Source organism: Eurytemora carolleeae, unplaced genomic scaffold (genome assembly GCF_000591075.1).
Source record: "Eurytemora carolleeae unplaced genomic scaffold, Eaff_2.0 scaffold1071, whole genome shotgun sequence".
NCBI lineage: Eukaryota > Metazoa > Arthropoda > Copepoda > Calanoida > Temoridae > Eurytemora > Eurytemora carolleeae.
Window position 1 is genome coordinate 1 of NW_019397356.1, and position 72089 is coordinate 72089.

The 72089-nt window shown below is 31.3% G+C and overlaps 3 protein-coding genes across 6 annotated transcripts in view; all 3 read right to left on the bottom strand.

Moving 5' to 3' along the window:
- Positions 1 to 67: 67 nt before the first annotated feature.
- On the bottom strand, positions 68 to 4714 carry LOC111713702 (uncharacterized; the record flags this gene model as incomplete). The annotated part of the gene is made up of 3 exons (XM_023488636.1): positions 3483 to 4714; positions 1027 to 1236; positions 68 to 220 (listed from the first exon to the last, which is right to left on the bottom strand). Coding segments are annotated over exons 1-3 (607 nt in total), but the record flags the coding sequence as incomplete, so codon positions are not given.
- A 9325-nt stretch (positions 4715 to 14039) lies between these two features.
- LOC111713703 (uncharacterized) lies at positions 14040 to 37079 on the bottom strand. The gene is made up of 13 exons (XM_023488637.1): positions 36900 to 37079; positions 32534 to 32683; positions 32354 to 32431; positions 28472 to 28567; positions 28349 to 28409; positions 27829 to 27946; positions 25944 to 26170; positions 23332 to 23410; positions 22955 to 23150; positions 20668 to 20791; positions 17970 to 18098; positions 16616 to 16679; positions 14040 to 16159 (listed from the first exon to the last, which is right to left on the bottom strand). The coding sequence occupies exons 2-13, from the start codon at positions 32671 to 32673 to the stop codon at positions 15300 to 15302; spliced, it is 2172 nt and encodes a 723-aa protein (XP_023344405.1). The 5' UTR covers positions 32674 to 32683; positions 36900 to 37079; the 3' UTR covers positions 14040 to 15299.
- A 30517-nt stretch (positions 37080 to 67596) lies between these two features.
- Positions 67597 to 72089, bottom strand: part of LOC111713708 (glyoxylate/hydroxypyruvate reductase A) — a 13525-nt gene continuing 9032 nt past the window's right edge. The window contains exons 9-12 of one of the 4 annotated variants that reach the window (XM_023488643.1): positions 71718 to 71824; positions 71186 to 71266; positions 70682 to 70782; positions 67611 to 68072 (exon numbers count right to left, since the gene is read on the bottom strand). In XM_023488643.1, the coding sequence (XP_023344411.1) occupies positions 67948 to 68072; positions 70682 to 70782; positions 71186 to 71266; positions 71718 to 71824 (414 nt within the window). In that variant the 3' untranslated portion in view covers positions 67611 to 67947. Of the gene's footprint in view, positions 68073 to 68096; positions 68591 to 68614; positions 68812 to 70681; positions 70783 to 71185; positions 71267 to 71717; positions 71825 to 72089 lie in introns of those variants that run through there. The other 3 variants (XM_023488645.1, XM_023488644.1, XM_023488646.1) reach the window with 3 other exon arrangements.

Sequence of the window (72089 nt, forward strand, 5' to 3'; positions counted from 1 at the left end):
TTATTATTATTATTATTATTATTATTATTATCATCATCATTATTATTATTATTATTATTATTATTACCTGAAGGAACCATAATAGTGGGCGAATTCTCTCCACTAAGAGTCGGACGGGGCGAATGTTCCCTGCCATGCGTAGAATAGGGTGAATATGGTCTGGATAAATGGTTTACATACAGGGGCGATACTGGTGATCTAGGATCGTCTAATTCAGGTTCTAGAAAAAATAGATTTGTGTTTTTCAAAACATGAATTTTTCAAACAAATGTTTCACATATATTATCGAAAAAAATTCTTCCGAATTGATGTCTGGAAAACTCCGAGGTCGAATTTTATAAATAGAGAGAAGAATTGGAACTAGGAAACGCAAGTTGAACTACTATGCTAGATTCTTAACAACACTAGTTCAAATTGTCTCAAATTATGATTTTAAACATTAAATTAATTCAGAACAATATCAAAAATGGGTTAAGTGTCATCTTACTATTCCATAATTTAATGAGTCAAACTGCAGTTGAGTCTTTGCTGGGCCACAAACTATGATTTTTAATACCTGTATTTTTCCACTAGATGGTGAAAACCTTTGATATTTCATACTTGGATTCTTAATCATCTCACAGAATTCATAGTTGGAAATATCTATCGTCTACGACAGTGGATTGCAAAAATATAGAGATTAGAAAATCATAGTTTGAGACAAAGACTCAATTCCTTTTCGCTTTTTTCTTCCTCCAATATTTTTTTCTTTTGGAAATTTGTCCCTACATCTGTAAACAAAATTACCGATTTAAATACTGCTTTAATCTAAAGCCAGATGATTTAATTTATTTTAATTTAATTATATTTTGTTTAATGACTTTCTGTTACGTAAGAGTACCATCAGCGATTCAGAAATCCAGTTTTAATTGCGTTATTTTTTCTTCAGAAACCCACGCCATTAAATTCTCAACGTTGAGAGATATATATATGTTATTCTTTAAAATAAGAATCAATCAAATTTTTTTTTTTAAATAAAAGTTTTACCTAGAGTTTCAGTGACTACGGCGCCGCTGTTTCCTTGAAGAACGACCCTGCTCCTTGTCGTTCGCCGACTTTCCTCTCCGGACGGCTGCCGAATTCCACCGGACGAATTTCTTACACCACCGGACGAATGGCGGACACCGCCGACTGTTGTTTCGTCATTTCGCTGCCGCCGTTTACGACGAGGGGAAGATTTTTCACAAAAATTTTGATCTAAAAAAATTGTAATAAAAAATAAAACATTTTAATCAGCAGTTTCTAAAGTTCTCTAAACTCTTTTATCATATATAAAATCCCTAAAACTTTTTTGATATATATATATATAATTGATAAATAAGAAGTAAAAATAAACCTGTTTTATTAAAATAAAGTCTCGGATATATATAGATATATTTTGTTTTGTCTGTTAGTTATAAATTCAGTTTGTAAGTATACAATATACGTCAAAGCGGCTGAACTGACCCAGCTAAAAAGTTTTTTTTGGCAAATTATTTACCCAAGGGAAGTTTTTGAATGCTACAATTAAAAGTTAAAATACTTTCTAATAAAAGGTCCCGAGTCGCCGTAAAATTGCTATAAGTATTTAAATTTTCTGTCACAAGAAATATTTTTTTCAAAAATATTGATTATAAAAATATTAAACATTCTTTAACTTACAACAATTTAATTTGGAAGAATACATACAAGCTAGCCATTGAAATCGGCTTTATTTAATGAGTTCTTAACGTAATTATAATTGACATTGTGATAAAATAATTTGAAAAAGGCAGTTTTATTTTGATTTTTGAATAGTAAAATATTTTGCATAAAAAGTTATTTATTATCGATCATAATTTTTAAGTTTATTTCAAGTGACCCTCCATGCAAATATAACACGTCCTGATTCACAACGGTACCCTTAAAAACTTTGTCTGCTCAAGTATGAAATAATAAATCAATGTTTATAATTTTGAAAACTGATCATTGTTAATTGTGACTTGCACATTTTTACTGCAGCTAGAAAAAGGTATAGGAATTATCAGAACTAAACACTTTAAAACCTAGAAAATTGACAATAGCACATTTTTTATTATATATATATATATATATATACAGTTTCAAGGGTACCATTGTGAATTGGGTATTGTCATCTTTGCATGGAGGGTCACTTAAAATTAAAAAGTCCATAGATGATAATTAACAATTTCTTCATTGTTAACACTCGGATTAGGATTTAAAATGCCATTTGTGAATAGATGAGTGCTGAAACTCAATAAATTGTCATATAAAACCCTGTTTACAACACTTTAACAAGGCATAAAACCTCAAATTGCGTAAATAAATTCATTTAGGATGGGTTACCGAAGTTTTGCAATTTATTGTCGAATTTGCAAAGACTTTGAAATTCTCTGTCGTATCCTGAATTCCCAATTATCCACCCTATCCCGATTGGACTATTAAGAAAAAATTAGACCTTAAAATGGACTATTAAGAAAATTAGACCTTAAAATAAAATTAGACCTTAAAATGGACTATTAAGAAAATTAGACCTTAAAATTTTCAAAAATAGTTATTTTTACTTTTAACAAATATTACCATATGACACATGTTATCATATCCATTTTTTTAGGGCTTTCCAAATATTTAGCTTAATAATTAAAAAAGTTATTAATCATTTCTGATTTTTTTGAAACACTGACCCTTCCTTTGACCGTCCTCCACTATACCTTTTGCGTCAAAAAAATTTTTTTTTAGCAAAACTTGTTTTCAACTATTTTTTTTTAAAAGTGTTCTAATGTAAGCCGTTTTTAAGTTATTTAGAAGAAACCACAGGGGGTTGGAAAACATCCCCCCCCTCACCCAATCGTGGTTAAGAATAAATAATTTTTTCGGTTTTTTAGTTTAAAATGTGATAGTTATGTATTAATAGAAATATCATAAAAATAAATCATTAAAAAAGAATAAATGGTTGTCAACTATATTTACATTAAAGAGGACAACTACGATTCAAAACAGATTTTTCAGCAGTTTTTGGTTTTTGTTTTTAGAACCTGCATTTACTTCAAGCTATTAATTGTTGTTGTCAAGAATATGGATTTCTTAGTTCTCATCTGAATATTTAAAATATTTATAAAATATTTTAAAGCACTAATGTGAATCGTTAAACCTTTGACAAGACTACTTTAACAATTTGTGTCATTAACTCGGTGAGTCTTGTCATTTGCTGTCATAAAATAATATTTAATATAAAATTTTACGAAAATTCATAATTACAAGTCGATTAAAAAAAGGAATTTTTTGTCCCTGATTTAAGAATTAAAAAAGGAAAAATGATAAAAAAGTAAATTCTCAGATTTTGTAGAATTTTTTTTTAAGAAAAGCTTTAGTTTTTTCAGTTTCCATATCTCATTTTTTATGGTTTTATATAGATTAACATTCTGCCACCCTCCGCAACAAAAAAATTATTATTTGTTTTTTACCTGTTGTAAGGTCGCGAAGCACTGATGAATCTGACATTTTTTTCCTTGGTAACTTTTTGACAATTGTCCGTTCTCTTCTTAATTTGCTCTGAGCAGAGCAGATTTGCTCTGGGAGCACAATACGGAGCAAATCATCTGTATGGATATGCTCATCCCAACTATGATCTGAGGGATGAAAGGCTGGATGGATGAGAGAGGATGAGTTCTCATCCCCAGGTCTAGTTAGTATCTGAGAGAGAACCATGAGTATTCTCTGGACTACTGAAACACTACTGAGTCATTTCTCCGGGTATACTTAGATACACACAGACACAGTTCATATACTCACACACAGATATGCCGGCTCACGCCGCAATACAGCTCATTCAGAAGTAGATAGATAAATAGATAAACATGCGTAACATATATTCATACACAGATATGTCACTTAAGAGGTTTTAAACAAAAAAAAATATTTTTTAACCTAAAACCATAAATCATTGGTTACTTAAAGTAGTCTTTTTGTGATAACATTTTTTAATATCAAAATTTTGTCCTTTGACATTCTCTGGAGTAGGCTACATTTTTTGTTATCATCTCACTCATTATAATCCTCTTTTATCCATCTGTTTTTCTTTGCAGTCTTTTGCAGTAATTCAAGCTATTTCACTTATTGCTGTGTTTCCGCAGTAGTCCTTCTAGTTCCTGTGTAGTCTCGTGTCGTCTTCTATGTTACTGTTCAGTCTTTGTATTCCTTAAACTTTGATGTAGTCCCTTTCATTTGTCTAAGTTTTCCTCGATTTTTATCTAGAGTCTTTGAGTATTTTAGTCTTCTGTTTGTCCTTTGTAGTCTTCTGTTTTTCCTTTTTAGTCTTCTGTTTGTCCTTTGTAGTCTTCTGTTTGTCCTTTGTAGTCTTCTGTTTGTCCTTTGATGTCTTCTGTTTGTCCTTTGTAGTCTTCTGTATGTCCTTTGTAGTTTTCTGTATGTCCTTTGTAGTTTTCTGTTTGTCCTTTGTAGTCTTCTGTTCGTCCTTTGTAGTCTTCTGTATGTCCTTTGTAGCATACTGCATGTCCTGTTGTGTTCTGTGTGTCATTGGCAGTCTTCTATCTGTCCTTTGTAGCATACTGTATGTCCTGTTGTGTTCTGTTTGTCCTTTGTAGTCTTCTGTATGTCCTTTGTAGCATACTGTATGTCCTGTTGTGTTCTGTTTGTCCTTTGTAGTCTTCTGTATGTCCTTTGTAGCATACTGTATGTCCTGCCTTTGTAGTCTTCTGTATGTCCTTTGTAGCATACTGTATGTCCTGTTGTGTTCTGTGTGTCCGTTGTAATCTTCTGTCTGTCCTTTGTATTTCCTTTGTAAGCTTAGTAAGCTTCTGTATATCCTTGTATCCTTTTTAGTTTTCTACTAAAATACTATTCTCTTTTCTCTGAAAACAGTAAAAAGTCACCAAAAAAATTAGATAAAGTTTTAAATGTTGTCTCCTTTTTGCATTTTCAATTATCAAGAATTTTAACCTTAATTCTGTTTATCCTAACCAAAAAGATATTCAACTTACATATTTTTGAAAGTGTTTTAATGTCGTCATTCAATTCTTATGTTAATTGAAGCTCCCTGTATAAATAAGTTAGAAATTGAGTTGTAAGATAAAGGGGGGAGGGTCAAATAATATGTGGGAGGGTGGGGTTTGGATGGAGGGGGGTGTATATTCATATAGTGGGAGGTCTAGTTTTATAATACAATAAATTTTATGGAACTTTAATCTTGAAAAGTGAATGAATGAAGTATGAATAATGTAAGAATGAATGAATTGATCGAATGAATGTATTGGATGAAAGATGATGGGTGGGCGTTAAACGGGTGTTAAATACTATAAATGTCGTCTTAGTTCATAAATCGAGAGATATATCGATAGATAGATCGATAGATAGATCGATAGAACGATCGATAGATAGATCGATAGATAGATCGATAGATAGATCGATAGATAGATCGATAGATAGATCGATAGATAGATCGATAGATAGATCGATAGATAGATCGATAGATAGATCGATAGATAGATCGATAGATAGATCGATAGATAAATCGATAGATAGATCGATAGATAGATCGATAGATAGATCGATAGATAGATCGATAGATAGATCGATAGATAGATCGATAGATAGATTGATCGATAGATAGATCGATTGATTAAGAGATAGATAGGTAGATCGATCGATCGATAGATAGATAGATAGACAGCTATGAAGATAGAAAAGTATGCGGGTAGATTATCTGGATAGGATAGGTTAGGCTTCAATGCAAACAATTCTAATTTTAAATATTTCAAATATTTCAACAGTGCAGCCAAGTGCATAAACTTAAATTCCTCAGAAAACTGGAACAACCTAAAAAATTACGGTGGTAAATATTACAGAGGATGTTCACGGATTTGGAATGTAATTGAAGGATTCTAAGAAAATGGAATAAAATAAAATAAATAGCATTAAAAAACAGAGAATTTGGTTCCATTTACTTTTATTAATTGTTTTTATGATAAAAATTACAGATTACACATTTATTGATTTCATTAGTATTAATCTTAAATTAAAGTATAATTTTTTAAATACTTTTTTAAAATAGGGTTAGCAATTTCAATGTTAATTATACTTATTAATTAGGAACAAAGGAATTGAGTCTTTGATACAAACTCAAATTTTCTCATCTTTATACTTCTGTAACCCAATGTACTAGACGAAAGATATTTCAAACTATGAATTCTGTTAGATCAAATAATCTAAGCTTAAACTATCAAAGTTATACACCATCGTCCATCAGGTTGCAAAGATATTGGGTTAGGAAAATTTGAGTGTGGGGCCAAGACACAGTTCCTTTTAATATCTTTTATTGAATCACCTAGTTTTTTTCTTTTTATCATCTTTCTACTTTTAATAATACTCAATGTTCTTACATAAACATATCAAATTTATTTCTGAGTTGTAATATCTATTTCCTTCAATATGTATTGGTAGGCTTTTCTTTATTGCATTTTTGCCCCTTTTCTCTTTCTTACTGGGGAGAATGAATATTGGAATGTTGTCGATATTAGGTCAGGTTTCTATACTTTTCTTTTAATCAAATACCTTCTCTTTTCATAAAAAATAGTATTCAATTTATATAATATATCAACAAAACTAGATTTTACACATAAGATCTGAACTTTGGCATTGAACCAACACAGCTTTCAAAGCACTAATTTGTACGTATCTTCTAATCCGTATGTATCTTCTAATCTGTATGTATCTTCTAACCCGTATGTATCTTCTAATCCGTATGTATATTCTAATCCGTATGTATCTTCTAATCAGTATGTATCTTCTAATCCGTATGTATCTTTTAATCCGTATGTATCTTCTAATCCGTATGTATCTTCTAATCCGTATGTATCTTTTAATCCGTATGTATCTTCTAATCCGTATGTATCTTTTAATCCGTATGTATCTTCTAATCCGTATGTATCTTCTAATCCGTACGTATCTTCGCTTTCTGAAAAATTGAGATCAGAAGTACATAAAATGAGAGATCCCGAAAAAAAAAATTTTGTGTTTCAAGAATAAATCCATTAATCGCTTCAAATTGAAAGTTTCTGATTTTTCAATTAATGAAAAAAAGTAAAAAAAAAAAGATTTAAGTACAAAGATACGAATTATTGAATTAATAATGCATTCTGAATGTTTTCTATATGTTTGGAACTATTTTATCTATATGAATGTATTCTATATGTTTGGAACTAGTTTAAATGTATTCTATATTTTTGGAACTAGTTTATCTATATAAATGTATTCTATATGTTTGGAACTAGTTTATCTATATTAATGTATTCTATATGTTTGGAACTATAGTTTATCTATATAAATGTATTCTATATGTTTGGAACTAGTTTATCTATCTTCTATATGAATGTATTCTATATGTTTGGAGCTAGTTTATCTATATAAATGTATTCTATATGTTTGGAACTAGTTTATCTATATAAATGTATTCTGTATGTTTGGAACTAGTTTATCTATATGAATGTATTACGTCTAGTATGAAAACAGAATGATAAATGAAACAAGCTGAATATTAAACACAGGCATACATTCAATATCTCTCCTTCCAGATATTATTTAGTATTTATTGAGTAAACTAAACTAATTATCTAGATAATTATAATTAAAACACAATAGTTGCCATGCTCCAAAAATTTCTTGATTCTGCAGAAAAGATATAATATTGTTTAATTAAATATTAGATTGACTGTATACGTACTTTAACATAGTGGGGAAGGATGGATTCACAACTATTTCCACAAAAGCTAGTTAGGAATGCATGAGATCATTTTCTTTTTGAATTTTAATCATTTTCTTCTCTGTAAAGTGACTTGCGCATTTCTGTTACAGACAGTAAATTATCAGTATGAAACACTTTGTAAGCTTTGAAAATGACGCATTTTCGAGATGATTTAAAGCAAATAGATTGTTAAGTACAATAGATGGCAACGTAGAATTTGTACACTCTCAGTACAGTTGTATTCTGTCGTCACAAGTGTCAATTTATAAGTTTTTGTGTCCGACAAAATTATCAATAATAGTGATCATTTTAGAATAAAGTGCTTTTCTTACAGTAAAATAAGTGCAATTTTATGTATTTTTTTAGTTTCTGTTTTTATTTAATCATAGAAAACATGTCAACCAATCTGAGACAAATTCGTTTTCTTTGTTATATTTGACACTTGTGACGTTGTGTATAATTTTTTCATTTCTCTGTTGCCACCTATTGTACTTGATAATCTATTTCTCTGTTGCCACCTATTGTACTTGATAATCTATTTCTCTGTTGCCACCTATTGTACTTGATAATCTATTTGGTTTAAAGGATATCGTTGTAATAGTTCGGGCATTTTATAGGAGGTCACTTGAAATTACAACTAATTTTAAGTGGCCCTCCATGCAAACATGACAATGCCCGAAGTATGAACTAGATATGAATGGTTATGTTTTTTGAAATTGTTTATTTTATTTCTGTGTGATGGTGACTGGTGCATTTATTGTTTACTAGAGGAAAAAACTCACAGAAATAATCCCATTTCAAGTCATGAAAACGACGGTAATCTTTAGCACCCGGAAATGTATCTGAGAATTTCTGGAAATTTTAAGAAAGGCCGAGTGTAGGGGAACAGTTTTTATGTATCTCCTTCTGATCTGAGGACCCGAACCTTCTATATATATATAAATACGTATATATATGCTAGCTAACGTTGCCCAGGTTACTCATAGTTCTCCCGCTCCCGTAAATTACGAGTTTAGCAATTTTTCCCGATAAAACTGACTCAAGTTAGAATCTCAAAACCAAACTTAGAACATTTCCGGTGGGCCTCCCGAGTTCCTCAATCAAAATTTGAGGCAAATTGGTTCAGGGATTCCTAAGTTAGATCGAACAAACAAACAGACAAACAAACAAAGATTACAACGTTATAGATGATAGTAATCCCGGTTTTGTTTGTTTGTATGTATGTCCGATCTCAACTACTACCGATCCTAAGGCAAAGCTGGGTTCCCAAGCTGGCAATCCTATATTTTCTTTAAATGAAATGAGTTATGTACAAGTTCGGTGGTGGAAGCAAAAAACATTATTATCTTAAAAACTTTTTTTGGCTTTTCCATAATTGATAACCCGTTGCCAAAGCTTAGACATTAATCATATTTACCGAGATATGTACGTCATCTTTATGGATAAATATATTTACCCCCCCCCCCCTCACCACCACCACCACCGCCACCACCACCATCACAACCACCTCAGTTATCAAACCCCTTTCAAGATTAACCCTTTAAGACGGTCAAGAAGCCGACGCTTCTGTTCTTTTGCTTTAAAATTAAAAACGATTTTTGAAAAAAATCGAACTTTCCTAGGGCAAAAATATGATAAAACTTGATGTAGTCTTATTTTCGTATTAATTTGGTATAAACAATTATCATTCAAGATGGAATATTCCATCTGGAATTAATCCTGAAACTACAATAATTTAGTTTAGGGAAACCTACAAGATCAATCAATGAAGACTGAGTTTATCGATTTGGAGAATTAATATTTCCAATTTTCCAATTTTTAATTTAATCAAATTGCTTAAATTCAGTAATTCAACCCTAAGCGGTATCTAAATATAAACTTTGCTTGTCTGACTGGGTGTTTGTTTGTTTGTATTCAATAAACGTCAAAACGGCTGAACCGATCCGGCCCAAATTTATTTTTATTGTTTTACAATGCATACATTGTGAACATGTTCACAATTGAAATAGAAGATAGGCACAAAGCGTCCTGAAAGCCTAGTTAATTAAAATTTAGTACAACTTTATTTATACTTATTTGGTTTAAAAAGAAATTTAATATTAATTTTAATACTTTGACTAATACTTTTAATATTTTTTTTATTATTGGTTAATAATTCTTTATGCCATTATTTGTATTTATCTGTGTCAAATTTACCGCAAATTTAATTATCAAAATATGTTTCTTCGTAAATAAAAAGTTCTGGGGTTCAGTGTATAATTATGTTCAAAATTGGGACACCCTGTAGTGCTCTGATAAACATGTTGATGTTATCCTCCAATGTATTATAATCAGGACACCCTGTTTTATCCTCTAATGTATTATGATCGGGACACCCTGTAGTCCTCTGATGTATTATGATCGGGACACCCTGTAGTCCTCTGATGTATTATGATCGGGACACCCTGTAGTCCTCTAAAGTATAATAATCAGGACACCCTGTTATCCTCTAATGTATTATGATCGGGACACCCTGTAGTCCTCAAAAGTATAATAATCAGGACACCCTGTTATCCTTTAATGAATTATGATTGGGACACCCTGTAGTCCTCTAATGTATTATGATTGGGACATCCTGTTATCCTCTAATATATTATGATTGGGACACCCTGTAGTCCTCTAATGTATTATGATTGGGACACCCTGTAGTCCTCTAATGTTTTATGATCGGGACACCTTGTTGTCCTCTAACGTACTATGATTGGGACACCCTGTAGTCCTCTAATGTTTTATGATCGGGACACCCTGTAGTCCTCTAATCTACTATGATTGGGACACCCTGTAGTCCTCTAATGTACTGTGAAAGCTAATTTATCAAATGTTTGTTTGATATAGAATAGAATAGACAGCATGGATTCAAGTTTCACTAAAAACATCCAAAACTTATGATCTACATTTTACAATCTACAATACAAAACCTAAATTCTACAATATGAAAATCTACATTCTACAATATACATTTACAGTCTACCAAATCAATCTACAGTCACCAATCCATAATTTACAGTCTAATGTCTAAAGTACTCAATCTACGTCTAATATCTAAAATCTACAATCTACAGTCTAATATCTAAAATCTACAATCTACAGTCTAATATCTAAAATCTAAAATCTACAGTCTAATATCTAAAATATACAGTTTAATATCAACAATTTTCAATCTACATTCTAAAGTCTATAATCTACAATAATTCTACAATTTCTATACATTTACATTCTATAGTCTATTGTTTATGCAATCTGGAGAATACAAATTTACAAAACTAGAAATTCAAGGCGCTTCGCGCCCTTCTTTCTAGCCTTAGAGGGCGCTTCGCGCCCATCTTCTAAATTAGTTGAGAACATGTTCTCTTTATGTACATCGTAAAACAAAACAAAAATAATTCGCGGATTTTTACAAAAAATTTCGCGGATTTTCAAAATGTTTAAAAATTTAATGACGATCGAATTTTGATAGAGACAAATATTTGAAATTTTGATTTTTCATAAACCTTCCCTGGGGTCCCTAGATGTCCCACAAAAAATTTGGGCCCGATCGGTTCAGCCGTTTTGACGTTTATTGGATACAAACAAACAAACAAACAGACAAACAGACAAGCCAAATTTATATATAGATACAATCTGCAGTCTTATATACACAACCTACAATATCTACAATCTAATCTATAAATTCTACAGTATGTCATACATTCTACAATCTAATCTATAAATTCTTCAATATGTCATATATTCTACAATCTAATCTATAAATTCTACAGTATGTCATATATTCTACAATCTATGTATATTAAAAATTAGAATTTACATAAATTAAGGAATTAACAGTTCTGAGCTGAAAACTTTAGAATGGTGGATATCAGGATTAAGGCTTAAACCACTCTTTTTCTTAATATCCAGTTTAAATATTGCTTGTTCTCCACATGAATTTAAACTCCAGAGAAGCAACATTATCTTCNTTAAGCGAAGCATTGTTAATGAAAGAGAAAAGGAATAAATTGATTGGTAAAGAATAGTATAGTATTGCTTTGTAATAACAATTATTCTTTACAAAGAAAACATCATTTTGGTTTCCTATTTCAGTTTATAACTCAACAGCACACTTCAGCTGTATTTCGTGCTCTTGTTTATCATGAAAAATAATAAAAACTAAGTATAAACAAACTATGCAAATAAAATGCAAATTGAAAGTTCGCATGTTTACTAAATAATTCATGAAAATAATTTGTAAAAATAGCCGTGAGACAGCAAATTTTATAACATCTTCACTTTTCTGGGTTTTGTTTGTTGGCAACACAGCCATCTCTATGCAATCTGTTTATGTAACATTTTTAAGGGAGTGTTCGAAGAAAAAGTTTGAGTGTTTTTTTTAAATTTCTAAATTCTACTAGCATGGATTTCTTCTTAAACATATTTCAACCATTTTATTATAATTTAGAATGTTTATAATAAAGTTTATACAATTTATGTTAACCTTTACTTCACAAATATATCAACCTTTGAAATACTGTGTGAGTGACCTTGAACGAATTGAGTGGAGGGGGTGAAGGGGGGAGGGGGGGCTTTCTAGAAATGTGATGGATCCAGTTGGGCTGTTGACAGATGCAAAATATTTTCTTACTTTTTAAATTTCCAGTTTTTAAACACATTTATATAGTTCTCTTGAATTTCACAACATCAAATATCTCATTTTCAGTTTTAAATTATGATCTAAAATATTTTTTTTTCTTGCCAAACAATAATTATTTTATTTATTACATAAAGTCTTGCTTTTTCGTCTTCACCAATATCACAGATATTTAATTTCTCCAATTTTATACTGGTTTGACTTTGAAGTGTTATCACGCCTTGGCCTTTGGTTTTAAAACTGTAAAGAACTTTCGTATTTATGAAGTAATTTGCAAACGAACGAACGATTTCACTGAATGATCGTTCAGTTAGAAAGCGAAATGAACGATAATTTTTAGAACAAAACCATTTTTTTAGACGATGAAAAAACTATCGAAATTTTTCGTTCACGAACGATGAACAAACGAAATGAAAAAAGTCGAAAAGCTTTGATTTTTGACCAACATTTTTTAAAAACTCTCTTTCCTCTTACTCTAGGAGATATATATTTCTTTTGTTAACAATATTCAATGAATATTTATTAGTAATAATGGGAATACATTATATATATCTAAATATTACTATATTAATTCCAAATATATCTACAAACATTTTATCAACTAGCATTGTTTTAACAAGGAAGATAAAAATGGAAAGTTTTTTTTATAAAATTTAAGAAGTATTTCAAGAAGATATTAATTAATAACTTTGAAACATGAATTTGGCATCTAGTGTTGTATACTGTATATTGTATATTGTATATTGTTTATTCATCAGGAATATATATCAGAAAACTCTGCTGAAAAATTAACAAATTTAACAAAATTAACAAATTAACTTTGTAACTCCTTTTTCTTTGCATTAAAGGGACTGTAGACGTAATTTCAAATGATTGACCATAATTACAGTGGCATGTCTGATTCACAAATCCACAGAGTACCTTACTCTTTTAACGTACATTTGGCTGAGCAAGGAAGACTAAATCCTAAATTTTTCCGCAAAAACGCTTGTAATTGTTCATAATTTTGTAAGGAAACTATTTTTTATTTAAAAATTCACTTTTTTCTCCCCCGTCTATGATCAAACTACGGTTTACACCTTTTGTGAATTGGACTATTGTGAATTGGACTATTGTGAATTGGACTATTGTGAATTGGACTATTGTGAATTGGACTATTGTGAATTGGACTACTGTGAATTAGACTATTGTGAATTGGACTATTGTGAACTGGACTATTTCGAACTGGACTATTGTTAATTGGACTATTGTGAATTGGACTACTGTGAATTGGACTTCTGTGAATTGGAACTACTGTGAATTGGAACATTGTGAATTGGACTACTGTGAATTGGACTTTTGTGAATTGGACTATTGTGAATTGGACTATTGTGAATTGGACTACTGTGAATTGGACTATTGTGAATTGGACTCTTGTGAATTGGACTATTGTGAATTGGACTATTGTAAATTGGACTATTGTGAATTGGACTGTTGTGAATTAGACTATTGTGAATTGGACTATTGTGAACTGGACTATTTCGAACTGGACTATTGTTACTTGGACTATTGTGAATTGGACTACTGTGAATTGGACTACTGTGAATTGGAACTACTGTGAATTGGAACATTGTGAATTGGACTACTGTGAATTGGACTTTTGTGAATTGGACTATTGTGAATTGGACTATTGTGAATTGGACTACTGTGAATTGGACTACTGTGAATTGGAACATTGTGAATTGGACTACTGTGAATTGGACTATTGTGAATTGGACTATTGTGAATAGGACTACTGTGAATTGGACTATTGTGAATTGGACTATTGTGAATAGGACTACTGTGAATTGGACTATTGTGAATTAGACTATTGTGAATTGAACATGCTACTCATGAAAAGAGGGTCACTTGAATTTTCGTCTTCAATCTCTTTAAGCGAAGCATTGTTAATGAAAGAGAAAAGGAATAAATTGATTGGTAAAGAATAGTATAGTATTGCTTTGTAATAACAATTATACTTCTTAATGGAGCTCACAGTAATTATTGTGTATAACACAATTATCAAACCAATACAATTTATATACCAGAACAATAACAACAGTATAAACAGTTCATAGTTCTCATGATTATTTCTGACAATGTTTAATGTTAAATCTGTAAAACACTTCACTGTTTTATTTCTTTTTAATTAAATTAAATCTTACTTTTATTCATACAATATGCATTATTTAAAAGATATTCAAGAGTTAAGGCAGCATCAAACATCAACTTTAATTGTTAGAATAGTCGAAAAACTCTCAAAATGCGCTAAAACACCATGTTTAGACTTTTAAGTTCTGGAAAAAACTGACCTAAAACTTGTAATTGAGACCGATTTACAAATACAGGTTGTAGTGAATAAAAAAACTTTATATGAGATTTAAATTTTAGTTTATTTTCTGAATATATTGAGCATATAAAGAAATCTATTTTGTCTCTAAAAGTAATTTATGCTCCGAGGATTAAATATAATGCCTGATATCCTCCCGACCAGTGGATAATATATTCTCAGGTAGTAAAATACCAATGCTAAATAATTAACGTAAAATTTATGATAAATAAACTAGGAAATTCTACAAAACCTTATTGATCACAAGTCAGAACTTTTGAACTGTGAATCAATGGATCAAGTATTGATCTCCATTTTGTGCAGTCCTATGGATTTATTTCATTCCTCTTCGATATCCTGTGGTGGTCAAACATGGCCAATATTAGATATCGAGATCGGACGTTTCAGATACACACTCCAAAGAAAGTTCTTTCCTCTGGTCTTTTATAATATAAATAGAATTTCTTATTTTAGTTTTCGAAAAAGTCCAATATAATGTATGCATATTCCTGTTAGACTAGATAACTTTGACCCTTGTCTTTAAATGGAAGGACATCTGGGTATTTGTCTTTTCTTCCAGTTTTGTACGGACTCTGTACTTTGGCAAGGTTAATGAGAACGTGTGAGTTTCCGTTATGTTGACTAAGAACTCTGTTCTGAAGATTGGACCGGTTTGGCAGTGTACTGCCACTACTTGATGTACTGCTGTTTGTATAAACACTACTACTACCATGGTACCCACTACTGTAGTCTTCACCAGGATTAGTAATTATTTTAAAATCTCCTAGGGGATTGCTAGTTATCTTATAATCACTTTGTGGATTGGAATTATCAGGATAGTAAAGGGGTTCACTATCAGTACCGTGGGTATTTCCCAGAAGTGGGCTTTCTTTAGCACTAAACAGGTCCTTACTGTTCATTCTTTTTAGTCTTTGATTGAATAAATCCTCCTGCAAACTGATCTTATTAACTAGGTTAGGGTTACGGATCTGGGTATTGTATTGAGGCAGGAGAGCTGAGGGTTGCTCATATCCATCCATCCCGTCCGTATCACCACTGTAGAAAGATTCACCAATACGTTTAGACGGTGTAGCACCATGATCCCTGTACGGTGAGCCGCCGTACAATCTTGACGGTGACCCACCGTCCTGAAATCCATCATAACTTTGGAACATTCCCTCTTTAGGATAATTGAAGAGCTCCGTTGTGAACCTTGACTCTGAGTAGGTTTGATGTGTAGGGATGGAAGATTTATCCTGCATGTAAAGATAATCACAGGGCATCTTGTTACTCTGTCTGCTCTTCATACAGCTGTAAACAATGACGAGAAGAACCAAGCAGATTAAGATTAGGATTGATCCACTTGCTATACCTGAACCAACACCAGAAATTAATTTTTAACATATATCAGGAGGTTATGCTTTTGCTGTGATTAAAAGAACTGTTCTGGCAATTTATATTGAATCCACATTTTCTTCATTATTTCTGATGAAGAAATGCGCCCTCCCTGAAATTACGTTTACAGTCCCTTTACAATCAAATCTAGAAAGGAGTTGGCTTTTGGAATATTTAAATTATTAAACTGGGTTTCCCGCGACATTTTCGTTTTCCTCCTGAACTTTGCAGTGGTATACCGGATAGGGCAATGTCAACAATTTTTTGAATAAAAGAATTCCAAGAAGAAGATTGGGAAATATTTTTCCCAATATTTCTATAGAACCAACTCCTTCATTCATTCGGTATTTTATTTAATAAAGAAATTAATGTTCTCGGTTTTGTACAAATACTGTTCGCCAGAGAATATGATTTGAATTTGAATTTCTGGTTCCTATGATTAGAATATAGTCGGATTCTCCACATTGTAACTTGCTGCTGGGAACCTCCAGTAACCCCTACACCACAAATGGGTCAAATAAAGGAAAGCCGTTTTACCTGAGTTACAGTTGAGCTATTTCATAAATCTTTATATTTTATTAAATTATTCCTGTATTTAGAATCTGTTTTCTGTTTACTGTATGTCTACTGGATGACATAAATAAATCTAAGGCACATCCAATGGTGTTTTATTTTTATAGCAGTTTTACTAATTGAAATATTAAACTCAAACCACCTGGGACTAGGTTTATGTCCCAGAACACATCGGATGTTTAAATTGATTTTTTGTGTAAAACATTTTAGATATTTTTTAGATTTGAAAGTTACGGCAAACCCTCTATCTCAACATAAAATATGTTAGTTTCGGCAAGTTATACCATAGAACTGAAAATCAAGCATCTGCCGCCAAAGACAATAAGGTGAAAAGCCCGGCTATCAAATTAAGTCTCTCAAAAAATAGCTGTTTTTGGGAGTAAGCCTGAACATTTGATACAAGTTTTCTTTGGCTTAACAAATATCACAAAACTTAGAATTTTTTAAATACTTTGGAAAAAGAACTGAGCTGAAAACTTTAGAATTGGAAACCCTTAATCCTGATCGCTTAATCTGAATATCCACAGTGGAAACTTTTAATTTTCCGCTCTTGTTGGGTATCACATTTTCTACTATGCATGTAATAAAGATAAGTTTGATTACAAATACACATAAGATGCTATATCGATTGAACTAAAGTCAGTGTTAATCAGCCGACTTTCAGAGCAAACAAATTTAAATTTAACCATGCTAATATGAACTCATTAAAAAACATATTTCGTCACATTTGAGAACTATAGTCATTTTGAACGTTAGTCTTAATAAACATTAATCCAAAACTTACGTTTGTCCAATCGATGATTAGTCCAATTGATATGACACCGCGAATGCGGGAAAATTATAAAACCGGCTTTTAAAAGTTAAAGAGCGCATCTCTAAACACTAGAAATTAATTTAACTCTAGAGATTAGCAAAAAGAGAGAATCAAGCATTGATCTCGATATCCACAATTCTAAAGTTTTTATCTCTATTACTTCCTACAAATAAAAATTTGCTAATCCCATATATCTTTGAAGCCTGGAGGTGTAAACCTTAAATATTTAAAACATGACTTTAATTGTGCTAGCAGAATTTAATATTTGAAATATCAAAGGTCTACAACTTCAGGTTGCAAAGATAGTGTATGTTATTAGACATTAGAGATAATGTGTCGAGGAATCAATTCATTTTATTCTAGTTTAGTGAAAAGTTTTAATCAATAGTTTGACCCCTGCCTGATTGTCACATGTAGCTCCTTCCAGGAGACCAGGCCGGGTCTCTGCTAGTCTAAGCAACCAGCTGAGAGAGCAGGAACACACCAGAGGTGTTCCTCCGAGCCGCAGCGTACTCAACTCAGGACCCACCTAAATAGAATAGAGGTATTAGGAGATAGATAGAGTAAATATTTACTTGACTACAAGTAAACTAATATCAGTGCTTATTAAGATAATTAAAAGTAAAGAATGGATTTCCAGTTTATGTATTTCAGGTATCAAGCCAGGAAATGGTTGGGGCGGAGATTGTATGTGCTCTAGTACAAAACCTCTGTTGTTCATAATTATTGATAATTGCGCAGTGGAATTAATTAAAAGAACTCTGTAAGCGTAATTTCAATTAACTCTCAATGCAAAGATAGCAATGCCAGATTTAAAATGTATTTTTATAAGCTTGGTCTGATCATTTAAACTGTTTAGTTTCATTTGCGGTGAGGTTTCAAGGGTACCGTTGTAAATCGGGCATTTTTATACTTGCATAGAGGGTCACTTGAAATTACGCTTATGTGTATTTGGAAGATGAAAAAGCCGCTTAAAGGAAAAATGAAAGAGGGTATAGGCTGAAACCTGAACACTTCAGGCGTTGATTACAATTACAATTGATACAATTAGGTTTCTCTGGGATATCTTTGTTTTCAGATTGGTTGCATATTTGCTGAATATGATCTGTTTAAACCTACCATTTCTATACAAAATTGTATATATATATATGAATTTTCGTATAAAGGAATTGAGATTTTGTCACAATATTACATTTTTTAATTACTATATCTTTGCAGCTTAAAGGTGTAAACCTATGATTTTTCAAACTTAGATTATTTAATCTGACAGAAATTATAGTATGAAATATCAAAGTTCTACAACATCAAGTTGCAAAGATAAAGGGAATAGAAAATATGAGTTTGTGACAAAGACTCAATTCCTTTGACACAGTTTTATATCAATTTCTCGAGACAGGAACATCAGATATAACTTTCATGGCTTGCGATCAAGAGCTAATGTGATTAGGTTTCAGCCTATACCCCCTTTCATTTTTCCTTTACAGTCCCTTTAATTTATAAGTTGATTATAAAGCTACTGAAAAAGCTATTTGCTTTAAAACAACATAAAATGCACACAAGACTGATAAAATGTCGTCATTTGAACGTATGAAAGTAGAAAAGTATCTTTGAAAATTCAATATTTTGATTTGGTATTTTTTACGTGTGTTTAAATATCCTTTGAAAAACTATTTCATTGAAAATATATTTTCTTAAAAATTTTGTTTCAATTTCCAATTCATTTTTCTTTTGTAATTTTGTTCTTTCTTTCCTTTTTCCTGACCTCCATTTTGCCAAGCTGGTGTTCTATGCATTGTATTATTCTGTCAATATATTTCCGTTCTTCCACAGAAAACAATTTCATTTTTCACCGCAAATCTCTCCGATATTTATTTATTTGAAAACAATTTGTCCACCAAAAGTGTAAAGTCAACCAGCATTAGAACTAAACAAAATACTTTTATATTTTTCTTTTTCTTTATTATATTTTTTCCAGATAGTGTATAAGAGATATTTTGTAATCTCAGCGTAGGCGGCCCTAAAACTTTAGAGCGCACGGGCAGCCGTGGTACATTTGAATTTCAGAGCCGGGTCAACCTTTCCGGTCCTAGTTTGTACTGTATCGCTCGAACATAGGGTAAATAAAGCAGACACTCAATAGGACTAGCCGGTGCAACAAGGTTGACGCGGTCAGACTTTATGTTGAATTTACTTTTACGAAAGAATCTGAGGTGCGTGTGCGTACATCTAGGGTGCCCCCGACGTTGTCCAGGTTTATTATTAATAGTCATAATACCTCTCGCCGTGAAACCCGTTTACCCGCGCTTAGTATTAAATCATGTTTTTTGCTGAATTGTCCGTTGTAGCCCCTGGTTTTTCAAATATATCCAAATGTTTAGCTTCTGTCAAACCCGGGTACTAATAATAGAAATTCCTTTTAAAATATTTCAGCCAATTTGGTTCAGCCATAAATATACAGATATATATATATATATATATATATATATATATATATATATATATATATATATATATATATATATATATATATATATATATATATATTCAATCTAACTCATGCTGCCGAAGAGTGTTTCAACACGAAACATGTTGTACAGCAATAAAACGGAAAATAAGCTTATCATAATAAACTTATCGTATATATACAAATATATATATATAGTTGCGAAGAGCTTTTTTTTAGCTATATTTCACCCTAAAACGTTAAAATTATAAATAACTTTTACTGGAAGTATGAAGGTTTAAAATAAACTGGTTTTAATTATGGTCTTAATTATGAATGTTCAATAAATTTCACATTACTTTGAAAAAAATGATAAAAAAGTGTCACAGATAAGATAAATGAAAAATAAAATATTGAACACCGACTCACCTTAATATTAAAAGAATATTGTTAAATTATGTACGTGTCAAATTAAAGTAAACGTCACGTTAGAGCTACATGAGAAAAAAATGTCATGAATTTATAAAATGTAACCAAAAAACATGGTAATCTCATATTTTGGCTTAAAATCAAAACTTGTGGGGCTGAGAGGTCACAAATTGGCACCAGCAATTTTGCATAAATTTGGTTTTTTTCTTTGGTACTTTGACCTCACCTGGTCAGGGTTTAGTGTCCTCCAGGTCAGCTGGGACAAATCGAGGATTCGGAGGTTAGTGGATGATCTGAATATATCGGAGGGAATCGGAGCCAGCTTTTTATTGTTGGCTAAACTCACATACCTAAATATTTTGATGGTTTCAATCAAGCAATCAATTAATTAATGATTTTCAGAAATAGACCTTTGATATTTCAAACTAGATTAAATAGCCCAGGATTGAAATATCAAAGATTTAAACTGTGTCCCTGATGTCTTCGGTTTGTTGAATATTGTATTATTGTATAGATAAAACAAGCTTGCTATGTTGTATATTGTATTATTGTATGGAAAAAACAAGCTTGCTATGTTATATATTGTATCATTGTATAAATAAAACAATCTTGTTATGTTATATATTGTATTATTGTATAGATAAAACAAGCTTGCTCTGTTGTATATTGTATTATTGTATAGATAAAACAAGCTTGCTATGTTGTATATTGTATTATTGTAGAGATAAAACAAGCTTGTTATGTTGTATATTGTATTATTGTATACATAAAACAAGCTTGTTATGTTATATATTGTATTATTGTATAGATAAAACAAGCTTGCTGTGTTGTATATTGTATTATTATATAGATAAAACAAGCTTGCTATGTTGTATATTGTATTATTGTATACATAAAACAAGCTTGCTATGTTATATATTGTATTATTGTATAGATAAAACAAGCTTGCTATGTAGTATATTGTATTATTGTATAGATAAAACAAGTTTGCTATGTTATATATTGTATTATTGTATAGATAAAATATGTTTGCTAAATAAACTTCAAACTTTAAACCTCAATATTGGTCGACCCTTCTATACGCTATACACCCTACACAGTGACACAATACTCTGCAACTTTACAAAAACAAACAAACACTGCATTAGGTTGCACACACACAGTGCTGCATATACAATAATATCATTTGGTTGACAAACACGTTCCAATTTCAACCGTTATAATTTGACTCTCCCCTCTCCTCCCCCCCTTTCAGTAAATTTTAGTTACGCACGCAAATGAGCTTTTCTAATACTTCATGATGAAATAAGCCAGGAGCCACCAAATCTTTGTTTATAAATAGAATATTATAAAAATATAATACTAGTGTTTCCGGGAGGTATATTGTCAAAAGCTTCAAGAATCTGCAGTACACTTTGTATTAAAACATTATGATGGGGAGCTCTTGAACCCGAGACTAAAGAATGAGGAGTGTTAATAAAGAAAGTATCGAGAACCCGGTTTCATGAATAAAGCGTTAGGCAGTTTTGCAAATACAAATATTTTTGTTAAGAAATATTATTTCTTGTTGTTTCTTTACATTCTCTTAAATTTCCTGCTCTGGTATCACATTTATTTTCACAGATAAAAAGGATTTTTTAAGTACTTCCCCGTTTGAAGCTTCTATACTGTATACTGTGCAGAACTCTAGTTGCCTAACAGTCGGCCCGGTAAATCAAATGTACCGAAGTTTTCAGTGGTATTTTCCTTGATATAAAGAAATTCTATCCAATATCCACCTTTCCTTAGTACTACACTCATTAATAATTACTAGATCATACAAAACCTATCTAATATCCACCTTGCCTTAGTACTACACTCATTAATAATTACTAGATCATACAAAACCTATCCAATATCCACCTTTCCTTAGTTCTACACTCATTAATAATTACTAGATCATACAAAACCTATCTAATATCCACCTTTCCTTAGTACTACACTCATTAATAATTATTAGATCATACAAAACCTATCCAATATCCACCTTTCCTTATTACTACACTCATTAACAATTAATAGATCATACAAAACCTATCCAATATCCACCTTTCCTTAGTTCTACACTCATTAATAAATACTAGATCATACAAAATCTATCCAATATGCACCTGTCCTTAGTTCTACACTTATTAACAATTACTAGATCATACAAAACCTATCCAATATGCACCTTTCCTTAGTACTACACTCATTAATAATTACTAGATCATACAAAACCTATCCAATATGCACCTTTCCTTAGTTCTACACTCATTAATAATTACTAGATCATACAGAACCTATCCAATATGCACCTTTCCTTAGTTCTACACTCATTAATAATTACTAGATCATACAAAACCTATCCAATATGCACCTTTCCTTATTACTACACTCTTAATAATTACAAGATCAAACAAAACCTATCCAATATCCACCTTTTCTTAGTTCTACACTCATTAATAATTACTAGATCATACAAAACTTCTCACCTAAGGTTTGGAATATCGTCAAAGGTTCCTGGAAGAATATTTGTAAGAACTGGCATGTTGTTGAGGTGGAGGTTGATGAGGGACGGGTTGAACCTGATCTCCAGGCTCCTGATCATGTTCCCCGAGAGAACCAGGTCGGTAAGGTTGTTCAGGTTCGGGAGAGAGGGCAGAGCCTGCAATTTGTTGTAGCTCAAATCTTTAAAAAGAAACCAATATTTAGATTTTTTAAATGATTTAAATCATCATTATTAGGCTATCTTTGCTCTACAAATCATTTCAGGGAAACATTTATCCATGGTTAAATTTATGATAAAAAATCAATTATTTTGAGAGAGAAAAAAAATATTTAATAATATTTAATTTAAAATATTAGTTTCCTAATCGGTGTATGTTAGGAGAGGAGTGTAAACTGTCAGGTTCAAGAATTGAGAGCAGATTATCTGATAAATCCAGCTCCTAAAATATCATTCTTTAAATAACAGAAAAAATATTTATTTTTTAAATAAATTAAACTTTGAAAGCTGCACTGTAGTATTTGTATCTTATAAACTGCATGCAGTGGTTCACAATTATCAAAGGCTCTAATGAAATTAAATAGGAGCTTTTATTTAAAGGGACTGTGAGCGTAATTTTAAGTGACACTCCATGCAAAGATATCAATGCCCGATTTACAACTGTATCTCTGAACCCTTAATCTGGTAAAAACGTAGAAGATGACCCCGCTTTTCTGATTAGAAAAGTATTTACGCTTACAGTCTCTTTAAAATAATATTAAATAGTATCATTTCATCAAAGATTTCCACTGCACACTGCACACTGCACATGGCGACGAATTTCTTTTAAAATTGCGGCCGCAGATTTTCCATGAGACGAACCATTATCAATTCTTTTTGTTATATCTTATCATAGACTTGGAATAAAGAAATACTTTAAAATCGTTTATTTTTTTAGATTAGAGGACCACTTGAAATAAAACCTACAATCCCTTAAATTAAATTTATTTGATCTCATTGTTTCACTTTATCATTCGATGCATGTACATGAGATATTTATATAAAATATGATTATCACGTTCTTGTACTATTTCTAGTTAAACCCTTCTCTTTGTTGGATTATACGAATAAGTGTGAAATAAAAAATCGGGGATTTACAATATCTTTAGGAAACAGAACTTATAAGTCCAAATAACGACAAGTTTTTGAATATATACATCACACTGCAGGAAAAGGGACCTCGCTTTTTTATTTTTAAAATCAAAATGAAACTTTTCAGGTTTGAATTAATTTTTGATAAGAATTTGATTTTCTGAATATTTTCTGATTTCCTTCTGAACCAATTAAAGAAAGAGAAATGAATCTTCATCAATTGATTCAACAGTTCGCTTTATCCAAGGATATATTATATTCTGCAAATTGTATTTAAAGGGACTGTAAAGGAAAAATGAAAGGGGGTATAGGCTGAAACCTAAGAATCTCAGGATTTGATTGAGACATATAAGACATCTATCTGATGTTCCTGTCGCGAGAAATTGATATAAAGCTGTGTCAAAATTATATCAAAACGTATATATGTAACATTTTGTGTAAGATTTGTAGTATTATTAAACAGATCATATTCAACAAATACGAAATCTGAAAACAACGATATCCCAGAGGAGCCTGAGAAACTCGAGTTTGCTCCTATTATTATTTGAATTTAATAATTTTTCATTTTTAAAAGATATAATTGATAATATTATCTATGCGTCCGGAAACCCAGAACTCCAACTAATGACAGTGCAGTATTATTGTCACATGTCTCTGTCTGTATTACTTGACCAGGCTACTACACTGCCATTGGAAGGAGTTCTAGTCACGTGATATGGACGTATATCTTACATATATACGTATTGGTATAATTTCGACACATTTTTATGTCAATTTCTTGAAACAGGAACATCAGATATATGTCTTACATGTCTCAATCAACTCCTGAGATTTTCAGGTTTCAGCCTATACCCCATTCCATTTTTCCTTTAAGCTTCAGGTATTAAAATAAGGTAGTCCTACAAACACTTTTCTTTTCAAATTCGAGTTCCTTTTGTGACCTTGTCGCACCCTCCAGGGGCGTATACTTTGTTTTTAAGAATTATCTCAAACTCCCCGAACCACCTTGGAACCAAAAGCTGCCACTTTTTCAGGAGGGGACGTTGATTTAGATTTAAAAACTTCTTGTTTTTTCTCCATCTTATTGTTTCATGTTGCTGTAATCTCTTTTGTATCATTAAAAGTATAATTAGTTTTCTTATTTAACTCTACATTAAAGGACAGTGAACGTCTCTACAAATGATAAATAGAGCTGAAACAAGAAAACCTCAAAAATAGAACAAATATTAGTATTTGTTTTGTTAAGAGTCATCATGTTGTTTAGGAGATAAATAAGATAAACATAAAGTAAAATTATTTACACCAAGAATTAACAATTACAAAAACCTTGTACACTGTACACTTTACACTGTACACTGTTAACTTAAACTGTGTTTGTACACTGTACACTGTAAACTGTACACTGTACACTGTTAACTTAAACTGTGTTTGTACACTGTACACTGTACACTGTACACTGTACACTGTACACTGTTAACTTAAACTGTGTTTGTACAGTGTACACTGTACACTGTACACTGTACACTGTATACTGTACACTGTGCACTTACACTGTACACTGTACACTGTACACTGTACACTGTACACTGTACACTGTACACTGTACACTGTTAACTTAAACTGTGTTTGAACACTGTACAGTCTCTTTAAGGAATTGAGCCTTTGCCGCAAATTCAAATATTCTAATCCTTTTATTTTAACCTGATGGGGAAACATTTTGATATTTCAAACTTGAATTAATTGATCTAAAAAAATGCATAGTTTGAGAAGTTCTACCTAATTGGGTTGCAAAGATATAGGATTCGAATATTTGAGTTTGCTTTAAAGACTCAATCTGTTTGTACCTGAATATTAGGAGGGGTGATGGTGGAAGCTTGAATAGCTGGGATTAGATTCTGAGACAGGTTTATGGAGCGAAGACTAGGGAGCACACCGCTCCAAGATCCCAGCTCTCTCAGCAGGTTTTTAGAGAGCAGCAGTACCTCCAGGTTCTGTAGGAACTGGAAGGAATCAGGATCAATCTCTCGGAGTTCATTCTCACTCAGATCCAGGACTCGAAGCTGGACTAAACCTGAATATAAAAACTTAAATTTCAAAATATAGAGTTCCCTGGTTGTTATTAAAAAAATCTAAATAAGTACTAAGTCTGACTCTAAATAAGCCTTAAAAAACCTATCTAACCTGAACTTTTTTGTTCCTCTTATCAGAAACACTAATCTGTTTATTTTGTGGTAAATAGATTAAATTAATTTTTTGTTCTTTTCCGCTGTTTTTTACTCATTAGCACTTAATCGCTATATTAAAAGTTTCTTTTTGGAATGGTGAGTTCAGGCGCTGTTTTAGATTATGTCCATTGCATTTGAAAGTTTCTGGGTCTGGTTTTAAACTAATTTTCCTGCAGTTCTAACTCAATTTCTGCAGGTTATATTCCAGGTTGTTAATTCCTTGCTTTGTTAAAGATAATTATACACATTCTATCCAACTATTAGAATTCTAAACAATAGATTTTTAATCTCTTATTCCAGCTAATTACTCCTTAATTACCTAATTCAAACTTCTTCTCTCTCTAAACTACCATTTAAATCATTAAACTAATTTTAGGAAAATATAAAATAAATTTAGAAGTACAGTTTAAACTTTACACTAGGAGTCAGCAGAGCTGGGAACTTTTGAATGGTGGATATCGGGATTAATGCTTGATCCACTCTTTTTCTTAATCTCGAGATTAAAAAATTCTTTTTCTCCTCTTGTTATTTATCTCCAGATTAATTAACCGATCGGGGTTAAGGATATACTATTCTTAAGTTTTCAGCTCTGATCATTTATCCTTTTTACATTGGGACCTTAATAATGACGAAGTTAGCCTTTAAAATATTTTTATATGAAAGATATTTTACGGTTTAATGCAGCAGAGACAGGGAAGAAAATTACCATACTTCACCTACGTATAAGATAAAAACGACGATATCTTCTTGTTTGAACTTTTATTAGAGATAAAAATGGTTTCTGAACAAAGAAGGAGCTCCCTGGGGGGGGGGGGGGCAAATTAGAAATTTATAATCATATGAATAAATGGCGACAAAAATTTCTAGATGTTGCAATTATTTTGGATGCCCTGGACTAATTCTCAGGATGTTCCGTAGATTAAATAAATTACAGTAATTACGTTGTTAATGAACAAATAACACCATTAATTACAATTGGACTATTTACAACAATTTAGGAAAAAAATGTACCAAAAACCTTGTTTATAACTAATTTACTAATCCCAGGTGTAATTCTTTTTTATAATCATTAGACAAAGACTTTATCTGATACTTAGTTATAAGTTTCTTTCTAGAAAATTCATTTTAAGAATAGGTTGTGTAGGATTAATATGATTTTACTACATTAATATCATCTTCAATGCATGATGTACATTTTCTTTCTTGTTCTTTCAAAAATTCGAAACCATTATTATCCTTTAATTAATATAAGTACATTCAAAAGGTAAAATCTAATAAAAAAACACTTGAAAAAAGTTTTTTAGCATTTAATGTATGTATATTGTGAACTAATCTATATAATAAAGCTCTTCGCTCATATGTATTTTCATGTTTATATGTTAGCTATAGCTGGCCAAACGGATGGACAAAATTGGCTGAACTTATTTGAGGGAACTCATGGGTATCCCGAGGATAAGATAGGTTAAAGACAATTCAGCTATTAATTGATATAAATAGTGCTTACCCGTAAAAGCTGTGTTTTCCACCCCTTTGAGCAGGTTTCCTCTCAGGTTTAATATCTCCAGGTTCTCTAAACCATGGAAAGCTCCAGGTTTAATTCGGAGAATATGATTTCTCTCAACCTTAATATTTCGGGGTTTAAGTATATTAACCTTTACATAGTTTCCATGTTTTAAGTTTTTAAACTTTAAGAAATAAAAAGAATCTTTTTACTATTCACCCTGTGGATTCAGTAATGTTTTTTGCTTATTATACTATACAAACAGAAATAAATGATATTAATTTACAAAATAAATTAAAATTAAAAATTAAATATGGTAAATAAACTTTAGTTAATAAATTTTATTCCGGCATGGTTAGGATTGATCTTTGAAAAGTTACTTAACAATTTAATAAATGTTTATGAGACAATCCAAACATTTTATTCTTTATCTTGAACAAAATTTTCGTAATTTGGAAATACTTTTGAAGGTTCTACATAGCGAATAAAATGTAACGGACTATTTTTGAAAACAAAAACTAACCTGTAGATTTATTAAACTGTTTAGCTCTAGAAACTGATTTTCTCCAAGGCTGCTTAAATTACTAAAAAAATTTTATTTTAATGTTCATTGTTCATGAAATTAATTATTGATTGAAAAAAATACCTGAAAGAAATATTAAGATGGACTAATTGTCTGTAGAAGTCCAGGCCATGGTCCAGCCTAACTATAGAGGTCCGGGAAAGGTCAAGACTTGTTATCCTTAATAATGATAACAATAATAATAATAATAATAATGTAGGAAACTGAATACTCTCCTCACCACAAGGTCACAAAAATATAGGGATTTTACCATTAGATTTTGTGGCAAGTGTTCAGGTCCATTTAAATTAATTTTTAAAATGATCTTAACTTTGATATTTTGTTTAAACTATATATCTATTCAACTATATATATTGTATTCATCTATATATGTACCCATCTATATATGTATCCATCTAAATATGTATCCAACTGTATATGTATACATCTATATATGTATCCATCTATATATGTATCCAACTATAGATATATCCATCTGTACATGTATCCAACTGTAAACTTATACTTATCCATCTATATATGTATCCTTCTATATATGTATCCAACTCTATATGTACCCATCTATATATGTATCCAACTATAGATGTATCCATCTGTACATGTATCCAACTGTATAGGTATCCATCTATATATATTCCATCTGTATATGTATCCAACTGTATATGTATCCATCTATATATGTATCCAACTGTGTATGTATCCAACTATATATGTATCCAACTGTATATGTATCCAACTGTATATGTATCCAACTGTATATGTACCCATGTATAAATGTATTCAACTGTATATGTATCCATCTATATATGTATCCTAATGTATATGCATCCATGTATAAATGTATCCAACCCTTCACCGTGACAAGACGTGAGTGTGTGTGTGTGCGCTCGGTCATCTGGCACTAATTATCTATAAGTTCATGTATAGATAGTTCAGTCAACAAGTTATACAGGGTGTATAAAATGGCTGGTAGGAAAAATGCAAACCATGAAAAACCTCCAAGGGCTACTAACTCCAAGGAAAATAACAAGTCAGAAAAAGTTTTCCTAAGTTTCCCCCATTTTCTTATTTTTCTTATTCATGCTTTTTATCCAGTCTTTCCTTCTAATTTTCTCTTTCTCTTCTCTGTCCTCATTCTCAAAACTCTCGTATTCTTTTTCTCCGCTGCTTTCTTTCTAGCCCACGTTTTGTTTTGTTTTATTCCTAAATCATATTATTCACAACCAAGATGGCATCCCTTTAAACCAAATATTTAATAATCAACACTAATTTATCCTCCTGGCCCAGAACCTTGCCCCTCCTCCCCCTTACTTCTGGCTTTTCCCTATCTTTCACCTTCGCTATCCTTGCTGTACTAAATTTCAATGAAGTGTTAATTTTGAACTTTTTCCACGACTGTTGAAAAAGCTAAGGAACGAATTTGTTTAAAGTATTTGAGCACATTGGGAGTCACAAAACAATGTGTAGGGGTGAAATCTGAGCTTTGACAATATCATTCTTATGTTTAAAATGTACAATGTACATTGTTTTTATCTGCAATTCTCATTTGTTTATAGTGGGCCAACCAATTAAAACAACCTACTCTGGTTAGGCGGGTCCAAACTACATAGTAAATTGTGATTTTTTATTTGTATTATCTCGTGCTTTGTAGTTGAATAAAAATATGAAATGAACTGTATATGTATCCAACTGTATATGTATCCATGTATAAATGTATCCAACTGTTTATGTATCCAACTGTATATGTATCCATCTATAAATGTATCCAACTGTATATGTATCCATCTGTATATGTATCCAACTGTATATGTATCCATGTATAAATGTATCCAACTGTATATGTATCCATGTATAAATGTATCCAACTGTATGTCCTTATTATCCAGTTCCATTCCAGACTTGAGACTTGAGATGGAATTTGCATCCTCCTTTGTTTCTCCTGGGTTCAGATTTTACAGATATGTCAACTGGGAGAACTAGGAGAACAGAGAACCTTAAAGATAAAATCCGCCAAAATCTAGATTCACGGGAAAATCCGCCAAAAATTTCAAGGTTTGTAACTTTTCCACGTTCAACATCTTAGGAGTTAAATTGAGGTTAGATTAGATTAGTTACATGTTGCAGACATCCATAAACTTTTTAGATTAGAATAACAAGAAATCCATTTTTTCTTATCATCAAAGTTAGGAAATCTTAATATATAAAATGTGTGTTTAATGTTTATGCGTATAGTTAATTTGTGTACATTGATGTGTTTAGATTTAAATATTTTCAATGTATCGGCTTGATGACGGATATTATTGAGATCAAGTATTAATAATTTCATTAAATAGCTAACACATGCATTTATTTTTGCCTGATATCAAACAGAGCTGGTGGTTCAGTCAGTAAAAAAATAAACAAATCTCTTTTTTCCATTTATTTTGTTTTCAGCCTGATGTTTTGTTTATAAAAGTTTATATAAACTTGATACAGAATCCTTGATTAGAATGATGACTCAAGCATTTAGCCAGAAAACAGACAAACATTTGGAAGATTTTCCAAACCAAACCAAATATCTCGAATCATTAATACTTTTTAGTCTAAACCCAAACCAAATCTTTTATATATTCTTTGTTTAAAAACAAACGCTTTAAAAGACATTCAGACCTGTCGAACACTCCTAATATGGTTTGATGATTTTCATATCAATCTGTGAGAATTAACTAACACTGAAATTTCTGTTTGCTTCTGATTGGTTAATGAAAAGAACTGTTCTGCAGTGAGAACAAATCAAAATACAATTATTTCAATGTATATTTATTGTTCTCAGGTGTAGCCAAATATATCGATATTTTGAAACCCAAATATAATATTGCTTTCAACCAACCCAAATATATAATTGTTTTCAACTAAACAAAATATAAATTGTTCTGAACCAAACCAAATATAAAATTGTTTTCAGCCAAACCAAATCCAAACCAAATGTATAATTGTTCTGAACCAAACCAAATATATTATTATTGTTCTCACCCAAACCAAATATATTATTGTTCTCAACCAAACCAAATATATTATTGTTCTCAACCAAACCAAATATATTATTGTTCTCAACCAAACCAAACATATTAATGTTCTCAACCAAACCAAATATATTGTTCTTCTCAACCAAACCAAACATATTAATGTTCTCAACCAAACCAAATATATTGTTCTTCTCAACCAACCCAAATATATGATTGTTCTCCACCAAACCAAATATATTATTGTTCTCAACCAAACCAAATATATTGTTGTTCTCAACCAAACCAAATATATTATCGTTCTCACCCAAACCAAATATATTATTGTTCTTAACCAAACCAAATATTGTTCTATGTTGAGAAACCAGCCCGGCCCTGGACATATTCTAATTTGTTTTTAATTGTTCAACATGCAATTGTCCAATCTATAAATTAATCAGACAAGACCAATAACAAAAACTAATTTAGGTTTGGGGCCAGGGGGCGGGGGGTGGTGGGAGAAGGGGGGGGCATTATAAAGGTCGACTTTGTCCAAACGTTTACCCTTCACAAATTCAGCCAATTTCTGATAATAGAAGGCTTGTAAAAACAAAATTGATAAATAAAATGAATTTATTACAATTTTCTTTGATTTAGGCTTTTTCATATTAAACTTTGATTATTGTTTAAGTTTATCAAATTAAAAAATAAAATGTTTTTTAGTGCAAAGACGACTTAACATGTTGTTATCAAGCTATAAAAAAACAGTTAAAAAGGAGTAATTTGCAAATAAAACAGAGTTTTGTTTGAAAAATGCACTTTCTGGTTCACTGTGATATAAAAACTTTGATCTGCTTTGTCGTCTGTGTTAAAATAAAAAACGTCTTAATTCTCTTAATTATATTGAACATCTTCCAATTCTTGTAACCAATGGAATCTTGAACAATGTTTACTATGTACAAACCTTGGATTGAGAAAGTGTGGTACAGTTTGAAGATCTGATGTACTGCAGGAAACTGTTGTACTTATACACTCACATTGACTGTATACATAAACAATATAAGTTCTGTAAAAGTTAAAATTAAATCTGCAAATTTGATATTTAAGTTTTCAAAGGAAATCCAGAAACTAAATGTTTATTTTCCTTGGACACTTTGCTTCAACTGTCTTCGTCAGGGTCCCCAACATCAGGAGGAGAGAAACAAGAAGCCCCTTAGTGACCCCTAGTCCACAAACAGGTAATCTGGAAGCCCCTGACTTCCTCATAGGGCAAAAATATCCCATATTTCTAACCCTAAACAATAATTTTCTTTTAATAATTTCAGATTCATTTTAAATTTGTTCTGTATATTTGTTCTTATTTTCTAATCAATTTGTATATTTGTTCTTATTTTCTAATCAATTTATATATTTGTTCTTATTTTCTAATCAATTTGTATATTTGTTCTTATTTTCTAATCAATTTATATATTTGTTCTTATTTTCTAATCAATTTGTATATTTGTTCTTATTTTCTAATCAATTTGTATATTTGTTCTTATTTTCTAATCAATTTGTATATTTGTTCTTATTTTCTAATCAATTTGTATTCTGCTGAATCAAACTCAATAAAAAATTTGGGGTCACACTCAAAAATTCGATATATGAGATAAACAAATTAGTGCATTCAAACCGCATTTTCAGTGCAGGGCTGTGTATGTAGGATTCATCTATAATAGGTAAAACAAAATAAAATTAAATTAAACGAATTGAAATTTAAAATATCTCAACCCCAAGAGTTGGTTAAAATGGGAGTAATATATTAACTAGAGGTTGAAATGGAAGTAATCTGTTATTAAGAAGTTAAAATGGGAGTAATATATTGACTAAAAGTTGAAATGGGAGTAATATATTAACTAGAAGTTGAAATGGAAGTAATCTGTTATTAAGAAGTTAAAATGGGAGTAATATATTGACTAAAAGTTGAAATGGGAGTAATAGATTAACTAATTGTTGAAATTGGAGTAATATATTAACTAGAAGTTGAAATGGAAGTAATCTGTTATCAAGAAGTTAAAATGGGAGTAATATATTGACTAAAAGTTGAAATGGGAATAATATATTAACTAATTGTTGAAATGGGAGTTATCTGTTATCAAGAAGTTGAAATAGGAGTAATATATTGACTAAAAGTTGAAATGGGAGTAACAGATTAACTAATTGTTAAAAAATGGGAGTAATATGCTACTAGAAGTTGAAATGGGAGTAATCTGTTATCAAGAAGTTAAAGTGAAAGTACTTTGTCAAGTAGAAGTTGAAATGGAGTAATATATTAACTAGAAGTTGAAATTAAGTAATATATTAACAAGAACTTAATATATAAATAAAAACTTTAACTATAAGTTAAAATGGGAGTTATTTATTAACTCACATGTGTAATGGGAGTCATATATCAACTCAGATGTTTAATGAAAGTATTTATTTACTAAAAAAATGAAATGGGAGTAAGCTATGATGGAAGCAATATGATAAAAGAAGTTGAAACGTGAAAAGTATTATAACTTTAAGTAGAAAGTAATATATAATAGAAGATTATATAATCAAACAAAACAGTTTTAAAATATCACGTGATAAAGCTTCTGGAAGAAAAAAATACTTTTTGTTCGCATATTTTGTAAAGCCCCGTTAAAATGATGTGAGGGAAATGAAAATATTGAATAAATTTAGAACAAAGAAAACTCTCACTCTCTTTTTAACTATTTTCTTCCCTCTCAATATCGACATTTCTAATCATTAGTCAAATTCACCCTTGTCCTGTATATTTAAAAGAGTGTCTAGTTTGAGGATTAAATAGATAAGGTTTAAGGACAAAAAAAGCTAAAAAGAAATTAAGTGTGTCATGATGTAGTTTAAGGAGTTTGGACCGAGATATGATGATGAAAACATGTCGACGATCAATAATTTTAAAAAATTATTTATTTGAAAATGTTTCAATTAATTTAATGATTTTATTTATCTATTTTTTATCTTTCCAACTTCAAGGTATTATCACCAATTCATGCGATCTTGATAATATTTTCATCAAAAACTTTACAATTAACTTTTTATTTTATCTAAATCTGATCCAGGGGAATATACTAGTTCTTGTAGTAGAGCAGGATTATAAACTAGCTCTAGGAGTAGAGCAGGAGTATAAACTAGCTCTAGGAGTAGAGCAGGGGTATATACTAGTTCTAGCACTTAGAGAAAAGCAGAGATATATACAAGCTCTAGGAGTCGAGCAGGAGTGTATACTACCTCTAGGAGTAGAGCAGGAGTACATGCTAGCTCTAGTAGCAACGGGTAAGTTTCGAATAAGTAATAGAAGTTGATAATATACATTGAACATAGCGAAGGGCATAAAGTTAAAGTAAAACTATACAAAATATCCTTTATAACGTTTGATATTTCCTAGCAACAAACAAGCCCACACATAACAAAGCATATTGTACAAAACAACAATATTATCATTGGAAGAGGATACTATAAAGGAAAACAAACATGGAAAGGAATAAAATTAAGAGTTAACACCATAGATTAATTAACTAATCTATGATTAAATGTGCAAAAATTTTTCTTAATTGTAAATTTTGCCTTCGATCAAAAATTCATGAACCCAACATATGAGTACATGGGGAGGGGTTACTGAACTACAAGGACCAGGGGGAGGTGGTTACAGAACTACAAGGACCAGGGGGAGGGGGTTCTGTGGGTGAGAGGAAAGAAAAATGAGGGAAGGAAAATGAGAAGGGGTCTACTGTATATGTGTATAAGGTGTCAATAAATCATAATTTATTGTATGATACACAACACCGGGGTTCAGTTTTTATCAACTTTATATAGATAGATATATGAATGGGGTCAGTAGATAGATAGATAGATAGATAGATAGATGGATATCAGTAGAATTAATAAAATGAGTTTATCAGATAAAATATGAACTCATTTCAGAAATAATACTTTTTTATCTGCCTTGTCAAATATTATATTTCAGTATCAGACGTTTTCTTAGTCTGAATAAAATTGTACTTTGTCTACCTTTTCTTTTTATAATTCTCAGAAATCCCCCCCCCCCTCGTCAGGAGTCAGAACTCCATCTTCCTATTTTGCCAAACGATATTTGCTGTGATTTCCAATAATTTGGGAAAACCAAATATAAATTTTCACTTTTGAGAATTCACTGGGAAAACTGAAATTTGGCCAACTTCCGTTTTTGCACAAAAATTCTTTCTTCAGATTTTTTTTATTTAGACCAGACATAAACCTTCCCTTGGGTTAAGTGAGTTGTCATAACGGCCCGATAGGTTTAATCGACGATTACTAGATACAAAAAATAAACGCCAAGACAGGCATGTTTTCTGCAGACTAGAAACCCAATCTCTGAAAAATTTTGGTTGATTATTGTTAATTTTACCGAATCCATTATTTTTTATTTCGAGGCCAATTTTACATGACAAGTCCTTTTTTAGAATCTTACTCCAAGTCTTACTGTTTACTTAATGATTTTAAATGTAATATACATTGATGTTATTTTTAATCAAAATATCTCTTTCCATCTCTTTAAATTCCAAGAAAAATAATCTGTCCTTGAAACTCATTTTTTTCTCAAATTTAACTTCAATAGAAACAAATTATCAAATGATAATACTTCTCAATGTTTACGTTTCAAAACTTGATAAATAGTTTGTACTCCATAACATAAGCAGATTTTGTCTCCCCAGTACAGAAATAAAATAAAAAACCAAAAATTCTGAATTGCTAAAAAAATGTTTTAAATGGTCGAATAATAATATTGATAACTAATTGTTGAAATTGGAGTAATATATTAACTAGAAGTTGAAATGGAAGTAAGGCGGGGGAATAGTATTTGAAATTATGCTAATCAACTGTGATCATTCATGTGTCCACAGCTGTTCCTCAATCGATAAAATCCGCGAACTGAATGTCAATTTATACATTACATACATATCTACATATATATTAGAAATATTAAAGAAATGTAAATTTAGACATAAGATCATTAGCGCTAGCTTAGAAATATATTAGTGTGATAAATTGGTAACGTAATCAATGTTTGATATCTCCATAAAAACAAGTATTGAAATATTTAATAAATTATTCTTTTTAAATACAAATTAATTTTTTACATTTTGTGCAGCTTAGTAGTGAAATATATATGATTTTTATGTTGTATAATGTCTATTTTGTATCATTTATGTCACTCTTATATAAAATATTTCTTTAAAAAGTGAATTAAAAAAAACGATAGAGCTCAAGAATTAGCTTCAAACAAGGAAAATTGTCTAAGCCGTAAACTTTTGAATGAACGAAACTGATTTGATCGATTCAATCCAAAGAGTTAAACTAATTTTTTCCTACATGAAAGAATAACAGATTTAACAACGATTAAACCAGATAAGACCGATGAAAGTTCTGTTAAACCGCTACTTTTAATCCTGATGATTCAAAAGTTTCCATTTCTGTATATTTACCTGATTTTACAAAAAGCTTCAGAATCTTAATATTTTCCTCCAGTTCTCGCGCATTTCCGACATTTTCTACTTGATTTCTTATTTTTGTCACTTAGCGCAGATTGATGATGTATTTTAGGGAACCAGGTCCAGTCTTCATATTTTCATCACATTGTAGGAATATCTGGAATATTAAATATGATCTATGTTCCTTCATTCTTTAGACAGGGTGTCCCACTAAACATGACAGATTAGAGACGACTCATGAAGGTCGTCTTTCATCTAAGATACCTATTCTAAGGCCGATGTTATGTTAGGTACTTTCCAAAAGGCTTTTTCCTAGGCGGCAACTTCCAAAGGTTATTTTCCCAAGGGGTAACTTCCCAAATTCCCAATTCTACTCCTAACTTATATTCTACTCCTAACATATATTCTACTCCTAACAATTACTCTACTTCTAAATTATATTCTACTTCTAAATTATATTCTACTTCTAAATTATATTCTACTTCTAAACATATATTCTACTCCTAACAATTACTCTACTCTACTTCTAAATTATATTCTACTTCTAAATTATATTCTACTTCTAAATTATATTCTACTTCTAAATTATATTCTACTTCTAAACTATGTTCTACTCCTAACATATATTCTACTCCTAGCATATATTATACTACTAACATATATTCTACTCCTAACATATATTCTACTCCTAACATATATTCTACTCCTAACAATATATATTCTACCCCTAACAATATATTCTACTGCTAACATATATTCTACTCCTAACAATATACATTCTACCCCTAACAATATATTCTACTGCTAACATATATTCTACTTCTAACAATATATATTCTACTCCTAACAATATATATTCTACGAATGATTCTATAACTATGTGAGATTATTGATTAAGAAAAGACAGTTTTTACTGAAAATAAACTAATAAGAAGTTTGGATTCTTCGTTATTCGTTTCCCTTCTCCCATCAATCCGTTCCCTCCTTCTCCTACTATTTCTTCTCCTCCTTCTCACGGATGAGAAACCCTTCAATCGTTGCTTTGACCCCTCCTCCTTATCCTGCAGTTGATTTATGGCTGTTCGCTGTATGCTGTACGCTCTTAAACTCCTTTTGAATCCCTGAAAATATTTATCTTGGAATCTAGTAAAAGTCCTTGGACTCCCTTGAAATCTCTGAGAACAAATTAAAATCCCTTGACATAGCTAAGAACCTCTTGGAATCTCCTGAACCCTCTTCAAACATTTTAGAATCCCTTGAAATTGCTTAGAACCTCCTGGTATCCCTTGAGAACCTCCTGGTATCCCTTGAGAACCTTGTGGAATCCCTTGAGAACCTTGTGGAATCCCTTGCAAACAAGTAGAACCTCTTAGATTCCCTTTAACTAAATGGCCTAAAACCTCTTGGAATTACTTGATATATCCTCTGGAATCACTAACAATCCCTTGGCATCCCTAAGAACCCACTGGAATCCCTTGGACATTCATTGAAACGTTAAACCTAAATGTATAAAGTGCCTGCAGCACATAAAAGTTATTGTACGGTCGTAGGCGATTATATCAATATAATAAAGACGAATTTCTTACTTAAGTATTAATTGTTAACAAGCTCTTTTCGAATTAGTTTACAAGTAATTGAAGAGAAGCTTTTTTTAATTGACAGCTTCTATTTGTTTTTTATTTTTTTGTGTATTTATGCTGTTTAAAAGCTTGATATAAACCAAAATTGAAATCGAAAGTCGGCTTCATTATATTGATATAATCGCCTACCACCGTAGAAAAATGCTTTTTGAAAATCCTATTCAAATCGTTTTGAAAAACTCAAAACCCTCTTTATCTAATTTCCTAATTCTGTATTTCCTCATCAAAATACGTTTTCTACGGATAGATTCCACAGTTTTATACCTACAGACCATGTTCATTGCTAATCAATTATTCGGAAAGTAATCCAGAATTAATTAATATTAGATTAAAACTATTGAAAAACTCAAATTCATAGCGTAGAAAAATAAGTCACTGAGAAATAGTAGAAATAGTTTTTGGTAAACAAAGTGTGGAATCGTGTTGAATGGATAAAAGGATGTTTTAGGTTTAAAATATAAATATTTCTATTCAAAGTTCCGCACAGTGTATTCAAAAAAGGCCATCTAGAATGAAGTCACAAAATTGACCAAATAAAATTTTTTTTAAAAATTCTTGACTTTTTATTTTACAAATATAAATTAGATTGGAATAATAATCTTAAAGATTTTTCTCTTTTAATTAATTTTTTTACGGAGTTATTTCTTAAACTTTACGCTTTATAGAGGAACTGGGTTTCAAACTGTAATGTTATTAAAAAGCAAAAAAACCATTTCAATGCAATCAGAGATCGTAACTTTTGCTAATGCTTCCTGAGCTGAAAACTTAAGAATGGTGGGTATCGAGATTAATGCTTGATCCTCTCTTTTTCTTAATCTCGAGACTAACCTAATCTTGTGATAGTATCCTGAAAAATGTATAAAATTCAACCAATCAGAGTCGCGTATATAAAGCCGAGAAATTTGATATTTTTCGCGCTATTTTAAGATTACAGAAACGGGAAGGACTCTCTAATTTTAAAAAACCGGTTTTTGATTTTTCTCGACTATAGGAAAGAAAGAACGGTTTAAGAAGAAAATCAAAAGTGTGTCCATTGGAAACTAAGATTAAGTTATCGGGATTAAGGATATCTCATTCTTAAGTTTTCAGCTCTGAAGAGATTAACAGTAAAAAAAGTTCCAACCCTTAGGCTAAAAACTATTTTGCGTAGTTTGTGATGAAAAATACATAAATATAAAATATTTCTTCCTCTGTAGGTTTCTGACGTTAATGAGATTATTCAGATATTTTCATTTTTGTTTTCTAAGGAAAGATATGTATTTGGAAATATTTAATTTCTAGCTTTTGCCTCACTTGTTCCACAAAAAGGTGATTAAAAAATCTTATTTTTGAGTGACAAATATCTAAACGCAAAACAGTAAAAAAATTAAATATTTAATAACACGTGTTTATCATCTATATTTTCATATGTGTTTGTTCTTTTTATAAAGCACGTTGGTTACTTAGTAATTTATTGGACAGAGCGGGTAATTATTTAAAGTAAATAATTACCATTAATTATACCTTTAAAGATTTTCAAATTACACCTTGTTTTTGGGTGAACCTTTTAAATAATGTATTCTACAGAATTTAAACAATGAATTCCGTTTTTTCAATCAAGATTTCCAGTGAAACCAAGCAAAAAGCCTGGTTTCATGCTTAACAAATATTAGATATAAAACAAAGTAGAGTTTTTAATAGGATTCAACAAAAAGTCCAGGGGCGACAGCTATACACATAGATCTAGACAGCTATACACATAGATCTAGACAGCTATACACATAGATCTAGACAGCTATACACATAGATCTAGACAGCTATATACATAGATCTAGACAGCTATACACATAGATCTAGACAGGTATACACATAGATCTAGACAGCTATATACATAGATCTAGACAGCTATACACATAGATCTAGACAGCTATACACATAGATCTAGACAGCTATAGACATAGATCTAGACAGCTATGCACATAGATCTAGCCAGCTATAGACATAGATCTAGACAGCTATACACATAGATCTAGACAGCTATACACACACATAGTTCTAGACAGCTATGAAATGTTGCACCAATTTGTAAGTTTCGCAATGTCAAAGATGTTTTTTTATTTTATCTCACTAACTCTAATATATACGTTGTTTATACGTTTTAGCACTAGTTTTTAGCTTTATATTTTAAGAAGTAATTGGTAAAATTCTCATCGATTTTTGCGGAGAGGATTTAGAAACCTTTGGGTCAATGTGAATGGTTGATTCCAATACTTTTAACTTAAAAAATTCAAAATGATATTCATGGTTCAGAATTATCTCATTTTGTAAAATAATTTTACTTGTCTGAAAAGCTAATCTTGAAAATACATTAATTTTACATGATCTATAATATTAATTCATTATGTTGTTTTATGTATTGTTTTAAACTATGAGCCGCAACATTATATGATTCTTGTAATACATAAGTAAAATCATATTTTATGTTATTCTTTATAGTTTCTCACGAACTTTAAAGTAAAATTAATTATTTTAAAGATGTTACGGTGTCACTTGGAGCCCCATGACAAATACTCTTCTGCATTAAGTTTATTTTATGTCATCATAATAATGTTAATTTTATATGTTGATATTTAATAATCACTTATTTAACAATATTATCAATGTTTAACTAGGCTCCGTTCTAGTGGAAAAACTTGCTCCGACTGAGGGAGCAGAGACTAGGGTAGGAGGAGAACCTAAACCTGACTCCGGTGGATCAGTCTCCGGTCCAGAGTAAATCTGCGAACATTCCGGGGTTGGGGGATATCTCCGAATCCCCCCCCCCTCCACCTTCCCCTGAACTTCCTCTCTGAATAAATTGAGGACAAGTATTAACGTATGCACCCCTTTCACGATAGATACTAGCTATTAGCGAGGTCAAATAAGAAAAAGAAAATATAATTTTCGGGAAAAAAGAAAAATCAGAACTTGTTTCTTTGACATTTATTTTTAGATTCTAATTCACAATTTGTACAGAAGAAATCATGATATTTTAATTAATAAAACTTAAATGAGAAAAAGAACATACACGAAATGTCGATTTTTAATTTCTCCGAAAATGAAAATTCATGCTACAAGCATCAGACCATTTTGAAATAAAATTAAGAATAACTCTAAGCCAAATGTAACAATAAAGACAATAAAGCGCATTTATAAATGTTCATTTAAGCAAATAACGTATGCATTTCCGGAATTAGTCAAACTCGAATGCATTCACTGAGAAGGTTGAGATCTTATCTCTCATTCGTCAAACTTCAGAATTCTTGACCAATAAAAGATGTATCTGGGTTTTTAATAAGTTGGATATTTATTCATATTTCACAAGCTTTGTTTCGTTTAAGGATAAATTTTTTGTTGAATATATCTAACTAACCTTTTTCGAATGACAAGTTACTTTAAAAGTTTGCATTGCATCCTATTCCAATTAATCAAAATAAAAACGATGCTGAATCAAAATGTTAAAATATAGAAAACAGCTGAATTGAAGAAATGACAAAAATATAAGATTAAAAAACGCGGTCATTGTCCAAGAAAACTGTCACTTTCGATCCCAATTTTATCAACGAACATTTTTTTTTCTTTTTTTATACTTTTAAGTCGGTGGTTGCGTTGTAAAAGAAAAAGTAAAAAAGACAACCTTATAATTCAAAGATTGTTAAATTTTGGATTAAAAGTTAAAACGCGATCAAATTGAAATCAAAGAAACCAAACCCTGGCTAGTCCAGGGTAACAGGGTAGACTTATGATTTCCAATTAATAAACAATTCTAAATAGAGATATTGTTAAAAAAGTCTAATTATAAAAATATGAAATCAATCTATTTCGCTTTCAAATATCTTGTTATTTTTTAAGTTTTGTGAATTCTCTAAACGTATTTAAAACAAGAATACTAAAACCAATAACAGAAAATTGAATCTCCTCAAAAATAGTTTAAACGTTTATTTTCATCTCTCCTGTGTATGGAATTTTCGTCTATAATATAAACCAAAAGTTACACCATAAAATTCTAAGTTTTGAAGTGGGTTTGTGCAGTTTATTATTTATTATATTGGTGAAATTAATCTTAATTTCAAATAACTAAAAACATAAAAAACCATGACAAATGGAAAAATAATTGTTTTCTTTAATCAACTAATCATTTGCTAAACTTTGAAGGAACTTCAGCTTGGTATCCCCCCCCCCCGCGACCAGAGACAATAGAATAAGACTTATTAAATATGCATTGTTTCTTCACTTTATAAGGTCCGTGGTGTACACCATGAAAACAACTGACGTAAATGATGGTCTATTATTCACCGAACGAAATAAAATTCACAATCAACTCAATAATCTAAACTATTAAAATAGTTCTACATCTTCTTTCACAATAAACTTTCATAAAAAGATCTTATCTTTAACACTTGAATGGGAATAAATAATAAGTGTCGTCCGATGGAGTCATTAGACCATGGACAAACTGTAGGAGCTGTTGACAACAAGAGACATGACAACGAGCATGGCCCGTCTGTTCTTTAGATTCTAATACTACAGATATATGTATATAATTTTGTCTATGGCCCCCCACTTTTCAATTTGTTAGAATTTTTGAGCCATCAATTTTGAATTTATAGTTAAAATGCTGTTATTTTTATTTAGTATTTTACATGTAAAGAGAACTTGATAAAAACCGTTTTCCAAGGACTCTAAGAACGCTCTCCTTGTTCAAGTTTATTTCAGATACTCAACACAGAAACATCGGATAGAATACAAAACATTTATCATGAATTTCAAAGGAACACATTATACCAACATGTATCCAAAGGTTGCAATTGAGTTATTAAGGTAAATCCAAAGGTTGCAAGTGAGTTATTAAGGTACATCCAAAGGTTGCAAGTGAGTTATTAAGGTAAATCCAAAGGTTGCAAGTGAGTTATTAAGGTAAATCCAAAGGTTGCAAGTGAGTTATTAAGGTAAATCCAAAGTTTGCAAGTAGGTTAGTGATCCAAAGGTTGCAAGTGAGTTATTAAGGTAAATCCAAAGGTTGCAAGTGAGTTATTAAGGTAAATCCAAAGTTTGCAAGTAGGTTAGTGAGGTAAATCCAAAGGTTGCAAGTGAGTTATTAAGGAAAATCCAAAGGTTGCAAGTCGACCAGATCAAGAAAATGGATTTCTGTGAACTAATTTATCGTCAACCCTGTCAGAGTAAACATTCAAATTTTTAAAAATGTAGAAATTAGTTGAAGAGAAATTATTGTCGGGAACATTAAGCTTGGAAAATTCCCTTCTCAGCAAATAAGATCAATATACTTTATCTAGGAGATCAGTATACTATATCTAGGAGATCAGTATACTAAATCTAGGAGATCAGTACTTCATCTATGACATCAGTATATTTATCTAGAAGATTAGTACTTCATCTAGTAAATCAGTATATTTATCTAGAAGATCAGTACTTCATCTATGAGATCAGTATATTAATCTAGAAGATTAGTACTTTATCTAGTAGATCAGTATATTTATATAGAAGATTAGTAGACTAGATTAAAATAATATTATCAGAATCATTCTTTGATATTTTTATATCTCTGAAAAATAAACAAAGGTGGAATATTTGTTGATTTGTTTTTTTTTATAATTTCTTGTTTACATTAGAATATTTAAATTAATCAGTGCCCCTTTAATTAATATTAATTCGGATGAAAAATGCATTTAATGAAAAAATATGTGAAAGTTCTCTAATGGCTATCATTAGAGTTTTCCAGAATGAAAATACAATTTTAACCCTTAGCCTCTGCCTCNCCCCCCCCCCCCTCCCCTCCTAAACCTTTCTCGTTTTACACACCACCCTAATCCCCTCCAATTACCCCTTCTAAACATTTACCTAGCACCATTCCCCTTTTTTCCCCTTCTCTGATTCTTTCCCTTCTCTTCTGTTCTATCCAAGTTTAACTTTTCCTCTTCCCAGTTCCTTCTCTGTTCTCTCTTTTTCTATTGAAATTTAACTTTTTCCATTCCCCGTTCCTCTTCCGTTTTATTCTTTTTTATCAAAGTTTTTTTTCCTTCCTCAAGATTCCTCATCCATCTCTTCTTACTGGAACATTATTCATATTTTCTCTTCATTTTATTACTTTTTTCCCTTCATTCAACAATTCTTCTGCTTCCTTTCTTTCTCCTTCCCTTTCTTTCTGTTCTCCATCTCTATTCTTAACTTTCCCTTCATTACCTTAGTATTCCTTACTTTCCCCTTCCCTATGGAAGGACTCCTCATTTTTTCTTTCCCTTATCCCTGTCTTACTTTCATTTTTCCCTTCCATCTGTTCTCTTCTTTCTTCCTGATTTTGTTATTCACTTTTCTTCCCTTTTCCGTCCTTTCCCCGCCTTTCCGTCTTTTCTTCTCCCTCTCTCCTCTTCTTTTCTTCTTCTAAATACATTCCCTTTATCCCTTGTTCTCCTTCCATTACCCCTAAGGGCCTATTTCACCCCCTAGTATGTAATGAAAAGCTTAAGTATTGGGTTAAGTTACATTAACTACAATACGTCTATTATATATTATCCTTATCTGATAAAGGGGAATTTTGCAGAGGGGGAAGTCCCCCCACCCTTCTTTTCACTTTGCAGCAGAGATGGGGGTGACAGGCTGCAGCCTGCTCATTTTAATTTATAAACTTGGAGGGGAAGTAGGTGGAGAGAATATAGGAAGGGTTGAAGGAGGATTAGATGAGGGCTAGTAGGAGCAAGCTGTACAGAAGAGGGAGCTAGTACTAGGAGGAGCAGGGAGATCAGAGAGGGAGCTAGGACATTAAGATTAATATAAGTATTTGGAAGAAAAAATGAAAGAATAAGGATGAAAGGATGAATTTATGGAAGGATGAATAACAGTATGGATGAATTGATAAATAACTGAAAGGATAAATTGGAGGATGAATAACAGGATGGATGAATTGATACATGAATAAGTGAAAGGATGAATAGGTTGGATGAATAATTGAAAGACTGAATTTAAGGATGAATAACTTGAAGGATAAATTGATGAATGAATAAGTGAAAGGATGAAGACTATCTAATACACTGTATAAATATTTAATTTATCAATCGGCCATGAAAATATATATTTATAAATATTTAAATATTTAAATTAACTTTATTTTTATACCTATGTAAGCCAAAATATCTGAACATACTCCTGTCAGTTCCTTTTTAATTGTCGTTTGCCTCTTCTTTATTATCTTTTAACTTTATACTCTTGCCGTTCTTCTTCAAGACATTTTTCTCGTTCTGACATAACTAGATGTCATGACTTGATGTCTACTTGTCTTGGTTTCTACTTTTTATCTATTCATCTTGTCTTCAATTCATCTTGTCTTCAATTCATCTTGTCTTCTATTCATCTTGTCTTCTATTCATCTTGTTTTCAATTCATCTTGTCGTCTATTCATCTTGTCTTCTATTTATCTTGTCTTCTATTCATCTTGTCTCTATTTTATATTGTCTTTAATTCATCAATTGTTTTTGATTCATCTTGTTTTTATTTCATCTTGTCTTCTATTTATCTTGTCTGCTATCCTGCTTGTCTTTTATTCAACTTGTCTTCAATTCATCTTGTCTTTAATTCCTCTTGTCTCTAATTCATCTCTACTTTAATTTATCTTGTCTTTAATTCATCTTGTCTTCTATTCATCTTGTTTGTTATTCACCTTGCCTTCTAGTCATCTTGTTTTCTATTCATCTTGTCTTCTATTCAACATGTCTGCTATTAATCTTGTCTGCTATTCATCTTGTTTTCTTTTCATCTTGTCTTCTATTCATCTTGTCTTCTAATCATCTTGTCTTCTAATCATCTTGTCTTCTATTCATCTTTTCTCTAATTCATCTTGTCTTTAATTCATCTCGACTTTAATTTATCCGGTCTTTAATTTATCTTGTCTTCTATTCACCTTGTCTTCTACTCATTTTATCTTCTATTCATCTCGTCTTCTATTCATCTTGTCTCTAATTAATCTTGTCTTTAATTCATTAACTTTAATTCATCTCGACTTTGATTCATCTTGTTTTAATTTCATGTTGTCTCTAATTCACCTTGTTTTTAATTCATCTTTTCTTTATTTCATCTCGTCTTTAATTCATCCTGTTTCTAATTCATCTTGCCTTTAATTCATCCTGTCTTCTATTCATTTTGTCTTCTAATCATCTTGTCTTCTGTTCATCTCGTCTTCTATTCATCTTGTCTTCTGTTCATCTCGTCTTAAATTCATCTTGCCTTTAATTCATCTCGACTTTAATTCATCTGGTCTTTATTTCATCTCGACTTTAATTCATCTTGTCTCTAATTCATCTTGTATTCTATTCATCTTGTGTTCTATTCATCTTGTATTCTATTCATCTTGTCTTCTATTCATCTTGTCTTCTATTCATCTTGTCTTCTATTCATCTAGTCTTCTATTCATCTTGTCTCTAATTCATCTTGTCTCTAATTCATCTTGTTTTTAATTCATCTTGTTTTTAATTCATTTTGTATTTAATTCATCTTGTCTTTAATTCATCTCGACTTTAATTCAACTTTTCTTTAATTTATCTTGTCTTTAATTCATCTTGTCTTTAATTCATCTTGTATTTAATTCATCAACTTTAATTCGTCTTTTCTTTAATTTATGATTCATCTTGTCTTTTTTAATCTCGACTTTAATTCTCTTGTATCTTGTCTTATTTTTGTTTTGTCTTCTATACTGCTTGAATTCTTCTTGTCTTCTTGCATTTTTGTCTTTTCTTGCTTTCCCTTCTTCTTGCCTTCTTGTGTTCTTGTCTTCTTGTGTTCTTGCCTTCTTGTCTTCCTGTCAGCACCCTCTGTCAAGAATGTAAGCTCTGAAATTCTGAAATTTGATCCCCAATATATAATACTACAAAGCTTACTGTGTTCAGTGTCAAAATGAATAATGAAACTTACACCTCCTCTACTCTATTCCCTCCCACTTTATCCAATTCCCTACCCCTCTACTCTATTCCTTCTCCCCCCTAATATATATGCACCTACGGAGAAAGATTTATAAAAGGGAGTGTTCGCGAAAAATTAAAGGGGGGTATAGCCAGGCTTACGTCAAAAAATTATCGATGATGATCGCTACTAATCTTACTTTTATCAAATGTGTCTATAAGGAGAAAATTGTTTACAACTACTCATACAAAAGAACGTAGCGTCCACAAAAATTCAGAAAGTTGCAATATCCGACTTGGATCGTAAACAAATTAATTTAATTCCAAACTAATCATTCAGATATTGCAACCAATAGTCATCAATTATTTTTCGACGCATTCGTATAAAGTTAATGTTTCATAATATTTTTTATTTGTTTCATACACAATATACTTTAAAGGAGTTCCACGTGGAATAGACTAAAACGACAACTAGCGACAAAAAATCGTCGTTTAAAGAACCTTGTATATTATGAAATATAAACTATATTCGAATGGGTCGAAAAATTATCGATGATTATTGGTTGTAATAACTCAATGATTTGCTTGGAATTAAATTTATCTTTTTTTACGATCTGAGTCAAATGGTGCTACTTTCTGAATTTGTGTGAACGCTACGTTCTTCGGTATAGTAAATCATTTTTAACAATTTCTTCCTTAGACGCAACAGAAAGAAATAAGATTTCATTTTTCGCGAACACTCCCTTTAAAAGAAACATCTTTTATAAAATAGATTTATATTCTGAAAAAGTTGTCATGCAGGCCTGTTGTTCGCAGCAGTCAACGTTAGAACCCTCTCAAAAGAAATGTTTCGGTCTTTCGGTCTGGCTTGGAAGGACGAAGGTCAGAATTAAAATATATCTCAGTCATTTTCTTGCTCTCCATCACACTTTGATGATTGATCACGTTAAAACTATAACCTGAGTGAATCGTTGATGGTAATCCTCAGAAGAGATTGGCTAAACCATTTAATTTAAAAATCCCTTCAAACAAAAATAGAATACAAGTCGGAAAGCATTCTTTTATAGCGCAGAAAAAAGTAAAGGAACTGATTTTCTTCTGTTCAATGAACCATAAACACTAATATATTACAGACTCTACCACTGAACCAATTTAGAGTTAGTGTGATAGAAGGGGAGGAGTGTGGGGGGAGGGTATCTACATTTTGTATGCAAGAAAAAAAAGAGTATTTATTTATTTGTCCCTCTCCACATAAGAGTATCCATGTGATCTCATAGTCGAAAAAAATAATTCTGTGTCAAAATCAAAACCAATAGGTAAATCTTCATTATGTCAAGAAACCCCCCTCTATTAATTCCTAAAAGTTTTTTGAACTTATTTCCTCCTTATTGGTTGGATTTTTCGATTGACAATGCGAATAAGAGAAGAGGCGAAGAGGCGAAGAGACGAATTGCAAAAAGTGGACTAAGTGAACCGTGCATTATGGTAATAAGTCTAATTCTTCAATTATTTAGATATGTCGAAAAAAATTAAGAAATTCCAACTCATCCCTTGTTTGAATTGTCCATGTTATGATGGCTATAAGGACTATAAGACCAATAATTCTAACACACAGAAAATAAGATACCAAAGGTTCTATTAGCTCTGGAGTATGAACATGATAAACTTCAAGGATAGATTTTACCAATACCTAAAGGTTTACGGAGAGTAAAGAGAAATACGGACGTTTTCTATTTTTCTCTCTATTTCTCTGTTAGCAATGTTTTTTTCTCCAATTGTAGAAACTGTTTTTAACATTACTTGAAGATCTGCCCAAAACTTCGAGCAATGAATTTATAATAACATTATTTTGACGTGAAACTATCTATCTCTACATATATGTTCTATGAATGTTCCCTAATTAAATGTTGTGAATGATATCTATACTAAACTATATTAAACCTGGGTATATGCGGGTATACAAAACTAGGAGTATAATATATTAATATTATAATGAAGAGATATAAATGATAAGATGATCAATGTTAGGAGATAAGACCGCAGTTAGCAAAGTAAAATTTAGAAAGAGTAAATAAGTGAAGAAGCTGTAAACTTGCCTCAAACTCTAATTTTAGAATCCCAATCAATTTTAGGTTGTAAAAGACACGAAATTCTGTAAATATTACATTAACAAGATTAAGAAACTTCTTTAAGTATAATTGTTAAAATAAATTCGAAATATAAGGAAGACGATTGTACCGACTCAAATGCCTCTGTTAATTCTCCAGATGTGTGTGTACACAGGATCCATTTCCGCAATGAAGCAAGCACACCACACATGTCAAATCCCGTTCATCCCAGCTCCCGGTATTCAGTCAGCTATAAACACTCAAGACATTCACAACTCCGTCTCAACCCTGGCTCCTTCATGATGATGATGCAGATACTCAGCGCAACGCACCTGTTGATCTGCCCCACCAACATGAAGCTCTACATCACCCCCCATGACTCCTTCAGGCTGATGATGCAGATACTGAACTAACAGCAGGCGTGCTTACACCTCTGATCTCCCTATTAACTTCTTGAGAAGCTTACTTAGGAAACTTGTGCACGGCTCTGACCGAAGTTTCCGCTATCTCGAGTTGCATTGCCTTAGTTCCATTGATAAGCCCTGTCGTCCCAGTTCCCAGATCTGCTCCACCAACTTGAAGCTCTACAACACTTCCATGAAGCGCCATCTAATATCCATCATTAATTCCTTTGTTAATTTCTAAATCAACCAATTTTAACTCCGCCTTAAATGCAAATATTTCAAAAAACTTTATGTTAGAAATATCCATTTAGATCTCTTTTATTTTATTATAGTGACTTTTAAAGTCAACAATAATATGTACGCATATACTGCATAATTTGTAGGGTGTACATGCAATGTTTCCAAGAGGCCTACAAATATAGTTTAAATTTTGCAAAAAGAATGAAAATGTTAAAAGTTAAAATATTACAGTCGGAGTCCGTTTCTTTAGAAATTGCCCCATGAAAGCGCCTCGGATGAAACCATGTTGAGTTCTCCCGCATGTTCTGAAATCATAAATTGTTCACACTAATTTAACAGTTCAATCCTTGTTCCTGCAAACCGTGATTTTCGATCCCAATTGGACCTTTGACATATGTTTTTCAGTTTCTTTAACTTCTTCTTCTGTTTTGTTAGTTTATGCGTTTTAAATTTATACGTATGAAAAGACAACTCAGTGAGTTTGAAAATTGTAATTAAATTGACTGAACCACACGATAGAATTCAAATAAAAAAACTAAGGTTTCACCAGGGTCATCTCTGTCTTTATCTTGGTATACTCCTCTAACCGGGTATATTAAGCTGTATACCTATTTCATGCTTTAATTATACTTGAATATCCGGGTAGTAATAAGTAGAGCTGAGTCAGAAAATTATAAACTATAATCTTTTCTGTGAATTTCAATCAGTGTATTTTCAACTCAAGATATTTTCAGTGATAATATCATAAAAACATAATAAATTTTAATAAAATTTGTATTCTGCATTCACCTTCAAAGATCAAACCTGATTAACATCTTACATCTGATATTTTGGGGTGCAAATATTTTAAAGTTTGGATTCTCGTTCATTAAGTTTTTGCAAACTTAAAGAAATTTGTTTGAAAAAAAATATCGATTTGTGTTTTTTTTTCGTGAAGAAAAATCCGTTGTATTAGAAAGAAAAAACTTTTCATTAAAATGCAAAATTTGCCAGTTGCTCAATTGTTAAATTTTCAAAGGATACATTTTTGCTGCCATTAGGTTTTTGAAGACCGCGCCTATTTCTGTTGAAATATAACATAACATTTACTATCATCCGCACAGACTATATTATAAAATATCATATCATTTATAATCTTGATTTTTTTATTGCTCGAAATTTTTAAAGCCAATTTCATTCATATAATCATTGTTTTAGAGACTGGAAAACCGCCATAAACTCAAAATTTGCCATTATCTCGGAAAAATTCCTGCATTGGAATTATGCCATTAGGATCTAGTGTCTTCTAGCGATCATAAATATAACTACGTACTTTAAAGCCACATTTCTTTGTCCATTCAACTGCACTAAAATAGCTGAGACATTATAACATAAAACAAAATGAGATTGAAGCAAAGAAAAGTTGAGCTTAGTGTGAATTAAAGGAAATCTATTTCCTTTAAATTGGCTCCTACAGTGGAATAATCTTGTTGATCACAAAATTAAACTCTTTGAAAAATGATTGAGTCATCTCGTCTTTTCTCCCATTTTCCCGTCTGTCTAATGTCTATGTCTCTTTCGGTCTATTCGTTCTATTTCATGCTGTACAATGAACAATGAGTTTATATAACTGTTTTTTATCCAGTCTGTATCATCGCCGTGTCTATTCTTTATGTTGGGCTGTCTGTATATCTGGTTGTGTGTCTATTATCTATAGACCGGGGTGTCTCACTGTAATCTGGGTGTGTTTCTTTTGATCTGTCTGTTATATATCTGGGTGAGTGTCTCTTATAGGGTCTTTTTTAATCTGGTTATTTGGCTATTTATCTGTGGGTCTGGATTAGTGTCTATTGATTGTCTGTATATTTTAATTTGTGTCTATTGATCCATCTGTCAACATATCTGGGTGTGTCTATTGATATTGCTATTTTTTTGTGTATCTGAGAGTTTTTTTTGTCCGTTTCTTTATCTTAGTGTGTGTTTCTTGATCTGTCTGTCTGTCTGTATATCTGGATGTGTTTCTATTCATCTGTCTGTCTCTCTGTTTATCTTGCTGTCTGTCCGTGTGTTCTATCTCTAGAACTTTTTTCATTATATTTCCAAATTAAACAGATTGGAGGTTACACATACTCAATCTGATGGAAATCCACAGATTCAGAGAGAACCTTAAACAATAACTTCAGAATTTGTCCTGAATAATGTAAAATAAAAATGTCCATCTCCAGAGTTGAATATGTTTAAAAGATGTACATTGTACAATGTACATCTCCAGAGTTGAATATGCTTTAAAGAAGTACATTGTACAATGTACATCTCCAGAGTTGAATATGCTTTAAAGAAGTACATTGTACAATGTACAACTCCAGAGTTGAATATGCTTTAAAGATGTACATTGTACAATGTACATATCATTAATAAGATACTTATTTTAATTTAAAATAAAAATAGTTTTAAAGAAGATTAACTTTCTTAGTTTAGAAGATAGATGTTTCGACTAGATATAAACGTAAAAACATAGCTACAGCTCTACAGCTACACAGTCTCTTAACTTAGAAAGGAATTGAGCCTTTGCAACAAACATAAGTTTTGGTATCCCTATAACCTGATAATGTAAACGTTTGATATTTCAAACTTTGAATATTTAATCTATAAGGGTTCATAGTTTGAAATATCTAATGTCCACGACATTGGGTTCCTGAGATATAGGGAATTGAGTTTGTGACAAAGACTCAATTCCTTTGCTGGATATATAAATATATAGAGAGAGAGCGGCAATAGATTTCAATATTGGGCACTAAATTTTTCCAAATGGCTGTAGAGTTTCTGAATAATACAACAATTGTTTTTCGATAAAAAATCGATCAGTTTTATTATTTTTATGGTTCTCTAGCCTGTAAGTGATAAATTCACGTAATTTATTTAATAGGGATGCTGCGAAAGATGGGTTATTTCCGATTCTCGTTTATACTGACACTTTACATAGAACATCATAGAACGATAATAGTACATATCTTGATCTATAAATATCTATCTATCTCACGAGGGAGGGTTAAAGATTAACCTATGAGCCCCATAAAATGTGGTTAGGAGCTCAGTTAAAGTAACTGAGCTCTATTCCGAACTGCTCTGATCCTTTGGAACTTCACTCTTAAATACATTCTGAACCCCATAATATAAAGTTTTCATATGTTTTATTAATTTCTCAGCCCGAAAAAATAAAAACAAAGAAATTAAGTAATTGAGTCTTTGCCGCAAATTCTAATTTTCTCATTTTTGCAACATGATGCTGTGAACCTTTGATGATTTGATAATTCAAACTTAGATATTATGATCTAACCGAATTCGTTGTTTGATCCAAGGTCTACGAGTTTGGGGATGAAAATATATAGAGATTTAGCAACGGCTAAATTTTTTTCTAATATGATAATATGAGGGGTTCATAGTCTAATTTACCTCTCTTCAAAATCAATGAATCAATTAATATCATATTAAGGTTAAATATATTAAATAAAAATAATTTTTTATCATTATAAACCCCTCCCCAACCCATCATTCATCCTTATAGGAAATATGTATATACAAGAGAAAGTTTACGAATGAGGAATGAAATGAAACCAGTTTTATTTGTTTAGAAAACAACCCAATAAAAGAATCTACGCTTAGATTAGATGTTCTTGAAAAGGGGAAAACTTCTTTTATTGGTAAAGTTTATATCTGATAACCACTCCTCCCTTTTCCACCCTTACTACCCCCTCCCCCCCTCCCCCCCACTTCATTTAATCCTAACGAATCAAAGCTCCGCCCATTTCTTACTGTACAACATGATGTTGTACTGCAGTGTATAACCGCACTGCATTCGGATATATCAGTCTATCACGTGCTGGAAAGTGTAAAATAAAAATAATTAGTTCTCACAAGATCACAAGATCCGAAATCACAAGATCCGAGATCACAAGATCACAAGATCACATGGTCACAAGATCACAAGATCACAAGATTCGAGATCACAAGATCCGAGATCACCAGATCACAAGATCACACAATCACAAGATCACAAGATCACAAGATCACAAGATCACGATCACGATCACGAGCTTATAAGCTCACAAGCGCTTAGATACAACATCAACAACATCAACAAGATCACACGAAGCTCGCAAGCTACATTCCAAGACAACAAACTGACAAGCCAATAAGATTACTAGTTAACAAGTTCAAAAGCTCACAACATCACAACCTGACCAGCTATTAAGCTCAACTAGCTCACAAGATCACAAGTTTACAAGCTTACAAGCTTATAATCGGTATAAAATATGTGTAAGTGTACATTTTATCTCTTTATTACTTCTCAGTTATTTGAATGATAAAGAGAAATATTTAATTTTTGTCGAAAATTTTGAAAATATTAGATACTAGTACTTTATCATATTCTGAATATTTGTTATTAGCACTAATTCTTTAAAAATCTGAATAATTAGAAATTTTACTCTCTACATTTAAACTTCTGTACTGTACTTTCTAAATAAATCTTTCCAGTCGTCTTCCTCTTTCGTCTTAAACACTCAAACTCTCTTTAACACTTTAAACCAGTCTCAAAATCTCTCAGTGAATAAACTTTCTAACTCTTACAATCTTTAAATGTTTAATTTCTTAATTAAACTCAACATTTTTCATACTTCCACTCTTCGATCCTCAAAAAAAATTAGTCCTCATTTATGACTAATTCATTAATAAAAAAAAATTATGTATGTTGCAGTTCTGACCAAACCTACTAGTATTTACTTTATAAGGAATTTATAGGATCCATCAGGGTTCAGGTAGATTTAAAATTCGGTGATGGTGATGGACCAAACCTCTGTAGAGTAAAAAAGTAGATGTTAGTTCCACATTTATTGAAAATATATTTCGGTCTGGGTTGACCCTCGTCAGTTCTTGAGATTGTTTCTGTCACAAAGGTTAAAATTTTCCATATCTTACTTTCTTTTCAGTATTAGGTTTTAAACATATATTCTCTGCAACTCTTAAATTCTAAAATGTACTGACTATATAACTATTTGATTTACTAAATTTTTCAATCTTCTTGTAACTTTCTAACATTCCTAAACTGTTTAACTGCTTAGTTGTTAGGATGGACATATGGAAACAATTAGAAGGCAATACGTGGGAGAAATAAACTGAAAAATTGGTAGTTAGAAGGATAGATAGATGGATAGATAGATAGATGGATAGATAGATAGGTGGATAGATAGATAGATGAATTGATAGTTAGATGGATAGATAGATAGATAGATAGATAGATAGATAGATAGATAGATAGATGAGGGGAAAGGATGAACAGATGAAGAGATTTAAAGTTATTAAAGGCGTTGATATATATATTAACACCATTGGGACACATTCGGATATATAGATAGATAGATAGATAGATAGATAGATAGATAGATAGATAGATAGATAGATAGATAGATAGATAGATAGATAGATAGATAGATATATAGATAGATAGATAGATAGATAGATAGATAGATAGATAGATAGATAGATAGATAGATAGATAGATAGATAGATAGATAGATAGATAGATAGATAGATAGATAGATAGATAGATAGATAGATAGATAGATAGATAGATAGATAGATAGATAGATAGATAGATAGATAGATAGATAGATAGATAGATAGATAGATAGATAGATAGATAGATAGATAGANCCTCCCCCCCACTTCATTTAATCCTAACGAATCAAAGCTCCGCCCATTTCTTACTGTACAACATGATGTTGTACTGCAGTGTATAACCGCACTGCATTCGGATATTTAATAAATTCCAGTATCTACAAACTATTAGTTTATCAGGGAAAATGTTGGCCAGGAAAAAAGATTTATGATGGGGAAATTTACCAGAGATAAAGTTTATCGGATAAAAGTTTATAAGGGAAAAATTTATCTTGGAAAAAAATTAACAGGGAGAAAAGCTTATCGGAAAAAAATTACGGGGGAAAAGTTTACTTGGGATTAGTTTATCCAGGAAATGTTCCTGAGAAAAGTTTATCCGAAAAGTTTACCAAGGAAAAGGTTTACCTGGAACCAATGAAAAGTTTACCAGAGAAATTTTTACCTGGGAAAAGGTTACCAGGGAAAAAGAAAAGGGTTACTTGGGAAATGTTTATGGGGAAAAGTTTAACGGGAAAAATTGTGCCTGGGAAACAATTAACCTTGGACAAGATTTTCTGGATTTTCTTTACAAAGGAAAAGCTTACCTGGAACAAAGTGGGAAAAGATAAATTTTTACCTGGGGAAAAGTTAAGCGCAGTCACTAGGTCCCTAAGCTGGTTCCAAAAACCACCCACCCAAATAGACATTTAACTTGTAAGATTAAAATTCACCTAAATGCATTCTGAGCTGAAAACTTTAGAATGAGATATCCTTAATCCCAATTACTTAATCTGAGTATCCAATGAACACACTTTGATTTTCTTCTTAAACCGTTCTTTATTGGATATAGTAGAGAAAAATCAAAAACCGTTTTTTTTTTAAATTTTGAGAGTCCCTCCCGTTTCTGTATTTAATCTTTATGGCGCGCAAAATTTCAAAGGAATTGAGTCTTTGTCACAAACTCAAATATTCCAATCCCTTTATCTATTGAACCTGATGTTGTAGACTTTTGATATTTCAAACTAAGATAATTTGATGCAACAAAATTCATAGTTTGAAATATCTAAGGTCCACGACATTGGGTTGCAGAGATATAGGAATTATAAAATTAGAGTTTGTGTCAAAGACTCAACTCCTTTATCGACTTCATATATGCGACTCTGATTGGGTGAATTTTATACACTTTTTGGGATACAAGTACAAGATTAGGTTAGTCTCGCTATTAAGAAAAAGAGAGGATGAAGAATTAATCTCAATATTCGCCATTCTAAAGTTTACAGCTCTGATTACCTTGCATAATGCATGCTTATCAATAATAAGAAGTTTATTTTCTCTACTGAAATATTAGTTAGTCATAAAGTAATGGGTGAAACATCATCTTTTTTTTACTTGTAAAATCAATTTTGTTCCCTCCAAGCATATTATACCGATCAAGTTTATGTAGTGAAATGCAGTGAAAACGTTTGAAAATTCGTCCCCCCCCCCACCCTTATTTTTAGTGCGACAATGCAATCAAGAATTCTCGATTGAGTTCATGGAAATCTGAAGTAATAACATTCAAAATTAATCAACATAGATTTTGATTTTTAATCTCAAACCTTATCCAACGGTTTATGTGATTTTCTGGTTTAAAATGTTTAAAATATATTGAAAAGATAACATTAAATTCAGTGAAAATGTTAACTGGAAAAGTTTCCGTGGAAATGTGGACAATAAAATTGTTTAAATATTGGCTCGAGAACATTTGGAAAACCATCAAAATTAGGAATTTTGGAGAACAGCTTCAAAATGGTTGAAAGAGTCATTGAAATTCGGTTCAGCCAGTTGTGCGCCGGGTCAAGCTGTAGGGACAATCAACGTACTTCAACTTCTTCTCATTTTGATAAAATCTGATTCCCGATGACGATAACTCAATTTTTGGAAAACAAATAATATAATTTTAAACCTGAATTTGTTTCAAAATAAACAATCTTTGTTAAAGTGCGTACAAAGTGTTCAACGTGACCTTTAACAAGTGTTTTTGTTAAAAATGTGGGACGTAATGGGAACCACAAATATATATTGGTGTTTCTTATACTTTCAAGAGGAAATTTCTCGGGGGATGGGGCACTGTCCCTTTTGGATACGCCCTTAATAGAATACACTTTTACCCTGCTAACACACTGTGTCTCCCATGGATAATATAAAATCCGAGTTCTTGTTTTAGATATTTTTATCATTATTACATTTCTTCTTTTATACCTTCTTACATTATAGTACACAGAATCAGATATAAAATATTATTTGTTATTTATCTTCTTATGTTCACTATTGTTAGGATTCATTGCCTTAATATTGCCATGGTCTTAGCAAACATAAATATACAAATATATGTACAGAGTTAACCACAAATATTGAGACTTTAATAAATATACAAATATATATGTACAGAGTTAACCACAAATATTGAGACTTTAATAAATATACAAATATATATGTACAGAGTTAACCACAAATATTGAGACTTTAATGAATAAGGACGACCTGAATAAATATACAAATATATATACAGAGTTAACCACAAATATTGAGACTTTAATGAATAAGGACGATTCTAGATTCTTTAATCTTTCTTATAATCCTTCCTTTTCCATATCCTTAATTCTGTAATCCTTCTTATAATCCTTCTTTCTATATATTCTAGATTTTTTCTGTAGGTTGAGAACATGGAATTCTGTTTATTTAGGACCTGGACCAATTTCAGGCAAATATATTGTAAAAACATACTGGAAGGGGGGGGGACAGGGGTATTAAAAAATACATAGGATTTGACTTTGGGGCACTTTTCTTACAAAACTTAATTGCAATTTTGAAGATTAAGAAAACAGTGGCTTTTATAATTTCAAGCACGGAGAACTTACTATTTAGTATTAATTCAAAAAAACATACCTAAGGCCAGGGTTTAAGAAATATCTTGTAAACTCCAGGTTTAAAGTAGATATACAGAATAACAGTATAAATGTAAAATTCTAAATTTAACTTAATTTCCAGTTTTAAGTACCTCTAAATGCCTTTCTACATCGTTCTCATTGTTTTAATTATTCTAAACTATTCTTAAATTTTTACTTTTCTGCAAGTATGCAAAATAATAAGCATGCTACTGTGGTAGTGATATTAAAAAGTAGCATTCGTCGGGTCCATGTAGCAGACGAAAAGCGTTAAAGTAGACGAATAAATACGAAAATGGAACAATTTTGCAGCAGTGAAATTGTTAGATCTAGAAATTTATTTAGTAAAATCGTACATATCAAAGAAAAATGAAGGTAAAAGAGGAAAAAAAATTGTGAGAATTTCTTTAAAACAAAATGAATTTTTCTTTTGATTATTTTAGCCTGGGTGTGAAGCCCTGCAGAGGGAAATAAAATGCAAAGTTTAAGCTTATCCTTTATTTTTTATTTAATCCGATTTAAAGGATTCACTAAATAGGATAAAATAGGGGTATACTTATTCCAACAGAAAGATAGACAGATATATAGAAAGATAAGCAGATAGAAAGATATGCAGATAGAAAGATAGATAGAGAGAAAGATAGATAGAGAGAAAGATAGATAGAGAGAAAGATAGATAATAAACAGATAGAAAGATAGATCAAATAAACAGAAAGGCAAAATATCTAAAGAATTAAAAAATATTTCTTTACTTCAATTCTAGTAGACATACAAAAAATATTTGAAAAATGCGTTGTATTTAATACAATCTAGACTTTTAAATCTTTTGCGCCCTCGCTCCCCCCCNCATTTTACACAACAGAAGTTCTACAAGATCTTGAGAGGTTCCGTGATTAAGTTTAAAAATACCACTCGACATTTCAAGATTTAATTCATAAAATTCTTAGATCAGTCATTACAGGGGCGGATACAGAGGGGCGGGGGGACATTCGCCATCCCCCTGACAGATTCAGGGAGGGGCGTAGCCCCCCCCTGAATTGTTCCTATTTTCAGAATAGCTTCTCAATAGCATGCTTAAGGGAAAGAAACCATAGTGCAAAACAGGAAAAATATCTGTCTTAATAAACTATAATGTGTGAAAAGTTTTTTAGTCTTTAGTCATTAATTTTGACTCTTTTTGAGTCTTTTCAGTCAAAAAAATTTTCGCCTGCAGCGCGATTTTTTGTTCCTAATTATGATTTTTTTTTGTTTCTAAAAAATCTTGCCCCCCCCCCCTCACTTAAATCCTTTATCCGCCCCTGTCAGTCAAAAGCAATCTGAATAGTAATATCACTTAAATTGATAAGAATCTTTCTTTTAAAAAAAATTCTTTCTATTGAATAATTAATAAAGTAATTGCTCATTGATTTTAATCACGTTTTTTCATTTTACGTTTACTGATCAAATTGACCCTGACATGAAACAATAAATTATGATGAAGATATCCTCGTTTTAAGCTTACAAAAATGATAATCTAGAAAAAATAATTTCGTAATTATGCACAGGAGAAAAAGGCAGAAAAACGACAAAATAAACGTTTTAATCAGACAAATCATTCTTGCCAGTGTCATTCTAAATATAAAGCTTACGTTGCATATTTTTACTAAAAGAATCTTTATGTTATTATGGCTTAGAGAGATTCATAAAACTATAAGAATTGAGAATCAACTTTAAGGTTCCGGCCGACTTTAAAGTGTCACAATGTCCTTGACTTTTGGTTTACTTCTCAATCTTATTCTTTATCTTTCTATCTATCTCTCTGTCTGAGTTATGTATTAGTAGCAATGTTTACCTTTTCAAACTTCAGCAAAGAACAAGAATTCTAACATCAAAACATCAACAGACTTTTCTAGATAGATAGATAGATAGATTCCAGATTCTTTAATCCTTTTTATAATCCTTCCTTCTCAATATCCTAGATTCTTTAATTCTTCTTATAATCCTTCCTTCTCTATATTCTAGATTCTTAATCCTTCTTATAATCCTTCCTTCTCTTTATCCTAGATTCTTAATCATTCTTATAATCCTTCCTTCTCAATATCCTAGATTCTTTAATTCTTCTTAAAATCCTTCCTTCTCAAATGCCTAGATTACTTAATACTTCTTATAATCCTTCCTTCTATATATTCTAGATTCTTTAATCTTTCTTATAATCCTTCCTTTTCCATATCCTTAATTCTGTAATCCTTCTTATAATCCTTCTTTCTATATATTCTAGATTCTTTAATCCTTCTTTTACTCCTTCCTTTTATAAAGCCTAGATTACTTAATTCTTCTTATAATACTTCCTTCTCTATATTCAAGATTCTTTAATCCTTCTTTTACTCCTTCCTTTTCTAAAGCCTAGATTACTTAATTCTTCTTATAATACTTCCTTCTCTATATTCAAGATTCTTTAATCCTACTTATAATCCGTCCGTCTCTATCTTCTAGATTCTTTAATCCACCTTATAATCCTTCTTTTTCTATATCCTAGATTCTAATCTTTAATCCTTCTTAAACCCTTCCTTCTTTATATTCTAGATTCATTAATCCTTCTTAAAACCCTTCCTTCTCTATATTCTAGATTCATTAATCCTTCTTAAAATCCTTCCTTCTCTATATTATAGATTATTTTATACTTTTTATAATCGTTCCTACTCCATATTCTAGATTCTTTAATCCTTCCTCTTTTATATTCTAGATTCTTTAATTCTTCTTAAAATTCATTTTTCTCTATATTTTAGACTCTTTTTATCTGTAAATTTTTTAATCCTTCTTATAATCCTTCTTTCTCTATATTCTAAATTCTTTAATCTTTTTTATAATCCTTCCTTCTCTATATATCTGTAGATTTTTTAATTATATCCTGCCTTCTCTATTTCCTAGATTCTATAATCCTTCTTAAAATCCTTCCTTCTCTATATTCTAGATTCTTTAATCCTTCTTAGAATCCTTTCCTCTCTATCTTCTAGATTATTTAATCCTTCTGCTAATCCTTCTTTCTCTATATTCTAGATTTTTTAAAACTTTATATAATCCTTTCTGCTCTATATTCTAGATTCTTTAATCCTTCTTAAATCCTTCCTTCTCTATATTCTAGATTCTTTAGTCCTTAACCATCCTGATAACTTAAACTTGATAAATATTGAATTTAAAGAGCATTCAAGAGAAATCTTCAACTTTTCAATTTTATTTTAAGATCAGATTTCATAAATCACAAATATAAGATCTTATCCCAGTTGAATTTAAACCTATTTGCAAATATATTAAGGATTAAACGTCTTTCCCCGAGCTAGGACAAAACTTGTATCTTAAACCTGTGGTTTCAGCGCTCAGACGATTCATTTCCCCTTTGACGGTTCAACGAGATCGCCTTAGACTGTGGATACCAAATTTGGTGCCAGGAACGGACAACACTCCCCGCAAGGAAGTTAAACTGCCATTTTAAATCAAAGATACTTATGAGAAAATACAGTGCAAGAAATAAACAAACTTTTAAAACCCCAACTCAGGAACATAAATATTATTCAATATTGCAGTGACAAACATAAAAAGGCATAAAAATGTTTGTTGTTCTAATATTTTTGTACAATGTTTATTTTGCAGTAAATCTTTATCCGTCCCGCAATAATATATTTGGGGGAAATGGTTTCAGAAATATGATTTGGAAACAAGAGACCAACATGGCAGACAGTTTCACTAGTGTACTGTATTTGTATATAAGTTTGCCAGTTTTATTAACACATTTTAATTTAATAATGCTGTTCTCCTTAGAAATAATTTAACGTCTTAATATTGCTGTGTCCATATATAACATGAAAAATATATTAAATTTTGTCAAGCGGGGTTCCAAAACTTGTTAAAATTATTTTTTATTCATTTATTTCGATTTTTACAAGATTGGATTCCAGGTTTCCGGTCCCTACTCTCTGAAGTATTAAATGTCGTGGCTCCTGAAAGGCTGAAATATAAACGGGTTTGTAGCAGCAATAAATTTCTCTTCCTTCGACCTTATGTCTCCATGTCCCTCTCCCCTTTTTACCATGCCCCCCCCCCCTCTTGTCCTTAACCATTATTTATAGTGTAGATAAACGCTTCCCTCCTTGTTTTGATTATGAACAAAATTTGTAGATTTTATAAAAAATATTTTATTTCTTTCAAATTTTGATTTAAATCTTTAAGCAAGCTTGTCAAACTTTGATGTTCAATATCTTCTATATTTTTCGTCTTATTTGGAAAAATTATTCAAAATTATTCTAAATTACAAAAATTACAGAAATTACAAAAATATTTTTACCTTCACTTTTACTGTACTTTCGTTCATTTGTCAGTTTCGATGTCTTTATCATCTTTTCGCATTAAGTCGCGGTTTCTCTCTTTTTGACTACTCCGTTTTTTCAATTCCGTTCTTTATTTCTTTTCTCATTTTTTTTCAAAACTTCCTTCCTCTTGGTGGGTCTTCCGATTTCCGTTTTCCGTTTTTCCGTTTTCCGTCTGTAAATTCTAATAGAAATAACAAAGGAATTGAGTCTTTGCCACAAATTTAGTTTTTGTAAAACCTATATCTTTGCAACCTTATGATGTAAACTTTTGATATTTCAAACTTACATTATTTGATCTAATAGCATTCATAGTTCGAAATATTAAAGGTCTACGACATTGGGTTGCAACGATATTGAAATTAATAAATCAGAGTTTGTGGCAAAAACTCAATTCCTTTAAAAAAAATGACATGAGAATGTTCGATTAACAAAGGGCGTGAATGGAATGGCAGGAAGAGTTAAGGGGAGGAGGTGGAGGCGTGTTGAGTTGATGATTCCTATTATATAAAGTATAAAGAGAAGATAAAGCTCTTTACATCCTTCTGTCTTCCAAGAAAATGTCAATTTTACGGTATGCCCAAAGTCTCTTACAGATAATCTATCTATTGTCCCCCGATCATCTATCTGTCAATCTATCTACTTTTCTATATGTCTATACAATTCTTATCCATCTCTTCAGTCATCCAAAACTGATCTGATCATATCCTCCGATCCAAAACTGATTTGATCACATCCTCCGATTCAAAACTGATCTGATCATATCCTCCGATCCCAAATTACTCCATCATTACCCCAGGCACACTCAACTAGTAATTTACCCAATTGAATATTAAAAACGATTGTATACAAACATTTTATTTTTACTAAAACTGTATTTTTTAGGGTTGAAATAAATTCATTTATTTACAACTTTCAGAAAATTAAAGTCTAATAATATTTTCAGCTTACAAAAACTACATCCAAGAGGCTTTTAAAGAATATTAACAAGGTTGATGTTAATAGATTTTCCTCTTTTTTTTGGTTCGGACTTTACATGATACATTTTACATTTTTGGGATCACTCGTATATTTTCGATGTTTACCTCCCAGGCTCCTACTGCATTAGTTACCCATATATAAAACTGTCTCTTAAAAAATGTCTCTCCTTGTTTCAAGTGACCCTCTATTTGAAGAGTGGAATGTCTGATTCTCGATGGTACTATATCTATCGGAGTAACGGTGGATTGAACGTGTTCGATTCTGACAATTTCTTTAATTGTCTCTGTAGAATTGTACAGAAATCATAATTAAAAAAATAACACATTTTTAACTATGTAAAATATATAAAGATACATGTTAAATTACGTTTACAGTCCCTTTAGATTAATTTTTTTCCAGTTTGGTTTTGTTAATAAAATAAGACTTTCGAATATACCGATTATCTTTATCTTTGGAAAAATATCATTTTTTCTTCTCTTCATACTGGCGATATTCCAGGTTGTGTATATGGAAGAGATTGCCAATTTTCTCCCAATAAACCAGGGAAATATTGAAAATATTTCATTTCTAACCTTGGCTTCTTAAACTTCAAACACATTTTTACTTTTTTATTTAAATAGAAAACATCTAAAACAAATTTTAGTTTATAAAAGCATGGATAGGGATGGATCGTTTTCGCTTTTTAAAAAGACGATCGGATCGTTTCGTTTTAAAACGTCGAAGAAAGACGAATAACGAAATGTTAGTTTTTAAAAATGATCGTTTTTGAAAAAGATTGTTTTTAAAACTAAAAACGAAGAAGTCTTTTTTCAGTTTTAGTTCGTCATATCATTAACGAATGTTTTTAATTTTTGACAGTCGTTAATGACGACCCTTCCTTAACGACCGTTAACGTCGTTCTTCGTTTACGATGGTTAACGACTTTCTTTAGACAAAATACATTTTTTTGGTTGGAAAACCCTTAGATCAGAAAACTTTTAGGCTATTTCTTTCGATAAAAAAGGCCATTTAGAACAACATGCAGAAACATATCTTTCTGAAACAATTGAAATTAATTGTCATAAAACTAAGATTCATTAGTAAACAAAAGTAAAAAAAAGTTTGTTTTTTTTAAGTTAAAAGCGAGTGATTCGTTTGTTGTGAGCTTTTAACCATAGTTTAAAAAAACGATCGTTTAAAAAAACCGATTAACAATCCGTGGCGGTATATACTTGTTGGTAACATATCTTTAGGAATGAGATATACATAATGAGATATACAGCTTAAGAATTAAGATTAAACTTTTTAACCCCGAATATGCAATCTGACCATTTTGAGTAGTAGTTCATGCAGAAGAATGTGCAAGTCGTTTTTGCAGAGAACCCGGACAGTTAAAAATAATTAGTTTTCAAAATTATAAACATTGACATCTATTTTTAATAACAGACAAAACTTTTAGGGGCATCGTAGTGAATTTGCTATTTGCATTGGTCAAAACTGTAAATTTGCCGATTAATTGCTCCCAAAATTGCTGAATAAAGACTAGAGAGAAGTTGTTAATTGAATTCCGTCCAGGCCCGTAACGAGGCGTTTCTGTGGGAGTGAAGTGACACCAAGTGAAAAGCATTTTTTTCTAGTCATTAAATTAGTCATTTTATCTTGATTATGATGATTTTTTACATTTTACACGGCTTAAATCGTTTAACTTTTGACAACAAAGATGTAATTCAACACATTTCTTAAACTAATTATTTTCACTGCAATTTGACGTTTTTATGTTAAAGAACATTTCATAATTTATGTATCTGATTATACAGTACATGATATGTTTGATGTTTTTAAGCATAGTTATTCTAGCTTAAATATCATGATATAAATACCTTACCAAGAAATTTGTATGTCAAAACTATTTATAATATATATAGCTTGATTTTTTAGTCTTTCTAGTAAACAAAAAAATTACCAATATCTTTACATTACAACCTTTCTGACTTAACGATCTTTGAAAAATCTATCAATTGCTTGAGTTTGCGATCCTATTGGATCACAAGTACATGCGATCGTCCGATTGACCCCCCCCCCCCCATATACCGATTTCTGGTCAACCTTGTATAAAGAAATGTATCTATGGTTAATGGACCGTATATACTAGACAACATTCATCATAAAACGTGTCCAGACACATAAGAACAGTAAAATTATCGCAGAAGCGTCTTTATCTCTACCCCCCCCCCCTCTGTTTAAAAACAAAGAGAATGTCTTGCACTATCAACATACTTAAACAGGAAAACTGATACTTACAAACCAACTTTGGTTCCAGTCCTTTACATGTTTGAAGGTAAAACTATTGAATTCTAAATCCGTTAAAACGAGGCAATTAGTCTGATCCCCTCACACTAAAAGCTATCCATATATCTTTGCGACCCAATTTTGTAGACCTTAGATATTTCAAACTGTGAATTCTGGGAAAAGAATTAGTCTTAAGTTTAAAACATCAAAGGTGTTTTCATCATCAGATTGCAGAGGTAGGAATTAGGATTATTTGAGTTTGTGGCAAGAACTCAATTCCTTTCAGTGCAGTCGTCTGATTTACCCCCTCCGATTTATTCACTTGGTAAAAAATTATCTGGTCTAGCAGATTTATAATGGAACTGAGTTTTTGCCACAAACTCAAATATTCTTATCCCTATATCTTGGCCACCCAATGTCGTAGACCTTAGATATTTCAAACTATTAATTCTGTAAGATCAAATAACCTAAGTTTGAAATATCAAAGGTTTATACCCACTGGTTGCAGAGATATAGAAATTAGAAAATTTGAGGTTGCGGCAAAAACTCAATTCCTTTGAAAAGATAAAAGATATAGAATTAGAAAATCTAATTTGTGACAGAAGACTCCATTCGCAGAGAAATTAGCAGTAAAATAATTACAATAAAAATTTTAATACACTTTTTGTACAAAAGTCAATTTTTGCTGGTCAAATTATTTTCTCTTTTAAAAATAAAATGGTAAAATATCTACTTATTTATATTTATTTACGAGGTTTGTTGTTTCCTTATTGTTAAAAGTCTGGTTCTTTGCAATATACTAATTTATAGATGCATGCTTCCGGGAAAAGTTTTGAATTTTTAATAACTTAAAGTGAAGCGGAGAGGGGGAAATTCAGATAATCTAATCATTATATAAACTACACATAAAATATAAAATGATATTTATGACATGAGATAAATATGAGATATCTAGGAAATAGTATTTATGACATCAAATATATAAAATATCCAGTTACAGATACAATAGACTCAGGGTCAGTAAAAGTTTATTATTTCTGACCAATGAGAAAACTAAGAAAAATATTTTGACAACTTTTAAAATTAAGGACAGGATATAAATTTTTCAATATCATATGATAATGTTCTAGAAATATTAAATCGAGTTCAGTTGTACTTTTTAGTAAAATCATTCTTTTTTCATAAAAAAATTACAAATTGTTAAAAAAAATTAACGCTAAACTTAGATTTTTTAACTTTAAATTTTTTTACATCGTCAGTACAGTCTCATTCATATTGGGTAGTCCTGTATATATGCTAAGAATGGACCGCATAGAGAGATGGAATTTAAAGTGACCTCTTATTCTTAGTGTGGAATTTCCATGAATAAAATCTAGATCTGAGTAACAATGAGGAAGATGTAAAAATAAGGATATTTATGTGATTGACATGCCAGTTGCCAGGATATAATAAAAGACAGCTCACTATATATTACGTTATTTGTCCAATGCAGGATTAGACACAAGTTTTAAAGAAAATTTTTATTTAAAATTATTAAACATAAAAATAACTTTTACATAAATCTCTTCTTAATATTTCAATACATTTTTTCCCAGTTGATCAGACCATCTGGAGACTCTCCTTTCGCCATCTTGTTTAGGTTGGTTAGAAAACAGTCAACTATCTCAAGAGCACGAGAACTACCAGCTACATGAGGAGTAACTATATAAACAGATTGTACATAAAACAGTCAACTATCTCAAGAGTATGGGAACTACCAGCGACATGAGGAGTAACTATATAAACAGATTGTACATAAAACTGTCAACTATCTTTAGAGCACGAGAACTACCAGCGACATTAGGAGTAACTATATAAACAGATTGTACATAAAACAGTCAACTATCTCAAGAGTCCGGGAGCTACCAACTACATGAGGAGTAACTATATAAACAGATTGTACATAAAACAGTCAACTATCTCAAGAGAACGAGAACTACCAGCGACATGAGGAGTAACTCTATAAACAGATTGTACATGAAACTGTCAACTATCTTTAGAGCACGAGAACTACCAGCGACATGAGGAGTAACTATATAAACAGATTGTACATAAAACAGTCAACTATCTCAAGAGTACGGGAACTACCAGCGACATGAGGAGTAACTATATAAACAGATTGTACATAAAACTGTCAACTATCTTTAGAGCACGAGAACTACCAGCGACATGAGGAGTAACTCTATAAACAGATTGTACATGAAACAGTCAACTATCCCATGAGTATGAGAACTACCAGCTACATGAGGATTAACTATATAAACAGAGTGTACATCAAACAGTCAACTATCTCAAGAGAACGAGAACTACCAGCGACATGAGGAGTAACTATATAACAGATTGTACATAAAACAGCCAACTATCTCAAGGGTGCGGGAACTACCAGCTACATGAGGAGTAACTATATATAAACAGATTGTACATAAAACAGTCAACTATCACAAGAGTACGGGAACTACCAGCGACATGAGGAGTAACTATATAAACAGATTGTACATAAAACAGCCAACTATCTCAAGAGTACGGGAACTACCAGCGATCGTAAAATGAGAAGTAATTGAAAAAAAAGATTGTACATAAAATCCCATATCTATATAACTGGAGTGCGGTAAATAAAAAAAATGAAGTGTACATATCATATTAGGGCTAAGGAAAGGAGTTTTTGCCACAAACTCTAATTTTTTAATCCATATATCTTCGCAAGCCGATGTAGTAGATATTTGATATTTCAAGCTTTAAATTCTGATCAAATAATCTTAGTTTAAAATATCAAAGGTTTACATCATCAGATTGCAAAAATATTGGCATTAGAAAAGTTTCGTATGTGGCAAAAACTAAGTTTCTTTATAAGCCAGCCAGGGATAGCTCTTTAAATCCTCGACCTAACCTGTAAAAACTAAATGTCGAAATAAAATATTAATATTAATATTAATATTAATATTATTATTATTATTCTTATTTTTATTATATTCTAACACTAAATGGTTTATAATAAATCAAGGATCGAGTGAATTAGAAAAAATGAAAATGAATTAAAATAGGTTAGTCATTAACCCGTGGAGTAAGAAAATAAAGAATCACAACGACCTATTGATACTTCTAACATAAATATGGCATTTTTAATATCTAAAGAAAAAGTGAGGGAGAACTATTGTTTAAGAGTATACCAGAAACGTCATAAAGGAATTGAGTTTTTGCCACAAACTCAAAAAGTCTAATCCCTATATTTCTCCTATCTAAAGATGTTAACCTTTGATATTTCAAACAATGATTATTTGATCTAACATAATTCATAGTTTGAAATATCAAAGGTCTACAGCATCGGGTTCCAAAGATAAGGTGATTAGAAACTAAAAGTTTGTGGCAAAAACTCAATTCCTTTATAAAAAATCTAGAATTTGAAAAAAATTTCCAGATTTTCTACACTAAAGAAAATTATTTTAAGTGGCCAAAAAGACCATAACAATTTTTAGCAAAATCGGGGTCACAAAGTATGGTGATTTCGCATGGAAACACCCAAATGCTATTTGTTTGTCTCACTTAAAACTGACCTGCTACTCTAGAATGAGTCCAGAGCTTGAAAATGACCTGCTACTCTAGGATTAGCCCAGAGCTAGAAACTGACCTGCTACTCTAGGATAAGTCCAGAGCTTGAAACTGACCGGCTACTCTAGGATGAGTCCAGAGCATGAAACTGACCTGCTACTCTAGGATGAGTCCAGAGCTTGAAACTGACCTGCTACTCTAAGATGAGTCCAGAGCTTGAAACTGACCTATAACTCTAGGATGAGTTCAGAGCTTGAAACTGACCTATAGCTCTTGGATGAGCCCAGAGCTTGAAACTGACCTGCTACTCTAGGATGAGTCCAGAGCTTGAAACTGACCTATAACTCAAATATGAGTCCAGAGCTTGAAACTGACCTGCTACTCTAGGATGAGCCCAGAGCTTGAAACTGACCTATAACTCTAGGATGAGTTCAGAGCTTGAAACTGACCTATAACTCTAGGAAGAGTCAAGAGAATGAAACTAATCTGTAACTCTAGGATAAATGAGCAACTGACCTATAAATCTAGGATGAGTTCAGAGCATGAAACTGACCTATAACTCTAGGACGAGTCCAAAGAATGAAACTAACCTGTAACTCTGGGTTAAATGAGCAACTGACCTATAACTCTAGGGTGAGTCCAGAGCATGAAACTAACCTGTAATTCTAGGATAAATGAACTTGAAACTAACCTGTAACTCTAGGATAAATGAGCTTGAAACTGACCTGTAACTCTAGGGTGAGTCCAGAATCCTGAATCCAACGGAAGAGGTTCTACCGAGAAGACATCAAGATAGGCTTCCTTTAACCATCCGTTATTCAGAGCACTAACAAAATAAAAATATAAAAATCTATAACATCGAAACGCAATGTGTAGGAGGGATAGTCCACATAGAACATAGTAAACTATAACGTTCTAGTTGGAATTTCTAGCTATTATACTAGTTTCTTCGTAAGCAACATTTAGTTTGCAAGACTTTAGTTTAGAAGAAAATTTTTATTTTCTAAGAAACTAGTTTTCGAGTTGTCCGACTGTAAATATCATAGTAAACCTCCTGCACTGTCCCTATCCCTATTCTATTTCTTTAATACTTTAATTTGATTTGCATATTACAACAACGTGTAGTAGAACTTAACATTTCTGTCGTTAAAACTTGGCCCTTGACTTTATGGGGGTCACTTTTGCGAATTATAAAAAAGAGGAGTGCGAAGCATCCTAAATAACCTGACCTGATGATATCTTGGTCCGTGCACACATTTCCTCTCCCAATATTGATAAATCCTGAACCCTGGCATGCACTCAAAACATCACTTTACAACAACAAACTAGTTAAAAACCACCAAAAATTCCTATTTACATTGTGATAAAATAAAAGAAAGGAACATATTATAAAAAGCAGGGAAAGATGTAACGGGATAAAATAGGATAATACGGGATAAGAAGACTGGGGAGCTGATACGACATGATATGACAGGTAAGGACCGGACATGATAGGACAATATAAAACAGGATAAAACAGGACAGGTCAGGACAGGACAGGACTGGATAAGATAGGACAGTAGAGAACAGGAAAGGAAAGGGTAGGACAGTAGAGGACAGGAAAGGAAAGGATAGGAAAGGACAGGTTTGAACTGAAAGGCTGAAAAATTAGGATTTCTATATATTCTGTATAATGTTTGAACCGAAAGGCTGAAAAATTATGATTTCTATATATTCTGTATATAATGTTTGAACCGAAATGCTGAAAAAGAAAAGAGTTACTTTGAAAGAATGTTGTTGGTTTGAGGAGTAGAAGGTAGGACGTTGATTATATAATCTGCAGACCTAAGCAGTTCCTTTACCTCACTCAGGCAGTAATACTTGGATACTAAAATATATTACATTAAACAAAAACATAAATATTCTCATCTAAAAAAAATATTTTCCTACGTTAATTACTCCAAATGTGAAAAAAATTAAAGTATATGTATGATAACATTATAACTTATAAATGACTGAAACTGAATAACTGAAAGATTTAAATGGCATTTTTTAATACTATCAAAATCTACCAAAGAAAAGAAAAGAGAAAAATCCAAAAGATGATTCAGCCAATCCTATATATGCCAATGACTCAAATTCAATCCTATATAT

What these genes read in the sequence shown, in the direction of transcription:
- LOC111713703 (XM_023488637.1), bottom strand. Translation starts at nt 32,673, where the DNA reads ATGGGATATTTTTGCCCTATGAGGAAGTCAGGGGCTTCCAGATTACCT. An exon ending in GTTGAAGCAAAGTGTCCAAG is followed by an intron (nt 32,432 to 32,533) that starts GAAAATAAACAT and finishes TTATGTATACAG; the next exon opens with TCAATGTGAGTGTATAAGTA. An exon ending in GAGCTACATGTGACAATCAG is followed by an intron (nt 16,680 to 17,969) that starts GCAGGGGTCAAA and finishes TTTGTGGTGTAG; the next exon opens with GGGTTACTGGAGGTTCCCAG.